Source organism: Capra hircus, chromosome 15 (assembly GCF_001704415.2).
Source record: "Capra hircus breed San Clemente chromosome 15, ASM170441v1, whole genome shotgun sequence".
In the NCBI taxonomy this organism is placed as follows: Eukaryota; Metazoa; Chordata; class Mammalia; order Artiodactyla; family Bovidae; genus Capra; species Capra hircus.
The window spans coordinates 29,075,259-29,147,347 of NC_030822.1; the positions used below are offsets into that span (position 1 = coordinate 29,075,259).

Below are 72,089 nucleotides of genomic sequence, written 5' to 3' on the forward strand. Positions count from 1 at the left end.
CCTGGAGAATCCCATGGACAAGAGGAGCCTGGCAGGCTACAGTCCATAGGGTTGCAAAGAGTCGGACCTGACTGAGTGGCTAAGCAGAGTGCAGCATAATGTAACAGGTGCTATGATCTAGCAGTGAGAAGGGTATACAGAGTCCTCGTCCTCATGAAATTTACCCTGCCTCCTTACCGTATCCACCAAGTCTCGACTTGAGGCCCCTTCTAATCGAGAAGTTTCATGGTGTCCTGTACTTCTCCCTCATAGCCCTTCTCTTAAATATTATAATTATTATACTTCTTACCAACAGTCAACCCTCACTAGATTGTAAACTCTGTGGAGGCATGAACCACGTCATCCTGATCTTTAATATTTCCCCTCCCTAGCACCACATTAAACATTTGTTCAATCAACAGTAAAGTGCTGAAAAGTCAGTTTGGCTCTGAAACATACCCAGAGCATAGTCTGTGCGGGGCCCTGTAGGAGACAAAAGCACAGGCCTCTCCCACCAGCCAAGTGCGGGTAGTGAGCACCAAGATCTCTGACTCTTGGGCCCATAACCCCACTCGGGGAGCTAACAAGCCCATGAAGATACTCTCTCAAGTCTGCTGGCAGTGGTCACTCATGCTGATCTCCCCACAGACTCAGCTTCTACTAGTTTCCTTCCTTCCCAGTACTTTCTTTATGACGGTGCTGGGTCTTCATTGCTGCCTGTGGGCTTTCCCTAGTGGTGCAAGGTCTTTCATTGAAGTGACTTCTCTTGTTGCAGAGCATGGTGTAGGTGTGGAGGCTTCAGAGTTGGACCATGTGGGCTCAGCAGTTGCAACTTGGCTCTAGAATGCGGATTCAGTAGTTACGGAGTACAGGCTTAGTTGCTCCACGGCATATGGGATCTTCCCTGACCAGGGATCAAACTCGTGTGCCCTGCATTGGCAGGAGGATTCTTAACCACAGGACCACCAGGGAAGTCCCTTCTTAGTACTTTTTTTGCCCCCAGTCCACAGGGTTCTATCAGCTTCACAGACCCCCGCTTATATCTCCAGGAACCACACCGCATTCTCAGACGCAGCAGCCACACACCTGAGTACTCCCTGTCAGTGAATGACCCAGACCCCATGTGAGGTACCTTTCAGCTTCCTCCTAGGCCTTGGGGAGTTGCGTGTTTCCTATAGCTGTTCCTGTTTCCTGTCCCTATAGCTATGGAGAGAGGAGTGGACTGAAAGGTCAAAGATGAAGTTCTGCCACTGACATGCCCAGTGGTCTTGGTAAGTCACCTGGCCTCCCTAGGCCTGGTTCCTTATCTGCAAAATGGGGTGCTATCTGCCCACCTATCCTCGGATGTAAGGAAGGGGTACAGATTTCCCTTTTGACTGTACTTGGGCTCTCTCTGTAATGGCAGGTCTTGTCTTCCATGGTTTCCCTTTGCCTTTAGAGTGACACGGGCCTTTCCACAGTCACAGGCTTCTCAACAGTCTTGCTCAGCCTACCTCTCTGGCCTCAGCTTGGGTACAATCTTCCTGTCGATCACTGCACCCCAGCCACATTCCCCCACCAGGGCCTTCACGTGTGACTGAAATCCTTTAGCCGCTTTGCCTGGCCAACTCTTACTTATCTGTAAAGTCTGAGCTTAAATGTCATTCTTGCTGGGACAGCACCCTGGATGATCCCCTACACAGGTAGGCCCGTTATATCTTGTCACAGTGGCTTCTGCAGATCCTTTGCGGGGCTTATCACAGCAGTCCTTAAATACCTGTGCATGCCATAATTTATTTGGTTGCCTCTCCCTTTCAAAACTCTATGAGGACAGGTTCTGTTTCTGACTCATTCATGACTGTATATTTTCAGGGACTGGCAGAGTGCCCATCCCAGACACACAAGGTAACTTCTAAAATATATATATATATTTGGCTGCACCCAGTCTTAGTAGCAGTACATGGGATCTTCTGTCTTCATTGTGGCGTGTTTGGGTTCTTTAGTTACAGCATGTAGGATCTTTAGTTGTAGCATATGCAAACTCTTAGTTTTGGCATGTGGGATCCAGTTCCCTGACCAGGGATGGAACCCAGGCCCCATGCTTTGGGAGTGTGGAGTCTTAGCAACCAGACCACCAGGGAAATGCCAAAGTAACTTTTTTAAATGAATGAACTCTTATCTTAGAGCATCAGGGATAGAGATCTAATGGCTTCATTTTACAGCTGACAGAATGAAGGCCCAAGGAAGATAAAATGATTTTTCCCAGATTGCATGGCCAGTGAGTAGAAGAGGTAGTTTTAAATTCATTCATTCAAGAAATCCTCTCTAAGACCCTACTATGTTCCAGGCACTGTCCTAGGTGCTGGAGATGGAACTATGGCCAAAGTAGGCCCTGACCTCCTAGGACTGACTACACTGTGGTGGAGGAGATAAGCAGAAAAACAAATAGCACTTATCATCATTTCAGGTGTTATATATCTGTGAGGAAAGAGGTGCTCTGAAGACAAAATCCCATAAGCAGCAAGGACTCAAACCCATGTTTTCTGCTTCCAAGTGCAGGCTCTTTCCACTACACCACGCTGCCTGCTCTAAGTAAACAAACAAAACCATAATTTATGAGGCTCCTTCAGCTGCCTGTGTGTGTGCTTGGTGGGGTGAAACCCTCATGTAGTCCATGAAAAAGGGCCAACATCATCAGAAGCAGCAGCTGACTGGCTTGCCTGCTAAAGCAGGTGTCCCGGCATTAGCCAGCCTCGCCTCTCCTGCCTTGAAACTTCACATCTGGCGCCCAAAGAGAGAGGGAGTGTGTTTAAATAAGACAGTTATTGACCAAGTGGATTGAGGAGGTTGGAGTTGGCTCATCTCTGGGAATGATGCAAACCACAAGGGGACAGTACTCAGGAGGCGGACAGAAAAAACAGATGGGCTCAAACTGCAGGCGTGACTATGAGCACCCCAGCCCCCATCACTGGGGGAGGCAGGAGGAGGCCTCTTTGCTGCCGAAGATCTGTTTACTTTTCACTTATAAAAGAGCCCTCTGATGCCTGTTTTTGGAGAAATAGAATGTGTACTCAGACCCCTGGCTTTCCTCTAAACTGTTTCAAGTAGAAGTGTGGTTGAAACAAGAGTTCAGAACATACGCAGAGGACATGTCAGCCCACTGAGAGGGACAGGTGCTGGTGGCTCAAGGATCGGACAGGTGATCAGAATCACAAGGCTGACCACTCAAACACTCCCTCCTCACTTTGGCAGAGCATCAGATGTGATAGGCCAATGTGTTGTCTATAACAAAGGTTAGTTGAAAAAGAAACAAATGAAGGATGACAACTCACTTTACTCACACAGGTAAGATTAAAGTCCAAAGCACTGCTTTGAAAATAATGATAATTATTTACTGGCCAAACGCTATGAACTGGACACTTCCTGGTCTCTCATCCTCATACTAATCTGCTCGTAGATACTGATATTATCTTCATCTTACAGATGAGCAAATCAAGGCTCAGGGAAGTTCAGTGACTTCTGAAAATTCACACTGGTAGTGAATGGGCATTCAGCTCCAGTCTGTCTCAACTCTAAAATCCAAGTACTTTCTATTAATACAAAACCAAGAAGTGACATCCACTTGCTTGAAAGCAAAAAGTGACGCTTTCTAGCTGCTCGGCTGCTTCTAATGTGTCATTGGCTAAGAAATTATGCAACTCAACCTGTGAGTTACACACAATTCTAAGTAAGGGTGGAGGCTTCATGCAAAGGCTTCAGGATAGCTGGTCCCTTATTTTAGGGTAAACCTAGGACTTTGCAGCCAAAACTCCCCACTGCTAGAGTAGAAGCCTATCACTGTCCAGTCCCAAGCGTAATGGCTGTTTAGGGAGCACCTGATGAGAACCCTCATTACAATATGCGAGATGGCTTACTGTGTTCCACGCCACTGGGAAAGAACTCATGTCAGGAGAGGATGGTGATGGGACCCTCAGTCTGCCCCTCAAACCAGCTCTGCCAAGGCTAGTCAGGTAGCCTCTCTTCATTTCTTAATTCACAAAATTGGGCTGATATCTCCACTTCACAAAATTATGAGTAAATGATAAAGTATATGAAAGCACCTGGTGTGTAATTGGTGTACAATAAATACAACTTTGTCATGTTTATTCATTATTCATAGGAGATGAGTTTAGTTGACCAGTCTGGGACTGTGGGTCATTTTGGCCCAGAAAATTCCAGGGAGATACAGTCAGTTCCAGGTCTAAATCAGAGTGTGTGTTCGTGCGTCAGAGAATGGCCTACATGGTTCCTTAGTGGAACCGTGGAACCAATCCCATCTCCATGGTTTAACGAGGACCATGGCTCAGGCAAAAGCCAGAGGATTTCCAAGCATGAGATGACCCAGCAAAAGGCTACCCAGGCCACATTTGAAGTCACCCCAATCCTCTCCTGTCCTGAGTTTCCAAGGGGATCACAGAAATTTGCCTAAAACTGAACTAAATCCAATTTCATATTATGTTCATCTGGTTGTTCTATCTCAAGATACAGGTGCAGTTTGGCTTTGATTTGTGACCTATTTCAGATTGGTGATTCTCTCTTCAGGCTACAAAAGGCGATTTTTTAAAATGTACGAATCTCAGATGTTACAATTTATCAATGGCTTTCTACTGCGTGTAAAGTCTAGACTACTTAGCAAGCCTCTGTGATGTGGCCCCTGCCTACTTGTCTCAAAGCCCCCTATTCCATCCCTCGCTGAACCACGTGTGTCTGTGTTCTCAGCCACATCTGGCCCTTTGCGGCTCCATTAACTCTCTGTGCTCTCTCACGTCTATGCCTCTTATGTAATATGTCCTGTTCCTTTCACCTGCGGTGCCCTTCACTTTCCCAGTTAACAAACTTTTATTCTTAGTTTAAGAACTTCATCCCGTGAACCCTTAATCCCTAAGGCAGTCACAGACAACCCTTCTCTGGGCCCACACCGACCGTGGGCACATCCTTCCTTTACGCAGCGGAGGGAGGACATGACACAATGGAAAGAAAATAGGTTTCAAATCAGAAAGCCTAGAATTTAAACTCCGGCCCTCCTCCGGGCCAGCTGGAGAGATGTAGCCTTCCAGCCTAATGTATGGTCCACTTGTGTGGTTCCCCTGACGTAAAGACAGATGCAGCGACTGTAGCCAAAAGATTTAGTGACCTGAACCACCAGTAAGGTCATCTGTATCTGACAATTCGGAAGTTGTAATTCATTTTACTCCTTTTGTCCCAGCCTCCACATTGGCCCACACATCCATCTGACAGGGTCAGCTTCCTATACAGGTCTGCTAATCGCAGTCACTCAAGCATTCTAGTTCCTCCAATTTGTCTTTATAAATTTATTATTGAAAACAAATGCATCTCACCTCTGCCACTTACTGGCCAAATCATTTAAACTCTGAGCCTCTGTATTATTTGTTGATGAAAAGTGTGGTGAGGATTAAAGAAAATAGATCTAGCACAAATTCTGGCCCACAGTAAGCACTGCTGCTGCTGCTAAGTCGCTTCAGTCGTGTCCGACTCTGTGCGACCCCATAGATGGCAGCCCACTAGGCTCCCCTGTCCCTGGGATTCTCCAGGCAAGAATACTGGAGTGGGTTGCCATTTCCTTCTCCAATGCATGAAAGTGAAAATTGAAAGTGAAGTCACCCAGTCGTGTCCGACTCTTAGCGACCCCATGGACTGCAGCCTACCAGGCTCCTCCATCCATGGGATTTTCCAGTCAAGAGTACTGGAGTGGGGTACCATTGCCATCTCTGACAGCAAGCACTAGTGTTTTATCATTACAGCACATTTTAACTATTTGTCTATGTCTCTCCCTCCACTAATTCCTCAAGGGCAAGAAATTCATCTTTGTATCCCCAGCATCTAGCACATAGTAAACTTTTGACAGAAGTCTGTGAGATGCACAAAACATACTGTTTGGCCTTTACAATGACTTTCAGTTCCAGGAAGCAGAGAACTTGTCATGTGCTTTTGTCTTTCATAGCAGCCACTGTGACTGCTGGGCAAATCGGTAAGCATTCATTCAAGGCACATTCATGAGAAGACCAACACATTCTTCTTAGCAGTTGCTCTACAGTGGAAAAGTTACATGATGTGAAGTATGAAGACCTTGGTTCTAGCCTTAGTCCACCCCCTTACTGGGAGGGGGTTAAGCATACTTGATAAATGACCTGGGCTTGTTTTCTACAAAACAGGGGAGAGAAAAATCTTGAGGTTTATCACAAGGGTTGAAATAAGGTCAAGTGAAGCAACACGAAAAGGTGGAATATAACTAACAGGGAGATGGGAAACTCTCCTATCAGGCTTCATGGTTTCAGGAAAATGGTTCTGCTTCTTGTACCTCCTATACCAGGAGAGGCTAAAAAAAGAAGGGAAAAAAAAACCCCCCACAATACCAGATTATGCTGTTTATGTAATCATCACATATCTTTTAGGAAAACCTGGTTTGGGGAAGACTCCCTTGGTCTAATCCAGAGCCATCAGAGGCTAACAAGTGTCCTGAAGCCACTTTACTATCTGTGAACTCAATATGGCTTCAATAGAGCAAAAAATTGCCAAATTTCTTGATTTTCTTACAGAGGTTAAGTTAAAGGCAAGGCCAAGAATTGGACAATCTTTTCCAAGGAAAAACAGTGTTCTTGATTTAGACTAAAAGCAACTAAATGGATTACTTAGCAAACTATGCTCTATTTAGAAGAATTTCCTGATGATCTAAAAATTAATCATAAAATTTTATTCTAGCTTCTCTTTAAATTCTTCCCAACATTTATTAGTTTACTTATCTAACTATGTAATTAAGTAAGTATGGTATACTGAACATAATTGAATCTTTGTTTATAGATTCAAGACCACTTGGCAGGAATGCTGTAGAGAGGACTCAGGCAGAAGATGGGTGGTTGAGTTGGATAAACAGTAAGATCGCCTTCAAATCTGACAGCCTGGGATCTGAACAACCTAGCTGTATTTTCACTTGTAAAAATGCACATGACTCTTAATCAGGCAGTATGGAAGTGTGAGCTAATATAGAGCCAACAGTGGTATAGCATAGGGTTAAGGCTGCAGGCATTGAAGCCAGATTGCCACGACTGATAGCCTGCCTGTCACTTGCTGACTCTGTGATCTCGAACAAGTTGTGTTATTTCTGTTTCAGTTTCTCATGTGTAAAATGGGAATAAAAGAAAGAAAAAAAAAAGTACTTGTCTCTTAGGGTTGCTGTAAGGATTAAGAATTAATATATCTGGGAGGAAGAGGCAAGATAGGAATAGGGGATTAAGAGGTACAGACTACTAATATAAAATAAATATGCCGAAAGGATTTACAACACAAGGAATATAGCAAATATTTTATAATAACTATAATTTTTTAAATTGTGAATTACTATATTGTATACTTAATATTATATATCAACTATACCTCAATTTAAAAAAAATCTAATACATTCAACATTCTTGGAACAGTACCTGCCACACAGTAGGTGTCCTGTTCTGTGTTAGCTAAAGTGGAAGTCAAAGTTGCTCAGTCGTGTCCGACTCTTTGCGACCCCATGGATTATACAGTCCATGGAATTCTCCAGAATACTGGAGTGGGAGCCATTCCCTTCTCCAGGGGATCTTCCCAACCCGGGGATCAAACCCAGGTTTTCATTGCAGTCAGACTCTTTACCAGCTGAGCCACTAGGGAAGCCCTTGTGTTAGCTAAATATATGTCAAAACGGGGCTTCCCAGGTGGTGCCAGTGGTAAAGAACCTGCCTGCCAATGCAGGAGACCTAAGAGACGCTGGTTTGATTCCTGGGTCAGGAAGGTCCCCTAGAGAAGGAAATGGCAACCCAATCCAGTATTCTTGCCTGGAGAATCCCATGGACAGAGGAGCCTGGCGGGCTACACTCCGTAGCGTTGGAAAGAATCTGACACAACTGAAGCGACTTAGCACAGCATGCATATCAAAATACTAGGGACTAACTGCCCATGCATCATTTCATTAGAGCCTGAAAACAGCCCTTTAGGGTAGATGGTATAGCTCATTCTAAAGATGAAGAAACAAGTTCTTGGAAGATGAGTACCTCACTTGATGTCAGCGCCTGGCACAGGGTTTGAATCCAGAGCCCACTGCCTCCCAACTTGTGTTTCTTCCATCACAGCTGCTTCCCCAGTATGTCAAAATTGTTGTGTGTATGCAACACTGAGTTGAATTTACACTGATCCAATATATGTAGATCCTGCCTTTTGGAATAACCTTGGGCACATGCTTGCTATCTTGTCAATATTCTCATTTTTAAGGTAGGGCAGAAATAACCCCAGTAAGGATTCACTTTATCATGGTTTACTTACACCGTGATTATGTAAATAGTCATGTTCAAATAGCTAGATAAAAATCCACTAAAATGGTGAACCTCCCTTAGCCTGTTTCTTGTCTTAAATCCTTTGTTATTCTTTACACGGGACTATAAATTTTGCCCATTATGATTATCCCGGTTCTCTTCTGAATTAAGCCCCTCTTGCCCCTCACCTAAGCACCATCTCAGCTGCTATACAATGCTATTTAGTGTGCGTGTGCTCCACTCCAAAATGCTAACCTCTGAGCTCTTGCAATCCCTCAAGTACCTTATCTAGGACTAGATATAACTAGTATTCAACAACTCCTTGACCCTTTGGATTTGAATGACCCAAGGTAGATGCTGAACAATGTGATTTTTTCCCATTCTTCAAGAGCAGTTCAGCAGAAGACAAGAACCTTGAGAAAGCAAGCCTAAAGGACTGAAAAAAAGACTAGCTGTGAAGAACTTTTAGTGTTAAAAAAAAGGCGGGGGGAGCCAAAGTGAAGCCTCAAAAAACAAGAAGTCTGGCAAAAAGCAAATGAGAAAAAAGAAGGGCAGAGGTGGTGGAGGAGCCAGACGATAGTTAGGGGTTGAAATGAAGGGGAATTCTAGAGTTAAGGTGGGTTTGGATCAGAAGCCTTCCCAAGTTTCTCAGGCTCAAGAGCCTGGGTGGCAATCTGTGGGTGGCCCACACTTAAGAACACACGAAAAAAAACTGGACACAGATACAAGTGGTGAGAAGTGTCAAGCAGCAGGGAGTGGCAAGAGTCAATCCTAAATGCAGTCATTTGGGTACAATGTGCCCTTCAGAGAGGGCATGGTGACAACATGGGCTGATTTACAGAGCCGCCAGGGTAATAATTCAGAAAGCAATACTGCCTTTTCCCAACAAAACGAGGCAGCCCCAGAATGTTTCATGGTGGTAAAAAGCTGCATGACAGCATACTGAGGTCCCAGAACCAATGAAAGGAGACAAGTTTACCAAAACGAGTCTTGACACAGAGTACGTTTCTGGCAAATATGTTATTATGCACTCACTCTACTCAGGTCCTGGAGCAACTATTTCATTTCCTTATATGGCCCTTCTCTTCAGCTCTCTCCTGTATAATAACTAATGTCTTCTTAGAGAAACAAAGAAAAGGAATAGAACTGTTCCACTCGTCCTCTGTTTTTTTCAGGGAAATGAGCAGAGGCACATATCACTGAGACGTCAGAGGAGAACTACCAGTTTTTTAAAATCACTTTTTGAAAACTTGAAATCACTTCTGCTAGAGAAAGCTGTGTTGATGCAGGAAGACAAGGGAAAATACTGCAACTGCCTATCCTGACTGCCAGAATTAAGCAGTCTTACTTTAACCAGGACATTTTTAATTCCATTAGAACTTTAAATACCACTACAACTAAGATACAATGTGTGAGCACGGGCAGAAACACTCCCTATATGGCACACAAAATCAAAGAAAATGCCAGCTGTCATGCTTAAATAAAAATCAACTTCTAATGTTACTCTTCTTCTTGAAATTCTTCAGGTGGCCCCCACAGTTTTCAAATAAAATCCAAATTCCTTAGCAAGACCCCGACTTCACTTCTCGGTGTATTTTCCTCCCTATTCCAAGTTCTAACAGTTCCTTTCCCCCTAAAAGTCATGTTCCTCTGCCTGGAAAAATCCTTTCATCTTTGCTCGGTAGAATCCTACTCATCCTTCAGAAAAACTGCTTAGTTTTCTCTCTTTTGGGAAGACTTCCCCAACACCCACCCTCCCATGGGCTCTCAGAAGACCCTGTGCTCATTTACGATTGCACACACCATGTGATGCTCCAATTTCATTTTGCTTCCTCATTTCTTCTACTAGTTCCTGAGGACAACTAGTAGAAGAAACTAGGATTTCTATAGAATTTCTAGGATTCTGTATTCTAGTGGTCATGACAGACGCCTGACACGATGCACAATGTTTTCATGAATAGTAAAGATAGTCATTTGTGAATCTTACTTTCTCTCAGTAGGAAAATACACGCTTCTAAAACCTTGCATAAAACACTATAACAATCTTCCTTCCCTCTTTGACTACATCTACAGCCGGAATGATGATTTTGAAAGAGTGTAACATCTGGGTCATATCCTCGATAACACTTCAGGAAGCTGGTGGCTAATTGCATCATTTATGACATCAGGAAGGAAGCCATCGTTTGCAAAGCACCTACGTGTTCTGAATTTATTCTGTGTATAAATTACTTCACTCTTGACAATCCATGGTAACTTGTCTGAGCTCTAGTTTGATAAAGAACCTGAGGTTTAGAAATCTGCCCATGGTCATACAGCCAGCAAGTGGTGAAGCCAGACTACAATGTGCAGGATCAGGACAAGATTTCCTTCTGAAGGAACTAAAAAATGAAGTTGGCTGAAACTAAGATTTCCCACAGGGCTGAAACGTGATGAAGACAGCAAATAACTTGTCCATCTCAGACTATGGGTATGCTATTTTAACAATATAAACTGAAAACCAGCCTTCTTCCTGTTCAGAGTTTGAATAATTGCATACACTCTGCTGTCCTGTCAAATAACAGACTCATCAGACATTCAGTTTGAAGCACTGTTTTAAAACAACTTCTCAAATTTATTTAATTCATGTGAATAACATGGTAGGTTTTTTTTTTACAAAAAGAAAAAAACAGCCAGTACTTACTACTTACCAAGCCTTACAGACGGCTCAGAGTGTAGGCAGTGTACTGGGCACAGTGATCACAGGATTTGCATTATCCTTGCAAAGACAGAACTCTACCAGCACCAGAGTTTTCCAATTCGAAATGTGATTTTATTAGAGATCCCAATGTAATTTTTTAAAAAACGATTAGATTGTTGCTTTTTTAATTTTCCATTTCTAGTTAGAAAAATGACTAGAGGCAATGACAAAAATAACCATTTAAAAGGGATTTCTCTCCAGATATTTTTTTGTAAAGGTTTAAGTTCAGCCTTTCCAGCCTTCTCTCTGTCCTTTTACGTTTTAAAAAGAAAGGGGTTTGGAATACATCAACCTTTACTCAGCTTGCTCACAAAGCCTCTGTCTTCTCAAGTTGTAGACATATCGCCAGGACTCATCTCCCAAACCTCTGGTTTTAATCAAGTCCATGGGGTGCCTGGCTGGAGGGGCCTGGGTGACAGTTGCTTAAAGAAGCTCCTATTAATTCAAGGTCAGCCACAAACCTAACCTTAAACGGTAGATGGCTGACTGCATCACTTTCGACATACACCAGGCGAAGGTGGATGGAGCAAGAGGCAAGTCAGACATCCCTCCTCTGTTAGTCATGAGTCAGGCCAGCAGCTGAGCCTGTGTTCCTTTCCTCTCCTCGGAGCTCACTGTGCAAGGTCAACCACACCACCTCATCCCCCAAGCTCACTGTCCAGCCATACAGGAAGGTGCTTCCAAGTTTTCACTAGAATAAATTATTTTCCACGAATAAAAAATGAAAATGTTTAGAGGTAGCAATGACTTGGCTCTCTCCAGCTCTCCTTGGGGAAGCTCTACTTTTAAGCACGTGGGGAGTTAACATCACAGAGGAGCGACACTGACAGCTACGGTGCTTTGCTTCTTCCTTATTACCTTTCTGGAAAGCTGCTGTTTCTAACATTCAGGTTGCCTGAAAAGGAGAAATTGTACTTACTGTTGTACACTGCGTGTAAGAAGGGACTTCTTTTTAGCCTTCATTTCACTGTGTGGGCTTCCCTCTCTAGGTCTTGAGAGTGGGAAAGGGAGAGTGGAGAGGAGACAGAAATCACAAAGAGCAATAAACAGCACACCCTAAGCCAGCAACAGGACAAGTCCTCTAATATCATCAGTGCTGACTCTACGTAAGTCCTGGTGGGGTTGAATACATCATTACTTTCCATTTGTGCTCTGCCTCAGCCTTTTCCCTGACCACTAATTGCGAGTAAAGGTCTAGAGAGTAAGAGCTTTTGTGAAAGGGCTACAACACAAGTAACATGCAGGTCTGCGGCCAGGTGTGGCAGTGTGCTTTATAATGGAGGAAAAGAGGAGTACAGGCAGATTTTTGTTTCAGCCTTAGTCCAAGATTTAAAAGACTTACAGAAAATACTTCACACAGAAGGGTGGTAGTGGGGAAGGGAGGGTGGGGGAATGACAGACACACCCAGTAAAATTCAGGGATAAAAGAATACCTGCACAAGTCCGCGGAATACAAAAGAACAAGGAGGATCACTTCCTGAGCCATACATGGATGGGTAAGGGCGAAGGATGGGTAGGCCACAGTGGATTAGCCACTAGTGGCTTCAGTGATAATTCAGAAACCTGTTCCAATATATTTCTGGAGTGAAATCTTCTCCTGGACAGGTCAAAATTGTGCTTAAAAAAATGTCATTAGAAGGTAACAGCTTTTCAAATATTCTTTTGCCTCTTGCGTCCAGGTGATTTCTTTTTTGTTGAAAACCAGAAGCCATATAAACCTTACAGGGTGGAAGAACAGTCTTTTGACACAGGCGAGGCGAGGCGCTGGATGAACTTACACAGTAAGTGAGAGTCTGTGCGTCCTGGGCTTGTCCCTTGACCATACCACATCTCTGACCTAACAGAGATGGCAGTTCACTTTCTCTGGAAGAAGCCAGTAATGGCCGCTTGTCTGTTGGCTTTGCCCATAGCAGCAGTTCCCTTCTTTGGGACCTTTCGTTCCTCTTTGGGTTCCTTTTTCACAGCCATGGCAGGAGGCCTATGGACAGAGGAAGTCTTCATCTTAAGCTCTTCTTCACTATCTGTGCAGGATTCACTCTCGTAGACTTTCTCAGTCACTGGTAGAACGAGGGGAAAAACAGGATATGCGTGGGTTAGGTCATTTAGAACACTGCTCTTGTGAGAGACTTAAGCTGTCTGGTTCACCCTGATCCCCTCAGCCCCACTGACCGAGGGAGGCAGTATCTTGAGCTCACAGCCTCGAGCTGTGGCTCAAAATCAACATTACCCCTATTCTGTTACTGCTGTGTCCCATGACTTTGAGTGGGCCCATATCATTTGACTGCCCAAATCCTGCATTTGGGCCTTGGTCTGTGCCAGCTAACTGGCTGAACTCTGCATCAGAACCGTCTGCTTCCGGTCTCAAACACTTGCTTCTACCTCCATGCTCTCACTGACTTCTTAGTCTCACCTCCTGACCAACAGTGCTGCCATCGCCACCTCTGGTTTTCCTGCTCTTAATCTCGTTCCACCCGCTAGTCCCCGTCCTGCCTAGCTAGGCTCACTGCCATGGTACCTCCTGGCTAGCCCTGCCCTGGTGTCACCGAGGGTCCGCATGTCCTAAGTACAGAGAACTCGAGATTAGTTAGTCCCTCCCTTGTTCAGTTCTTGGTTCTCAGTGACCCAAGAGTTAGCAGTGGCCTGCATCGTGAAGATACTATCTCAGGCAAACTCAGTCAGATGGCAAACCTGATAGTTTTAAGGAAAGACGATGATAAAATGAGAAAGTTAACAGTGCTTTTACTCCTCATAGGCCAAGGGCATAGTTCGCCTTTTCTCCTACCAAAATATTCACTGAATTCTTCCCACAGGAAACTTGAAAAAAATTTACATGAGTGAGGCGTCACTATAAGGAAGCCCCACAGGGCACAGGCACAGACAATGGCTTCCAACAGTGATGTTCTGGAACCGACGAGGTTCTTCAGTGCTACTGCAGCATACACGGCTACCACAAGGAACAGCACAATGCCACCCTCCTGTGACTTCAGAGAGATCAGCAGCTCCACAACCAACATCATCTAAGCCCTTTCTCAGCAAATGACGAGAAACGGAGAACACCTTTTCTTAGCGGAAGAGAGTAACCTAATATGCATAATAAATATTCAAATGAGCAAACTGAAAGGTATTTTTTTCCCATTAAGGAACAGTGATAGTTTCAAGTTCTCAATTATTGATCATTTCTTTCAAATAAAATATGTCAGTCAAACTGTTCTAGAGGGATAGGCTTTGGAATCAAATACACCTGTGTTCTAATACCTAGTCTGTCACTTACCTAGCCTCAAATTTTAATGTGTATCAGAATCACTTGAATTTTTGTTTAAGCATGGATGGCTGGGCTTTATTTCCAGAGTTTTTAGATTCAGTAGGTCTGGGGCAGACCTGAGAATTTGCTTTCTAACATTTTCCCAGGTGATGCTGATATGCTGCTGGTCTGGGGACCACACCTTGAGAATCACTGTTCGTTGCTTCCCTATGAAAGGTCATCTGCTGCCTCAGAGAAAGTACAAATACATCCAGTAATCTCTGGCAAGCTCTCTTTAATGCTATATTTTCCCCTCACAATTGGCCATGCTGGAGATCAACTGGCTCAAGGTTGGAGTATTCCTTCACCTTATCCATCTATTCTTATTAAGGCTGCATAATTAATGGTTGTCCTCCCACCCCCACCCCGCAAGAGTTCCTAGGATTTATCATTACTTTCAAGAGCCTAGAATTCACTTTGGCTGACTCCTGCCAACTTGGAGGCTAAATAAACACTAAAAAGTTTAAAATATATACTGAGCATTCTTGGAGGCCTTAAGGCTTCCCAGACCAGAGGCATTAGCATCTCCCATGAGCTTATCAGAAATACAGAATCTCAAGTCCTACCCCCAGGGCCTACTGAATCAGAATTTGAAATGTGGCAAGATCTTCAAGTAATGTATATACTCAGCAAAATGTAAGAAATGTTGCTCTCAGATTATTTAGAAAACGTCCATGGTAGACCTATAGTGCAACAATTATGACTGCAGAACATCATCCCCATTCTGATGCCAAAGTACTACATAACTGGATTTTGGAACAAAATTATGAGCTGTTATTTACTCAATATCTCAAATCAGGCAAGTCTGAAGAGCCATACAGAAAAGACAAGAATTACTACAAAACTTGCTCCTTCATAAGCTATATTCTGTATTAAACTGGTGGCATGTCTATAATATTAAACTTCAGCATCAATTAGCTCATTATTTCATGACTAACCACTGGCTGTCTCATTGCCAATTCTGTGCAATCCATTGCTTAAAGGAGTTAAAAATCAGTCAGGGCAGCATCAACAGAATTTCTTAAGCAGAACAGTTGGTATAGCCCTTAAGAGCTAAAAGGAGCATTTCTATATTCAAAGCTGTAGCTACTTCAAACTACAGAACAAAGGAGATTTCAGCTTAAAAATACAGGACCTTTATTTTAGCTGAACAACATGCCACTTTTCTGGGCTGCCATAAAAAAAAAAAAAAGGCCCAGTTTGTGGGGGTAACAGAATTCTTTTCCACTCAACTGTTTTGCTCTTATAAATCTACCCTGTCCAGAAGTCTACCCCACACATATCTCAGGGGCCCAACTCCCCAGTCCCTGCAGTGAACTTACAGAAAGGGAAAGATCAGCTTTTTAAATCTACAGAATAACTGCTATCCAGCACAGGACAGGACAAGCCCCCTGAGTTGGTATGTTTGGAACAGTCTGAGCACAGAGAGGAAAGCAGAACTCTTTTGTTGGTTACAGGAGCCAAGATTCATTAAGCTGAGCTTGGAATAAAAACTTTTCAAAAAAAAATGTGCTATGTGAGCACAGTTTTCATTGTTGCATCCAAGGCTCTTAATAGTCCTGTCTGGAGACAGGAGTACAAAAAAGTTCACATCCCATACCTGGCCAAAACTTGAGAACTGGGTTTTGAACAAAGCAATATGTATTTAGCCACAAATTCCCAATGAACTCTCATAAAGGTATTTTTGATGCTTTTCTTTTGGGGTAACAGGAGGAGAAAACTAGCACTGATGCTTCTGTCCTCAAATTTAAAATGAAAATGAATTTAAAAATTCAATAGTAAATACATAAATTACCACTAACAGTCAAACCAAGAGACCTGAAATTCACGACTGGAAGACTGAAAGCAAAAACAAATAAAACAAGACTGAAGTCCAGAATTCACAGGCTCATGAGAAAGTTGGCACTGCAAAGACAAAAATCTCCTGTGTAAGGAATTTTACTCCCCAAGCATATGCACAGTGAAAATGGCAGAGGCCTTTCCAGGTGAGTGAGGTAGGGAACAGGAGAGGCTCAAGATCGATGAGATGTCTTCACTAGTTTTAACAACCACACTGTTTGGAAAAGTTGATTCTTCATAGTCAATTAAACCTTTTTAAGACAAAAATGTGAACCAGAAAAGGAAAATCAAGAAACGGAAAAAATACTTCTCTACAAGAGCTGAGGTGTGGCAGGTGCCACAGGAAAAAAGAAATGACACTTAAGGGCCATCTCACTAATAGGTTGAAAAGCCTAAACCCACAACTCTTCACAAACACAAAAGGTAAGTACCAGGATTTGAACATTTCATTGGGACTCAAGTGATGACTCAAAGCCAGAACACTATTTTCCCTCTAGATCTCTGTAAAAGGTACATGCTTTTATCTAACATGACTTACAAAACAGGAAACACACAGGAAGTGATATGGAAGTCATATCCCTCTAAAGAACAAATGGGACAAGATACGAAGAGGACTCCTGACACTCTCTTCAGGGTGTCATCTGCAGGAGCCTCTTTTCCACAGTTCAAATGTATAAAATAAACGTTCAAAACAACCCCACTTGTTTCTCAGTGTCTTTGATAATACTTTTATCCGAGATCTCGAGTGTACCAACCAAACAGGAAGCAGGTACTCTGTAGTTGCAGCGTTTCCCGTACTCAGCCACTCAGTGTGGGCCACAGCCAAGCAGCCAGCATCACATGGGCATGAGGCGCCCTGCTCTGTGAGGGATTAAGGTGCTCTCTACGGTCATAACTCTATCCCTGGAGCCAAAATTTTTTCTTACCCATGCAGCCCTCCTCATCTGTAAAGGTTTTAGATTTCAGCACACGTTTTCGTTTTCTTTTGTTTTCTCCATCGGAGCCCTAAAAGGTCACAGGAAGATCAGAGGATACAACGTTAAACTAACCAATCAAGCTGTAGAGAAGAATAACAAAAACTTTTTTATCTTTTAACAATCACCCTCCAATATTTTATGAGGATAAAAAGTTACACAAGGCATCTACAAATTTCCCTTTAGGGGACCAGCCCAACCACAGACAAGTTATGCTTATTGATACCTCATTGTGAGAAGAGAAGCAGCATGTTGAGCAAAGAATTGTGTTCATTCAGTCAACAAACTTTTGTTGGAGAGAGTAGGCACCATGGTTAAAAAGACCAATAGGACAATGGCCTTAGTTGGAGGAGAGAGACAAGGAAAACAGACCACTGTGATAAGGGCTTTAATGGAAGGCCACAGCAGATACTAGAAGCGCCCAGAGAAGCCCCCTAGACTGCAGGTCTCCAAGGCATCCACCCTTGCTGTGGATACCTGCTAGTTCAGCCTTGACACTGCAGCATTACAACTGTCTAACTTAGTATCAAAAAGGTTTTACTTATACCAACTTCTTTTTCTCTCCACTGGTCTTTCACTCCATTTTCTTTTAAGCTAATGAGGAATTTAGTGCAAAATTTAAATGACAGTCGATGAATTAAGGAAAACTAATAACCACCCTTGTGGCAGAAAGTGAAGAGGAACTCAAAAGCCTCTTGATGAAAGTGAAAGTGGAGAGTGAAAAAGACGGCCTAAAGCTCAACATTCAGAAAACTAAGATCATGGCATCCGGTCCCATCACTTCATGGGAAATAGATGGGGAAACAGTGTCAGGCTTTATTTTTTTGGGTTCCAAAATCACTGCAGATGGTGACTGCAGCCATGAAATTAAAAGACATTTATGCTTGGAAGGAAAGTTATGACCAACCTAGATAGCATATTCAAAAGCAGAGACATTACTTTGCTGACAAAGGTCCATCTAGTCAAGACTATGGTTTTTCCTGTGGTCATGTATGGATGTGAGAGTTGGACTGTGAAGAAAGCTGAGCACCAAAGAATTGATGCTTTTGAACTGCGGTGTTGAAGAAGACTCTTGAGAGTCCCTTGGACTGCAAGGAGATCCAACCAGTCCATTCTGAAGGAGATCAACCCTGGGATTTCTTTGGAAGGACTGATGCTGAAGCTGAAACTCCAGTACTTTGGCCACCTCATGCGAAGAGTTGACTCATTGGAAAAGACTCTGATGCTGGGAGGGATTGGGGGCAGGAGGAAAAGGGGACGACAGAGGATGAGATGGCTGGATGGCATCACCCACTCGATGGATGTGAGTTTGAGTGAACTCTGGGAGTTGGTGATGGACAGGGAGGCCTGGCGTGCTGCAATTCATGGGGTCGCAATGAGTCGGACATGACTGAGTTACTGAACTGAACTGAAAAATCATAAATATTATTTACACTCAAAGATGCAGACAAGACCCAGCTGAAGATTACTGAAAACTGTATTCCCCCATTTGCAGCCCTTTTCTAGAAAAGCAACAAACACACATCAAGTTGTTCTACTCTTTCACAAACTCTGCTACACTTAACTGTGCACAACGCCAACAGAAGTTGGATAGCACAGCTGCTCTGAAACTGGAAGTCATGAAACACTAAAGAGCCCCCAGGACTGACCTCGGCTACATTCCTGAGATGATGCCTTATGCTGAACTTGCCCCACCTGTGAGAAGAGAGGGAATGCCCATCCTGTACCACCTACAGGAGAGCAGGATGAGACAGGAGCCAGCTACTGCCACGTGTGAAGCGCAGAGGAGAGAACTAATGCAGCAGAGTGGCTTCATCTTTGGGCGATAAAGGACACATCCCAGCAAAGTTTTACCTTGACAGGAGGCGGCTCCGGCTCAGTCTTCAGCACTGGTTCAGGAGAAGGAGAAGGAGGAGGTGGGGATGGTGACTCAGCTTCATAAGCTCCAGGAGAGTCTGGTATGACTGAAATAAGGGAACAAGCTTAGATGAGAGAACTACGGCGGCGTCTGGTACAATGCCCTCTCCACTGGCTCTCTACACTTCCATGTCCAGCAAAGGGTATTTTGCAAGCAGTAATTCATGACAATGAAGGATTCTACAGTTATATATCTATTTATTAATATATAGATAACTAGACAGATATCTTTAAAATACACATTTTATCAATTTTCATACAAAGAGAATCAAAGAATCAAAAATTTTTACAGCTGACATTGTAAAGCAATTATAATCCAATTAAAAAAATTATTAGAGCTGGAATATACCTTAGAGATCATCTTAGCTAGCTTCTAACTTTATAGATAAGTCAGGGTATGCAGTTGTTTTAAAAATCTCCACTGGTTATCTACCATGTGTCATCTATTTCACTGACATTACTTCACTTTCTCCTCACAACAAAACTAAGAGACAAATACTATCATTCATACATTAGAGTTGGGTAAACAGAGGTTGTGAGAGGTTGATTAGCTTGCCAGGAGCACAGAGCTTGCAACTGAGGCAGGAGGTTTTAAACCCCCCAGTCAGTCTGATTCCACAGCCTGACTATTTCAACTATCCCAGGCTGCCTACCACTCAGGGACAGACATTTTCTTAAGATGAAGTGGAGAGAGTCCTCAGATTATACCAAGTGTGAGCACCTTTCAACTGAAGAGCTACAACTCCATTACAGCTACATTTGAAACACACCAAAGCATTCAGCATTCCTTACGCTTACGTCACTAAAAGCACACCGAAGGAGAACACCTGGGTTAATAATAAAGATTAAGGCAGACCAATACGGATCCTAGCATATGAATGTGGGGAAGTTTTTTAAAAATCTCTTTGAATTTCTGTTGTATGCAATAAATAATAGTAACAATGATTTTGTGACTGTGATTTAAGGATTATTTGCAATCACCTGAAATGTCTGTAAGACTTAAATTTTCCAGCTGACATTGAACAGCATAAACCATGGGGTTGTGGAATTATCTTTGAAACAATGATCACAATTACAGCTTTAACAACGAAGACTCACTCATTAATATGATCAGCAGGAAAAGAATATTTTAAGGAGAGAAATATCACTATGGAAGTGGTACCACCTGAAAGAGAGCACCACCAGAGGGATCCCATCAGTTTTGAACAGTTCCAGAAACTGTAGTCTTAGTTTAAGGCCCATGAGAAGGGAAGTGAAAATCCTCAGCTGACCCATTGCTTAATCACCGCAAAGAAATTGCTGGTCAAGAGACTGGGGAGCTGCTTAGCCTCACCTGCTCCCTGAATCTCCTGGCTGTATTCAAATTCTTAGCACAAGTCTTGGATCTGAAATTCTCCCAACTCATTAGGTCAGTGTTAAAAATTATGACAGTGGAGAGTTCAAGGCCAAATGACCTAAAGAGGTGAAGCAGAACAACAGCCAGAAAGAAACAATAAATTACACACTTCAAGTATGAAATGGGCCCCCAAACTTTATAAACTCTAGGAAACAGAAACATAAAAGCAAAGTGGTCCAGCTACTAACCAGCACTGGGAGGCTAGAACATGACAGGAGCCTGAGAAAGAAAAAGTCCAGTCAAACCACCAGAACCAAGCACCCATCTTCCTGAAGGTATAGCTATTAAGAAAGCTGTGAAGCAATGAGTTACAGTGGTAGGAGAGAAGTTTATGCAGTGAGGACGCCAAAGAAAAGGAATTTTGAGTACTCAGTCATAAATTTATGAGTTCTTATTCTGTTTCCAGTTCTGCAACCACTTGACTTAACCAAGGAAAACACATAATCCCAGTGGCACCCTCTAAGACCCCTCTCACTGCACGTATGGAGCTGTTTAGAGTCCCCCTTCAGACTCTAGGCTCCATACAGGCAGAGGCACCACCATTTCCCTAGCGCTGAATATACAGTAACATTTTTAATAAAAGAATCATTTTCTGAACTATAATTGGGATGAGGAGCTTCTAAGTCAAGGAAGATTCAGCATATGCTTCCCTCTCCCTTCCACACAACCTCACTGAGAAACCTAACAATAATAAAGGAAAGAAATGTAACCCCCTCATAATAGGGAAGAGAACATCACAGGAGCCAAGAACTCTTAAGGAATAAGAAATTTCAACAAACCCTTGGAAGATGGAAGGCGGATGGGAAAAAGTTGACAAGAGAAGCATCAGTCAATTAGGTGAGTCTGATAGTAGAGGTTATTAATATATAACACTTGTACTTTATCTGATTTTTGAAATTGTATATATGTATTACTTAGTTTAAATTTTTTTTTTAATTTATAATATTTTAAGAAAGGATAGGGAAAACAACTAGAATTTTCTGGGCTTACAAATATTAATCATTCATTTTTATAATAACCCCACAAAAATCACCATTACTATTTGTTTATACAACCAAGGTTCAAAGAGGTTAAAAAAAAAAACAAACTTGCCCACTTTCATATGTTAGAATCCATGTCAGTCTGCCTTAGTCTTTATTACCAAGATGACCATACTCCTTCAACATATTTTTAGTGACATAAGCTATGGAATGATGGATGCATTGGTGTGTTTTAAATATATTTGTAACTGATTTTGCAGCTCTTCAGATGAAAGGTACTTAAGTAGTGAAATATCACTTATCCCAGGAAAGCACCCTTCACTGGGGCAGAATAAGAACTGTGGTAAAGATAATTGCAGGGATCTAGCAATATAACCACTGTTTACCAGTTTTCTGGAAGAGATGGGTAATTAGAATTCCTGGAAACCATTCATAGCTTCCTAGGAAATTTTTTAAACTACTTATCTTAACCTTCAAAAAAGGGCTGGGGGTGGGTCATTTGCTTACCATTCTCTATAAACAATTTGCAAGGACTGAAAACGGTAGCAAAGACTGAAACATACCAGTTAAAACGACTTTTTCCTAGCAATACAGATATTACTCTTCATGTTATTTCTTTCTGGGTCTGGCCTTTCTTTACTTTAGAAACAGAGTATACAGAACTGCTAACGGTGCTTATGATTCTGCCAGGGAGAAAGAGAAAGAATACTTTCTTGGGTATATAGTTAAGAATATGAAGTTGGAGGGAGTTTTCTGAGACAAGGTACTTTCAAGTATATTATTACCATTAAATGCTTACTGAATTTCAACAGGAAAAGTGCGGTGAATATTAAGAAAACTGATTATATGTTAAGCATTGCCCTGGCACTTTTGAAACAGCATTTTGTTTGATGTTCATAAAAGGCCTATCTTATGTGATAACATCCTATCTTAGAGAAGAGAAAACAAGGAACTGAAGAAGTAACCTGCCTAAAGTCAGTCACTAGTGGAGGTAAGATTTTAAACCCAGGTCTGTCTGACTCCAAAGTCTCTGCCATTTGCTCCACTTCTGTCGCTAACTTCTAGCTGAAGATAGCCCACTGAAATGACAGCACATATTCAGCATAGCAGGAATAAAGCAATAGTAGGTTAGAGACTGTATGAAGGTTTAAAGTAAAATCCCATTGGCTCTGAGACAAAGAAGAAATTTAGGAATAAAATGGCAATAGTTTATAAATTTAGTCAGATGCCAAAAATTATCTTTCCCAGATAAAAAAATCTGAGAGCCTCTGCTCTATATCATGTTATTATAGGCTGTCCACCTCTTTCACATTTCTTCTCCCTTCCAGACTAAATAACCCTACTCTTATTTCTAGTCACTTAAGAGTATCATTTTTGTGAGCTAAGGATCAGAACTACAGAGAGTATTTCAGAAGTATGTAAAGAGTGTTCAATCAATCACAGTATTACGGCTGACTTCTTCACTAATACTAGTTTATTTTTAAACTAGTATTAGTATTTATTTTTAAACTAGTATTAGTTTTAAATAAACTAGTATCTAGTTTATTTTTTAATGTATATTAAGGCTAATGATTTCAAAGACTTATCCAGAATCTTCCTCAAGTTCTTTTCCTGGTTGGAATTAGGGATGACTGTTCCAGTTAGCACACCTTCCTAAGTTACCTCCTAAGTTATTTTCCTGTGTGTCTGCAGAGTTGCCTCTATTTCTTCAACTCAACCAATCCAAATGTTCCTTGATAGCTGTTTCACCTACACACTTCTAAGTCTTCCTTCTGTGGTCTTGGTTAAAGCATTTTGATAAATGGCATGGAATGAGGACTCAGCATCCCACTGGGATGCTTACAATACCATATTCCTATCTGTTTCACAGTCAACAAAAACCCTGAGTCCAGGGAGGAGTCAAAGGTGCAGCTCTGCCATAGACACAGTCAACCTGCTTGTACAGCTTCTTAGGTCTGTTCATTTCCTTTGTGTGACTGTCATCTATAATTTGTTTTTCAACTCCCTCGAGTTAATACCCCCTCAGTTTGGGTTGCCTCTGTTACCACTTTTAGTGCTTCTTACAGTAGTTTCTGGTGAGACTGGAGTCTAACAAGTTTAGCTTTGCCCTTCAACAGCATAGCAGGTTTCTTTTTTTGCATTCATTTCTCTTCAATCTCTTAAAGAATCTCTCAGTTTGCTTGCTTTCGTCTACCTTTGTATGATGCTGAATCCCTTTGGATGAGAGCTCTGGCCATTTCCTAAAATGCTTTATATGCCATGAATTCATGGAGAATCAATCATAGCAGCTCAAGCTTTTCACCACCAGTTCTCAGAGCAGGCTTTTCAGAGTTGAAGTCATATGGCATATCAGTCCAACCCAGGAATCTTTCTCTTTGGGCTTTTTAAAAAAAAAATTGACTTGGCTGTTCTGGGTCTTAGTTGCAGCACTAAGGGATCTTCATTGCCACGTGCATGAAGAATCTTAGTTGCATGTAGGATCTAGTTCCCTGACCAGGGATTGAACCTGGGCCCCATGCACTGGGAATGCAGTCTTAACCACTAGACCATCAGATAAGTCCCTCCTTTTTCTATGTATTTTCATTTACACAATTTGGGATGAATACTTGAATTGGCTCTTAGACTACTTGATATTCTCTTAAAAGGCACAATAATTTTCCAGGTGAGATTCTTGCCCTTACTCTATTCACTTATTTTACAACAGTGTCTACAACTTAAAACTAGGAGGGTCCACAGGGTCATTCCTTTTCAACAACAACAATGTAGATTCATCTTGGTGTGGTTTTACTTATGTGGTACAAAACAGTACCATTACCCCTGATGCCTACAATCTCACTTTTTATAAGACACACATGAAGGTACCCAAAGGAAGAGCTCCATTTTATTTTTTTAAAAAGAAAATATCCTTGATAATAAATATAATAATAATCCTTATTCTCCTCCTCTTTGTGTTTGCTACTTTCACAAATTACCAGAAGATTATGGTTCTTGTTAAAAGGTTAAAAGTTGGTTTTGAACAGAAATAGGTACACTGTGTCTCTCAGTGCTAGGATTACTATTGTCACTGCAACCCATAATAAGCAACTTTTTAGCTTCTTGAACTAAAGTCATCACAAGAAGAACTGACCCTTCTGTGGACCGAATATTTGTGTTCCCTCAAAATTTATATGTTGAAGCCCAAATCCTCAATAGTAGCAGGAAGGGGACCTTTGGGAGATAAAACGAGGACAGGATCATAATGAATGAGATTAGAGACACAAAGAAGATGATTTCTTGCTCTACTATGAAGAACACAGCAAGGAGGTACTCTTCTACAAATGAGGAAGAGAGCCTCTCCCAGGAACTGAATCAGCTTGTACTTTGATTTTGAACTTCTCAGCCTTCAGAACTGTAAGGAATAAAGTCCTGTGGTTTATGCCTCCCAGTCTATGGTATTCTTATAATAGCAGCCCAATTTGACTGAGACAATCCCACTAGCCAAAAATTAAATTTTTAAATTAAACTTTAAAATAAAAAAATTAGCAACGCCCACCTTCATCTTCACTGCTATCAGACTCAGGAAGTTTGATTCTCCTCCTCTTTTTCTTCACGTTTTCAGGTTCTTTCGTCTCATCATCAGATAACTCCGCTTGCTTCCTCCTGTGGCCATTCAGGAATAATTTAAGCATGTTACACAAAATAAAAATATAAGTATTCATATGCTACTCACGGCCTTGCTTCATAATTCATGAACTTAATTCCAGAGGGTAGAAAATAAAAGTCATAAAAGACCCAAAGGATACTCCGCTCACTGACCACATACAACTAAGTCACTTCAGAATAAAAACTTCCTCTAGCTCTCTAAAGACCACTGTAAGCTACTTACCAGATTATTGAAAATTTCTCTAAATTCCTTACTTCCCCTACTTTTGATTCAGTTATTCAACAAACATTATGAATGCATTCATAATTCATTAATTCAACAAGCATTATGAATGCAACAGTTGAATGACTGTTGATTCAGTCATTCAACAAGCATTAAATAGGTAGCTACTACTTACATAAAGACTTTTTGTTAAACACCAGATGCAAAGATCAAAAAAGTACCATTGCTCTCAAGAAGCTCTGGCAGGAAAAACAGATACAAATACCACTGACTATAAAATACAATATGATAAATTTTTCTGAACGAATAAATGTTAAGTGACATAAGTCTTATTTTAAACCTTCAAAATCTAAACAGTTTATCAGATAGAAAAGGGAGACATAATTTTAAAAAGAAAGAACAATATGAACAAAGGCACAGGTAGAAAACACTAAGGTGATTCTAACTCTAAAATCACTGTGGATAGTGACTACAGCCATGAAATTAAAAGATGCTTTGGGGAGGGAGGTGGGAGGGGGGTTCATGTTTGGGAACACATGTAAGAATTAAAGATGTTAAAATTTAAAAAATAAAAAACTAAAAAAAATAAAAAATGAAAAAAAAAAAAAAAAAAAGACGCTTGCTCCTTGGAAGAAAAGCTATGACAAACCTACACAGCGTATTAAAAAGCAGAGACATCACTTTGCTGATAAAGGTCCATATAAAAAGCTATGGTTTTTTCCAGTAGTCACATACGGATGTGAGAGTTGGACCATAAAGAAGGCTGAGTGCCAAAGAATTGATGCTTTTGAACTGTGGTGCTGAAGGACTCTTGAGAGTCTCTTGGACTGCAAAGAGATCCAACCAGTCCATCCTAAAGGAAATCAACCCTGAATATTCACTGGAAGGACTGATGCTGAAGCTGAAGCTCCAATACTTTGGCCACCTGATGCAAAGAGCCAACTCACTGGAAAAGACTGATACTGGGAAAGACTGAGGGCAGGAGGAGAAGGGGACGACAGAGAATGAGATGGTTGGATGGCATCACCGACTCAATGGACATGAGTCTGAGCAAACTCCAGGGGACAGTGAAGGACAGGGAAGCCTGGTGTGCTGCAGTCCATGAGGTTGCAGAGCCAGACACCACTTAGCAACTGAACAGCAACAATGACCTAATAAAAAACCTAAATCCATCTTGACATTATTTAGCTCTTCTATCTGGATACTCCACCACACTATTCATTCAATCAACAATAATTTATCAAGGGCCTACTGTGTGTTACAGATACAAATAAGGATAAGACATAGTTTTTACCTTCAATCATATTTCTTATATAACAAATATCAACACATTTTCTTTTTACCTTTAGCTAGAAAAAGAATAAACACAAAGTAGAAGGAAATAATAAAGAGCAGAAATCAATGAAACAGAAAATTTTAAACGGTATAAGTTATTTTTCAAGAAAACTTATAAAATCAGTAAGACTTTTATCAGATTGATAAAAAGTATATATTACCAGTACTAGGAATGAAAGAAATCTGTAGCAATACCTACAGATTCTATAGATATTCAAAGAATAAGGTTATATATATTAAGAACAATTTTAACTTAGGTGAAATAAATTCTTTTAAAAACACATTCAAAACTGACCACAAAAGAATAAAGATATACTTGAAAGTTCTATTTAAAGAAATCAAATTCATAATAAAAATTTTCCCACAAAGAAAACTCCAAGCCTAGATCCACTGGTGAATTTTATCAAATTTTTAAGAAAAAAACAATACATATCTTACATAAACTCTTTTGGAAAACAGAGGAAGAAGAAACTTCTTTTAACTAACCACATGAAATGAGCATTAACTGTGATCCTGAAATCTGGTAAAGACATTACCAGCAAAGATAATATAACTGATTATACCCCCATAAACGTAGATGCAAAAAAAAATTCTTAACATTAACAAATCAAATCTAGCAATATATAAAAAGGATAATACATCATGACCAAGTGGGGTTTACCTCAAGAATGCAAGGTTGGTTTAAAATTCGAGAACCAGTTGGTGTAATTCACCACATTAATAGAAACACCATACATTACCTCAATAAATGTAGGAAAAGTATCTGTCAAAATTCAACACTCATTTTATAAAACATCAAACTAGGAACAGAAAAGAGCTTCCTGAATCTGGTAAAGTTCATGTATTAAAATGCCAACTCTGCGACCCCATGGATTGTATAGTCCATGAAATTCTCCAGGCCAGAATACTGGAGTGGGTAGCCTTTCCCTTCTCCAAGGGATCTTCCCAACCCAGGGATCGAACCCAGGTCTCCCGCAGATTCAACTGCCAGGAGGATTCTTTACCAGCTGAACCACAAGGGAAGACCATGTGTTAAAAACATATAGTTAACATCCCACTTGGTGGTGAAATACTGAATGTGATCCTGGCAATAACCATCAGTGAGTGTTGTACTCATGGTAGGAGACATTTTAATCCATCCCTATCACACGTTCTGAGGAGGTGAGGCCCACTGGACAGAGCTCTGACCCTCTGCAACTTCAGCATTTTGTTTATGTTTTCTAATAGAGTGGCCGCAACCTTGCCACAAAAGTTAAGTATTTCCGGGCCTATCAGTGCTGACAGTGTCCTTTAGAATTTCTTTCAACACACCAGTTCCTACCAACTATGAGGTAGTGTCTCAAATTCCTGGATTCATTTTTAACAGCTTGTGTGCTTTTTATTTTCTTTTCTAATTACATTTTACCACTTGAAAAATAAACTCATTGATACAAAAAGAAAACAAAGAACTTTTTCTCTTAAATTTCACTTAAACCCTCATCTGGCACTCTAAGGTGAAAAGCAGACACAGAGACATATGCTCAGGCACACTTAGGCCATGTCCACAAATATAAACTGAAGTAAAGGAGAGAGGACCATCAATTTAGATCAATGGGGCCCAAAAACACTGGCTTTGGGCTCTACGTTATCCAAACTGGTTGATTCAAGTTCTGCTTCACTAGATAAGCTATGGAGCGTCTCTCTTTATTTTGGTTATACAGCTGTATCCCTAAGGCATTAAGTAGGATTTAGTACTCAACTGAAAACTGCCTGCCTGTCAATAAGCCCAAACAGACCTTTTCACCCCCAGCAGAGACACTTTTCCCTCACAAGCAACAAAATTTTCCTACCTTTTTTTTTCTTTCTGTTGCATCTTAACAGGCTCTGCTTTTTTGCTAGATTTCTTCAGGCCCACAGGGGCTGCCAGCTTTGGTTCAGTGACAGACAGTGGAGGTTGCTCCACTTTTTTTTCTTCTTTCACTTCTTGTTCTGAATCCAAATTGACTTTAAGTTTATCTATAAATAAAGTATAGCAGATGATATATAACCCCATCGTGCAATATTAATTTATCATTCCTTTGACAGTTTACTAAGTGCCAGGTAATATATTAGGAACATGGGCTAAAGGGATGAAAAACAGTCCCCGTCCTAACAGAGCTCATGGTCTAGTCAAGAGAACATTTCTCCTTTCCAACTACCACTCTAGTTGAAACTGTTTTCATTTCTGCCTCCTGCTAATCCCTCATTATATCATAGCCCCCAGGCCAAATGATAGTAAAAGTAGGACTTAGAAAAAGATGAATACAAATTTATGAAGTATCAACATTCTCATTTGTTAGACGAGGAAATTAAGAGTCAGAGGGATTAAAGATGTTTCCCAAGAGTATGCAGCTTATGAATTATGACAGCAGAAAAGCATCTCCTTTTTATACTCAAAAAAATATGAAACACCTTTTTAAGCAAAGAAAGATAACAGATGACGACTTTCTAATTTGTCACCAATGCTGCAATTTTTAAAAATATATAAAACATTAAGGTGTTTGTTACTAAGACAGAATTCATATATCATAAAATTTACCCTCATAAACTGTACAATTCAGTGCTTCTTAATTCCAACACCACTATCCAATTTTAGAACATTTCATCACCTCTAAAAGAAATCCTGTACTCCACACACCATCCCTTAACAACCACTAATAGACTTTCTGTCTCTATAGGTTTGCCTATTCTGAACCTTTTGTATAAACAGAATCATGTAACATGTGGCCTTTTGTGTTCAGCTTCTTCTATTTTGCCATTTTCAAGGTTCATCTATTTTGCAGCATGTATCAATACTTCATTGCTTTTTATAGCTGAAAAAATTCCATCTGTCACATACTGTTATCCATTCACAAGATGACAGACCTTAGCATGATGTTTTCATAGAAGGAGGAAGCCCTCCTTATGCACTGTGTGTGTACATGTGCTCAGTCATGTCCAACTCTGTGCAACCCCATGGACTGCAGCCCACCATGCTCCTCTGTCCATGGGATTTTCCAGGCAACAATAATGGAATGGGTTTCCATTTCCTCCTCAAAGGGATCAAACCCGCATCTCTTGTATCTCCTGCACTGGTCTTATGCATTGGGCCTGAAATAATACAATCATGCTTTTCCAGTAACCTGAAAGTAGCAAATTTTCATTATTTTTTTTAGAATATAAAAATGTTTTCTGATAGCTTTTATAGAAAATAAAATAACTATCACCCCAATCTATCCCCTAACTACCATTTTGACCATCACAGAAAAGCAGATTTCTGACTAATTTTGCTTGCATAGGCATGTAACAAAAATGCTTCCCACAGAATCTTTGTAAAGCATTATGCTCCAAGAAGTGTGCCATAATTACCCTTCAACTCCTGCATTCTTCCTGGTATTCTGGCCACATACCCTCAGGGAATGTGTATTTGATATGAGAAGTACCGAAATATGTGATTATTGGTTCTTTTTATTTGAAAGAATTCTCACCCAAATATATATTTTTAAATAAAGGAGATTTGCTTTCTCAAAATGTAAATATTTATAAATGGCCGTTACTACCTGGGCCCTCCTAATTCAAACTGAAGTCTAGTTCATTACTGTAAGTAATCTGCAAAAATAAGAAAGGCAAAAAATTTGTTTTTGTAGCCCCTTAGGAAACAGAATGATCATACCAGGCAAACTGACAAAGCATCCAAGATATTAACACTACACTGTTTAACCAAGCAACTTCCCTTTTACTTTAATCACTCATTTTCAAGAACCCTATGAAACAAATATTTAACTCTCTTTCCAAGGCAGGAAGTAAAATCAGAAATAAGTAAACTATCCTTCAGATTTCAACCAAACCCAGCTCACCCGTAAAACCCACTGTTTCAGTTGGTTATGTTCATCAATACACAGGTTTGTAGACTGCAAATTTATGTCAGGATGTAGGAAAACCACATAGTAGTGTGTTAGGTGGGTAAAAACTGTACAAGGTGGCCTTCACCTCAGATAAAAGGTTATTATATTAACATTCACATATTAGTCAAAGGAACCTAAGAACATGCTTACTCATAGCAGCTTTTCCAAAAAAATTGCTTATGACATTCCCCTTCCCTGGTGCCTTGGGGCCTACTGAAGATGCCTGAAAGCAAAGCAAAAGAAAACACACATGATTTTTTTTCTGTGTTTAGGCTGCTCTTCAAGAAACAGTCAAAAATGTCAATAGTGGAAGACACTGTCATGATCATAGAGCCTCTATATTATCATGCCAAAATGAGTACAGATACTAGGTATAAGAACAAAGCCAGACCACATAGTGTTTGGTATTCATTTCCAAAGCTTAGTTTCTCATAGTTTTTATAAAATTATTATCCATGAATGTGCCTAAACATTTTTTTATGGTATTTAAAAAAACTACTTACTTTGACAGAATTAAAACAGATCAGAGGCAGTATGGTACAAAATGGGGAAAAACCTCCATAACACTACATTTGTAATCATCATAAATGGAACTGAATTCTGGTTCTACCACTTAACAGCAATATGACATCCAAATTACTTAACAAGATGATCTCTCCCTCACAGAACAGAAAATGAGGATTTAAACAAAGATTAAACTATCGGCCCAAGAATTAAACAATTTACACCAAAGTAGAAAAAACTAGAACTAAATATCAGAACCTTATATAATTAAACTACAACCACCGGAATTATTAAATGCTTCTCTAGTTACCCATTCTGAGCTGTAAAAGCATTTTTATAGAAGGCTTACATTCGTTACTTCTTTAGCCTCTGTTTTGGCTTCCTTACTGGCATCTTGGGCTTTAGAAGCAGCTTTAGAAGCAAACATGCCCATGATCCCTCTGGGCTGCTGGGGACTCTGTCTGGGGACAGGTGGGCCATGACCATTGGTGGTCAACTCGTTCCCGGCTTGCGTCTCAGGTGACACCGGAGGATCTGACTGCTCAAACTTTTCAGAAGATGAGGGTTCAGCAGGAGCTCTAGGGACCGCAGCTGCACACTGGATGGCACTAAACCTGAGGACAGAAATGTTACATTAAATTAACTGTCAATATCAAACCTTATTTTCAAACTCTTGCCTCTTCTACACAATACTTTCTAACCCTAATACTATAAAATTAGGAAACTGTAAAACTAAAATGGATTTTAGAAATAAGTTTGTGCAACAAGTATTTGCACACTTGAGAAAGGTGAGTGAAGTCCTAGATTATACATCTTGTTGGTAATAAAACTAAGACTGAAAACAGGTGTCTTCTACCAAATTGTACAGGTATTTTTGCTTTTATGAAAAAGCATCCTAATTTAAAATAGTAAGAATATACCAAACAATAAGAAAATATTAGTAATTTCACCAACTTTGGTAAACCAAATGGTTTATTTTTCAAGACCCTCCACCTTATAGGGCTAGATATACCATAAATATTGACTGACTCAAAATTAAAGCTTTAAATATTAACAAATTTCCTGGCAACTCCCCTGACCAGAATAGATCATGGTTTAGAACATGGAATAAGCTGGGAACAGAGCCACTAGCTCCTGTAACCTGTGGTCCTTTATAGTCATTTGTTAATAATTTATAATAATCTCAACTAATAGCACCAGAGAAGTATGCCCATAGCCAAGTGAAAACTTTGGCACAATTTGCATGCCATATTAAAGGGAACATTCATCTCCTCCTCTGTCATCGTTGTAGATTTGCCTGTTTCACAAAAGTCCATAATATAGTGTTCTATGTTGTGAATGGGTAACTGATCCATCCTTCTCAAATGGTTGTACTTAAAGCAAAGTTTTCCAACATTTCCTGACAAAGAACAACATTTTATTTCCCTCAGTCTTTTGCTTACTGAGGATAGGTGAGAGCTCCTTGAGGGTGACTGTATTATTCATCTTTTGTATTTCAGGTACCTAGTACAAGACCTGGCACATACAAACACAGATTCAAAGACAGATTATTTAAGACACTGAAAGTGAGTCTTCTGGCTTCTCTCCCTTCTTTAGTGTATCATCTCAACTCGGGATGAGAGAAGATGCAGGTTGAGAAACTACGTGATGATAGCAATTACCTTAGAGATCAACCAGGCACAACTTTGAGATTAACTGGCCAAAGGGAAAAAACCTGGATAAAATCATTTAATTTTTGAAGTAACTTTAAGGCTCAACAGCCCCCAAGCTAGAGTTCACAGCTCCAGAACCCTTCCACTGATTTATTACAGTCTACACAGAAAAACCTCGCATTAACACAAATATTCAGTGCATCAGAGTTAAGAACAGACGGAAGTCATTTCCTTCCAACCACCATTCTTCCTCTCTGGCCCTGCAACGCTGCCATGCACAGGAAAGAGCAATGTTTTAGTTTACTGTCAGCATCTAAAGTTGGCCCCAAGACTACTCTTTCTCCATTTGGTCTACATTTCCACACCTTAGGGTCAGGACCAGGAAGTGGCCATGAGGAAGAGACCAAGCTAGACTGGGACCATGTCTGAAGAGAGAAGAATCTGGTCAATCTAAAATTTCAGCTTTCTTCCTGTCATAGCACTTCTTAAAACACATGAAACAATGAGTCAGATCTCAGTTGACCCATAATTCTCAGGACCAAACACAAACTTCTTTATTGGAAATAAGTTCCTCACATTTCTTTTTTATTTTTTCTTCACATTTCTACTGAGGATATTTTAAGTATTTAAGTAAAGTTTCATTAAAGTGCCTCCTACTATCACATTTCTACTTGCCATGTTTATTTTAGTGGTCTCTATGCAAATTTAATTTTGGACTTTTGTGTCACTTTTATTCTAGTTTCCTTACTTGCTAGATACAATAGAATTGATTTTTACAGCTTGACATGCCAAAACTAGATTTTAATGCAGATTATTTTTGAAATCTAATAAATTACATAAACATATCAGGGTGTTTATGTTTTCTTATAATCCTTCTCTAAAAGACACCAGACATAAATTACTCTTTAGCAGTATAATTATATTTATCTAATAAATATTTGTATGCCCATTAAGCAGAAGAAAAAAAAAAGAGTCAATGTCTACCATTAATTCACTCAACAATTATTTATTTAATAGTTACCAGGCACTGTTTTAGGGATACAGTGGTTAACTAAATAAACGATCCCTATTCTCATGGAACTTACAGAAATTATTTTTGGCAATTCTATATCCACCTGGATATAGACCCAACTGTATCAGTTAATCCACCTCTTCCAGCATCGTCAACCATTTCTTCTTTTTATGGCTCTTTACTAATAATACAAGTTCAAGGCATTCTCAACTTTAAAAATGGATACATTTCCCCCACCCCCAAGTCTCAATTCCTCTGTAGCAGGTTATCTCTTTTTCCTCTGTTTTACCATCAAATTTCCTAGAAAGTTGTCCCTATTTGCTATCTCACTTCCCTATATCCCCATCTACCCGGGTGACCAGAATCTGGCTGCTCCACTGAAACTGCTCTTACTAAGGCCATCACTTTTCAGTTCCTATTACATTCCACTTCTCAACAAGGTTTGATAATGTCAACTATTCTCTCCTCCTTGAAATTCTCTTCTTAAGTTTTTAGAACTCCATACACTCGTGATTTTCCTCTTATCTCTGGCTGCTTCCGCTTAGGTCCCTCTTTTTCTGCCCACCCCTTAAAAAATAGCTATTACTTAAATAGTGCTTACTGTGTGCTAAGAACTGTTCTAAGTGCTTTACATGTACGTATTCACTTAATCCTCTACAACCCTGTTAGTCACTCAGTCGTGTCCAACTCTTTGTGACCCCAGGACTGTAGCCCACCAAGCTCCTCTGTCCATGAATTTCCCAGGCAAGAATACTGAAGAGGATTGCTATTTCTTTCTCCAGGGGATGTTCCCAACCCGGGGATCAAACCCAGGTCTCCTGCATTGCAGGTAGGTTATTTCCTGTCTGCGCCACCAGGAAAGCCCCTACAACCCTGAGGATGATACTATTATTAGTTTCATTTCAGGAAAATGAAGTAGAAAGGTTAAATAATTTGCCCAAGGTTACACAGATAGTAACTGTGGCTACAGTTTAAATTTCTGCTCTTCTTTCATCCTATACATTCTCTCTGCATGACTGTATCTACTGCTGTAGCCCAACTAATTACCTATTTTCTCTGATTCCAAAATGTCTATCTTTACCTCCTATTTCTCTCCTTAGCTCTAGACCCCCGTATCTATTGCACTGGGCATCTCCACTTGGACTCCCCATCCGGTGCTCAAACTCAACATATCCAAACCCAATTCATCATTTTTCCCTTCTCCAAAAGCTTGCTCCTCCTCATATATTCCCATTCTTAGTGAGAGTATCATCACCCATCCAGCAATTCAAACCAGAAACATGGCCATCATCCTTAATGTCATGAAGCAGCCCCCATCTCCACGATAACACACTCTCTTGGTCCCTTAACACTACCAAACCATCCAGGTTTTGATGGTATGATTCTTTAACCTAGGTACTTCTCCACTCCCAATACCAACTCTATACTTCACAGACTATCATCTCTACCCTGAATCACTGCAACATTTCTCCTTCATACTGGCCCGTGTACAGATTATTTCCTTCAGATCCACTTTCACCATCACAGCCAGAGTGATCCTTCTGTAATACAATTCTGATCACTTCAATCATCTGCTTCAAAATCTTCAGTGGCTCCCCTGTGCAATAAAGCCTAAACTTATCCTAGTAGTCAAAGCATAGTGTCTGACTCCTTGCATCATTATTTCCTGCCTCTCACTCTAGTTTTCAGGTATAGAAAACTACTGGGGTTCTGCATAAGCATCGTGTTTCCTCTCAGTCCTGTCCTTCCTCTCCCACTTCCCTCTGATTGGCTACTTCTACTAGGCCTTTAAGCCTCAACTTAGATGCCATGCTCTTCTACAAGCCATCTCTGTCTTCAGTCTTCACTCCACCCCAACAAAAAAGGCGGGGATGAGTGGCCCCTCAACATCCTCCTACACACTTATCCCTATTGTAGCACTATCACACTATACCATAACTGCCTCCCACAAGACCATCAGTTCCCCAAGCAGGCATCAGGCTACAGTCACTCTACAGTATGTGGCATGTCACACGTACTCATCAGATCTTTGCTGAATTAATTCAAATTATCTTGCTTAGTGCATGTCAAAGCAGTAGGTGTTCAATATATGTCTGAGAATCTGCTCTGAACCCTCCATACCACCTCACAAAGTAGGCATTATTATATCCAACTTAAAAATGATGAAACGAAAGCCCAAAAGAGTTTAAGTAACTTGTCCAAAGCCACTGGGCCATTAGCAATGAAGTAAAAACTCCAGCCCATGACCATTAATTTCCAAAACCACGTACATTATAGTCTACCTCCTCCCCATGCTGTGAAGGATACAAAAGATGAATAAGATCTGATACTGGCTGTGGAAGATCAACTGCTTTTGGATGGGAGGTAGAGGGATGTCAAATTAGGAATAGTTTTTTGAAGGACAACATGTCAACTGGTTCTTGAAGGGTGGACAGGAATTAGACAAGCAGAGACTGGGGTAAAGGAGTAATGAGGGGGCACAACAAACAACATTTCTGGTGGCAGTGACAGGATAAATACATGAGAAGTAGATTTATGGGGAGTCTACTGGGGTTTGCAATATGGGTTGTGGCTATTTTTCACCTTATGATGTACTAATAAAACCAGGCATGTGTCTTACTGCAAGATAAATGAGGTTTTACTAGACTTGGCATTCACTCTTAAGAGGCAGCCACTGTGTAAACATCTTACAAAATCAATTCGTAAAGAAGCCCACAAGGAACATTAAGGAGCTCACTTGCTGCAGTTCTGCAAGTTGCTTTTAAGGATGTCATAGTCGGTATTGAACAGAGGCCCACTGTCCTTCAGCATGGCTTTCTGGATGCTGTACACATGTACGCTGGCAGTCACCGCTAGCTTGGACTTCACTGCTACAAGTCAACAGGAAAAGCAGTCTGTTAATACACAAACTTCATAGCATGTGGGGACTTTAACAAGAAACCCTTCTGCATTAACACCATTTGTAATCGGTGGTGGTCCAAAAAAGCTCTAAAAGGCCAAACAGTCATATATACAGTATAGTATCAACTCTTCTGTCTGTGACAAGGACATTATGATAGGTAGGTGATGATGAGTCAGTTCTAAGTACAGTACTGTGAGGGTATCACTCATCCAGGGGATACTCAGTAAATATTAATGAATAACTGATGATACTATGATGTTGTTTTTTTATCCAGTCAGGGTAGAATCTTATACTCTAGCATATATACATAGCAACTGAGGAATAAGTAATTTCTACCTGAGAAGTCTTCGATTTTAGTTTATAAAAAGAAACTCTAAAACAATACTACTACTAATCAGATAAGTCTTCAGAGGAAAATGACAAGAAAAAATTTTAGGCTCCATGACGGAAGGGACCATGCCTCACTTGTTCCAAGTCCCTAGTGCCTAGCATAGAGCTTGACATAGAGTAGATACTTACTATGTATCTATTGAATGAATAAATCTACCACTGTGGGAATTCAGAAAGAAAATATTGGACATTTTCACTATATTGAATAATTCAGTTAATTTATAAGAAAACACTCCAGTGGTAAGCATCTTTATATACAAAGTATGACAGTGGGTTTTGTCTTGAGACATCCAAGATCACATGGCTGTTACAAAATTCCTTTGACTTGGGTATTAAAAAAATAGAACAGTAGCATTAACAGTCTTGAAGCGGGTAGGCAAATTTAACTTAGAAGTCATACTATGCCTTTCTGACTTTATAAAATCATTCTTTAATTTTCTTCCTAAAAAATTGCTATGGAATACAACACAGTATTTAGAGATCATTGTCTTTTTATAGTTAATGAGGTGTTCCATATGGTATTCATAAGTGTTTTACATGTCTATCATGAGTTTTGAAATTCTGTGATAAAAGTGCTTTATAAATGTTGGCAGCTACTGGCCTTAAAAATGGTAAGTTAGTGGAGTATCATATTTTAACATGTTTCAGAAACTACTAATAAAAGAATATATGGCTCTCCAGTAAAACAGCTAAATATATACGCAATGTTAATGACACTGATGCCCTAAGAGGAAAAACTTGCTAAATCGCTAAAATACTTACCTTCCAATTTATCTTCTCTCACTACTGCAACCTTGTGGCACTGTAAGGAAACAACACTTCATTAGTATTTAAAGTATTAATAGTGCAACTTGCAGTTTTAAAGTTTCCTTACCAATAATTCAATTGCATTGGGATGTAAAATTAGAAACATTAGGTTCTTCTGAAAACGTATGTTCCAGACTCATTTTTAACTTGCTTTCTTTAAAACTTCTCAATCAGGTTAAGGAAAGTGAGAGAGTATATGTAAATCAATAACAAAAACAAAAAAACCCCAATTAAAAAAAAACAGCATCTCTAACTTGCACTTTGCCTACTGCAAGGAAAAGAGGAATTTTCAGTAAGTAACATAACGAGAATTACTGTATAATCATATGGAACCAGTTAAAAATTGGATCTGTCTCATACCATACAAAAAAAAAATTCTAAATGGATTAGAGATTTAAAAGTAAAGAATTAAACCATATATGCACAAGAAGAAAATATGGGTGAATTCTTCTACAAACTAATATAACCTGAGAATAAAGAAAAGTTTCTTGACTGCAATTCAAAACCCAGAAGTAACTGAAATTATCCATAAAAACTTACAAATCATTTTTGGATAACAAAAAAACAATTTTAAGTAAAAAGACAAATGGTCAAGTGGGAAAAATATCTACAACTTACATCACAAAGGGCTAACACATAGCTTCTAAAACAGAGAAAATAATCAGATTGTAAATAACTCAAATAACTATCAATAAGGGACTGCTGAATAAACTAAGGTATATCCATCAATGTAGGATCATGTGGCTATAACGAATAACGAGAAATATTTCTGGGGTCGGCCCATTTAAAAAAAAAAAAGAAATATTTCTATAACTGCCAGAGTAATGCTCGGGATCACTTACAAACCTTAAACTGCCTTTAGTCATCATATTGTCAGTAAAATTATTGGTTTTGCTTTTCTAAATCTTATGTATCTAGCTAAAGCAAATACATGTTCATTTTAATGTTAGGACAACCAAAGTTTACAACATAAGAAAAAAAGAGTAATATAAAATTAAGTTTTTAAAAAATGTAACTGTAAATTTGAACTGAGAATATTGGTATGTCTTCATAATGCATTTTCTTTAAAAAAAAAAAGCATTCTTAAAAATGTCATGTTCTGCAAAATTGTACAATAAAAATTACAGAGCTTATAAGAAAAAGAGCATTAGGAGCTAATCACTCAAACTCAAAAGGAGCCCTAAAAACAATAATTGGTACCCTCAGGAGAAAACATGGCAGTATCTCTAAACGCTGCCTTAGGGGATATTCAGTTCAGTTCAGTTCAGTCACTCAGTCATGTTCAACTCTTTGCGACCCCATGAATTGCAGCACGCCAGGCCTCCCTGTCCATCACCAACTCCCGGAGCCTACTCAAACTCTTGTCCATTGAGTCGGTGATGCCATCTAACCATCTCATCCTCCGTTGTTCCCTTTCCCTCCTGCCTTCAATTTTTCCCAACATCAGGGTCTTTTCAAATGAGTCAGCTCTTTGTATCAGGTGGCCAAAGTATTAGAGTTTCAGCTTCAACATCATTCCTTCCAAAGAACACCTAGGACTGATCTCCTTTAGAATGGACTGCTTGGATCTCCTTGCAGTCCATGGAACTCTCAAGAGTCTTCTCCAACACCACAGTTCAAAAGCATCAATTCAATTCTTTGGCGCTCAGCCTTCTTTATAGTCCAACTCTCACATCCATACATGACTACTGGAAAAACCATAGCTTTGACTAGATGGACCTTTGTTGGCAAAGTAATGTCTCTGCTTTTGAATATACTGTCTAGGTTGGTCATAACTTTCCTTCCAAGGAGTAAGCATCTAATTTCATGGCTGCAATCACCATCTGCAGTGATTGTGGAGCCCTCCAAAATAAAGTCTCTCACTGTTTCCACTATTTCCCCATCTATTTGCCATGAAGTGATGGGACCAGATGCTATGATCTTAGTTTTCTGAATGTTGAGCTTGAAGCCAACTTTTTCACTCTCCTCGGTAAAGCATCTGCCTGCAGTGCAGGAGACCTGGGTTCGATCCCTGGGTTGGGAAGATCCCCTGGAGAAGGAAATGGCAACCCACTCCAGTACTCTTGCCTGGAAAATTCCATGGACTGAGGAGCCTGGTAGGGGTCCATGGGGTCGCAAAGAGTCGGACACAACTGAGCGACTTCACATTCTTTCTTTCGCTTGCATCAAGAGGCTCTTTAGTTCTTCTTCACTTTCTGCCATAAGGGTGGTATCATCTGCATATCTGAGGTTATGGATATTTCTCCCGGCAATCTTGATTCCAGATTGTGCTTCATCCACCCCAGCGTTTCTCATGATGTACTCTGCATAGAAGTTAAATAAGCAGGGTGACAATATACAGCCTTGATGCACTCCTTTTCCTATTTGGAACCAGTCTGTTGTTCCATGCCCAGTTCTAACTGTTGCTTCCTGACCTGCATACAGGTTTCTCAAGAGGCAGGTCAGGTGGTCTGGTACTCCTATCTCTTTCAGAATTTTCCACAGTTTACTGTGATCCACATAGTCATAGGCTTTGGCATAGTCAATAAAGCAGAAATAGATGTTTTCCTGGAACTCTCTTGCTTTTTTGATGATCCAGCGGATGTTGGCAATTTGATCTCTGGTTCCTCTGCCTTTTCTAAAACAAGCTTGAACATATGGAAGTTCATGGTTCATTCACGTATTGCTGAAGCCTGGCTTGGAGAATTTTGAGCATTACTTTACTAGCATGTGAGTTGAGTACAATTGTGCGGTAGTCTGAGCATTCTTTGGCATTGCCTTTCTTTGGGATTGGAATGAAAACTGACCTTTTCCAGTCCTGTGGCCACTGCTGAGTTTTCCAAATTTGCTGACATATTGAGTGCAGCACTTTCACAGCATCATCTTTTAGGATTTGAAATAGCTCAACTGGGATTCCATCACCTCTACTTGCTTTGTTTGTAGTGATGCTTCCTAAGGCCCACTTGACTTCACATTCCAGGATGTCTGGCTCTAGGTGAGTGATCACACCATCGTGATTAACTTGGGCGTGAAGATCTTTTGTGTACAGTTCTTCTGTGTATTCTTGCCACCTCTTCTTAATATCTTCTGCTTCTGTCAGGTCTGTAACATTTCTGTCCGTTATTGAGCCCAACTTTGCATGAGATTTCCCTTGGTATCTCTAATTATCTTGAAGAGATCTCTAGTCTTTCCCATTCTGTTGTTTTCCTCTATTTCTTTGCATTGATCATAGTTCTGTTTCTCCTTGTAAATCACTAAATTGCCATTCCAGTCTGGAATCTCACATTCTTAAGACTCTATTGATACAAGACAAATCCAGTAAGTATTTTGATAAATATGGCTTCTGAACTTACGAGTCACAGGGAAAGTCAAAAGAGAAGAGGAAAACATGCATCCGTGATTCTCTGAGGATCTTGATCCTTGGGCTAAATTCTCTAGGGCTAGTGGTATGGGAGCAAAAGAACCTTCAGGTGAGGTTTAGGAAGTGAGAACCGAAGAGGTGTTCCTCAGTTTGGGGAGGAAGCAAGAAAGAAGGAATTAAGTTCCCAAGAATCAGTCCAGTACAGGAGAAGGAATGGAGTTATTTCAGCAGAGCTTCTGGGGTGAAAGCTCAAATTAAAATCAAGTTCATTTGAAAAATAATTATACTTGCTGAACACCTGTGTGGCTTGACATCTGAACAGGCTGGAAATTAACCACCACTGTCCCCAGTATAGCTTCAAAAGGAAGAAAGAGGAACAGAAACAGTCTGGAATGTCTTGTTGCCTAAGGAAATTGTACAATGATGATAATAGTCTCTGTTTTGATATTACCCAAACTTCTTGGGAGTTTTAGGTTTAGTCTAAAAATTCAAAATAACCACTGTCTTCAAGTAGCTTTTTAAAATTTCCATAATACTGGATCTTGCTGTTTTTGCCCTGTGTTATGTTACATAACACTATTAATAGCTCAAACACATTTAAACTCACTATAAGATTCTGAGAACTTACAGAATGGCCATTGTGAATGAGACTGCCAGACACTAAATAGGTGACATGCAGTTGGGCTCCTGAATTTTCCTTTCGCTTCCTTTCAACGTAATCATAAAGCATCCTGTTACAAACAAAATACACAAGTAAATCATTAGTAAAAGTTTATCTCACCCACTCTTAATTCATGACTTAAAAGTCAGGTACAGTAAATCTGACAGTCCATCAAACATTATACAGAATATTTTTGCTCTGTTCATGGACAAAGAATTAAAAAAAGATGAATGGAACATAGAGGGTGGGGTCGACTTGTACACAGCCAGCACAGTGACCAAACAACTGAAATAAAAGAAATCTAATAATCGGTCAAGTGAGACTGAGCCTGCATTAAAAGAAGTAAAGACATAAAATGGCTAGAATAATCAATCAAGAATAAGTTCAGTCACTATCTAGCCATGTGACCCTAGACAAAATAGTTTTTCTAGGCCTGTTTTTATCTTGAGGTATAATTACAGAGGGCTGTATGAGATTGGCAATTCTTTTACCGTGGGATCCATAATCCTTCACCCCTCAATATTTTAAGCAAAATGTGTGTTTTGCAAGGGGAAGGAGGCGGGGAGAGGGTGGAGATAGTTCAAGGTTTTCAACAGATTTGCAGGATTAATGCCAAAACATTAAGAACCATCTTGTAGATGATCACAAGGGTCCTGCTCTGAAATTCCAATTTTAGGATCATTCAGAATCAATGTTTCAAAACCACAAAGTAATAGTTTACTCACACTGCCCAGTAATCATTAACCTAAGACTGCCAAACATTCACTATAGAAATAATGTTGCTTTTAGTAACATTCCCTAAATTTGTTTTTATCCTTGCGATCTGATTAGCATCAGAAGTTGACTCCCCTCAATAACTTACAGTTTAACATCAAGGAAAGAGACATCATTTGTGTTGTTTATTTCAAGAAACATTTACCAAACCTCTATAATATGTCATACTTCTGCCAAGGATGGCGAGAAACCAAAGTTCCAAGAGAAACTCAACCTACACTGTGGACTACTCTCTTAGCTTCCTTGATCCAATGCCTCAGTCACCTCCTGCCACTCTTGAATTGGCTCTGCTCTACTTCCTGCACAGACTTGACCTCCTCCTCCTCCTCTGTACTGCTGGGGTTGTCTTCAGCTACCTTTTCACTCTCTATTAGAGTGGCCAATCATCTTGGTTTGCCTGGATCTGAGGTCTTTCCTAACATGGACTTTTAGTGCTAAAACCAACAGGGCACACCAAGGACGACTGGTCACCTTATGACATACTCTCCTTGACCCATTTCATTCATCTCCCTGGCTTCATTTATTCCCAACAACAACATCATCTGCTCAAACCATCCAAGCCAGAAATCTGGGAGTCATTATCCCTCACTTCTCCCAGTATGGTGAGGTGCCAAATCTTGTCAGTTTTACCTCCCAAGTAATCCTTGACTCCCTGCCCTCCAAATCTCTTGACTGGACTATTTCAATTCCAAGTGTCAATGCCTTCCTCACACCCCCTTCCCCTTCACTATCCACAAAGTGGCCAAGGTGAAGTTTCAGAAATGCAAATCAAGTCACCTGTCAGCAAAACTTAACTGGATGACTACTTCATGCTCTTTGCCTTGGGGACAGAATAGTGAACAAAGCAGTCAAAGTTCTTACCCATTTAGAGTTTGTACTGCAGAAAAGAGAGACAAATAATAAGCAAACAAGATGTTAGATGGTAGTAAATCTACAGGGAGAAAAAAAGACTAGAAGAATAGAGTGTCTAAGACGTTTTGCTATTTATATAAGATTAGGGAAGGCCTCGTGAACAGAGCCCTGTGGGAAGTTACAGAGCCACCAATGTGGATATCTCGGGGAAGAATGTTCTAGGCAGAAAAAGCAACAAATTCAAAGGTTCTGAGGCAAGAATGTAAGCAAGGTGCAAGGAATAGAAAAGGTGAGTGTGCTGAATAAGGAAGAAGGAAAGAAGAGAGCCAAGCGCAAGACATGTAGGGCTTTGTGGCCCATTAGGAAGGAAGTCATTACAAGGTTTAGAGCACAAATAACATGATCTCACTTTTTAGGATTTCTGACTGCTGTGTGGAGAATATACTATTTAGGAGCAAGGAAGGGAAGCAGGAAGACCAGTTACAAAGCTACTGCAGTAATTCAGGCTAGAGATGACAGTGGCTCAGACTAGGGTGGTAGTAATTAGTGGATGAATTCTGGGTACATCTTAAAGGAAGAAACAACAGGATTTGCAGATGGACTGATTGTGAGGTATGAGAGAAACAGAAATCAAGGATGACTGGACTAAGCAACTCAAAGAATGAAGTTGTCATTCACTGAGATGGAGAAAAGCAGAAGGAGGTGATAGTAGGGGTGGGTGGAAAATAATTAGAAATTAAGTTTTCAGTCCAGTTCAGTTCAGTTCAGTCGTGTTCGACTCTTTGTGACTTCATGAATTGCAGCACGTCAGGCCTCCCTGTCTATCACCAACTCCCAGAATCCACCCAAACCCACGTCCATCGAGTCGGTGATGCCATACAACCATCTCATCCTCTGTCGTCCCCTTCTCCCCCTGCCCTCAATCTTTCCCAGCATCAGGGTCTTTTCAAATGAGTCAGCTCTTCGCATCAGGTGGCCAAAGTATTGGAGTTTCAGCTTCAACATCAGTCCTTCCAATGTTTTGGGGCATGTTAAATCTGAGATGCCCATTAGCCATTAAGTGCTGTTGAAAAGGTAGCTGGTTATTCTTATCTGAAGTATTACTCTTTGTCCAAAAGTTTTCAAAAGCGCCCTATCCCCTAAGGAGCCACAGGTCCATCAGTGACGTGTATGACTTTTCTTCTTCTGGCCCCTGTATTTCTCCCCATTCTCCCATATTCACACTATTTTCAGTCTTATGAAACATTCTGAAGTTCTCCTAGCTCTTCTGTATGCCCTGCGTTCTGCCTTCTGCTCAGACCTCATCTACCTAATTCTTCAAGATAGCAGCTCAGGTATTATCTCCTACGTGAAGCCTTCCCTAACACTGCTAAGCGAGCAGGGCAGCCTTGCCTTCTAGGTTCTAACAGGAACTGTCCCACATCTGTTATTATAGCACTTACCACACTGTATTCTAATTGTTTATACATCTGCCATCCCCATTAGACTATAAACACCCTGAGGGGGGAAAAAAAATCAGCATTTTTGTTGATTTCTTTCTCCTGTTCTCTTTAGTATTTCCTTCCACGCAGCAATTATGTTAAAAAAGATGAGGAACACAGAGTCATGAACATTTTGGTTTATTTATGCTAATTAGGACCATACTAGCAGAAGAAACAGTAGGCAGGGACTATACCAAGATACTCTCAGCTTGCTGGCGAAGTGCATTGTCTTTTATCAACAACTCATAGTCTTGCCTGCATCAATACAGTCATTGTCCTCTGTGCACCCGTCTCACCAGATCAACCAGTTCTGTTTTACATTAACAAGATGGTCAACACTGCACAAACTCTTTAAAATTTTCTGCATGTCTTTTGAATCTTTAAAACATTTCATCTAATTTGATTATGTCAAACATCTCAGCAACAAAACATGCAAAATATTCTTAAATATGAATGACAAATATGACTTTCTACAAGATACACTTCCTACCCACATGATTAACTATACACCTTCTCACCTCTTCTGATCAGTTCCATACATAATTTTCCCTAAGATATATAAGGAGTATAGTCTATATTATCTTCCCTAATCTAATTCTTTCACAGCATTTTTAGAGCCTGAAATTATCTTAAATCAATGATGGGAAAGACCTTGTCTGTTAAGTTTGCTGTTTTATAACAGAGCCTAGAATAACACTAAAAATACAGTAAAACCTGAAAAAATATTTCTTTACTGAATCCAGGAAAACAGTAACAACCATGCCCAGTCACTGCCCTCAGTGCCAAAAGTGATAATTTAAATGCTCTCACTATAGATAAGAGAAAAAAGGATGCCAGGACATGCTAAGTCTCTGTTTTCTCACGTGTTAAACGAGATTGATAACACCCATTATATTGGATTGTTATAAAGATTACATGAAATAAACATTTGTGGAAATATCTACCATAGTGCCCAGAACTCACTCAACAAATATTCACTGGCACCTATTATGAGCTGGGAAAGATGGAAGGCAAAAGGAAAAGGGTGTGGCAGATGATGAGATGGTTACATAGCATCACTGACCCAATGGACCTGACCTGAGCAAATTCCGGGAGATGGTAGAGGACAGAGGAGCCTGGTGTGCTGCAGTCCATGGTGATGCAAAGAGTCAGACATGACTTAGTGACTGAACAACAATATTATGAGCCAGGTGTGAAGATACAATGATTGTGGCAGATGTATTTTCCAAAGACGGCTGCCACAACATCTCCCATTCTGCATGCTCTTCTTCATCCTCCCAAAGACAGGTGGAGTCATCCTCTCCCCTTGAATCTGGGAAGGCTAGAGATTCATTGTAACCAAAAGAATGAAGCAGACACAACACTGCTTGACTTCTGAGGCCAGTAAGAAAAGGCAATCAGCTTCTGCCTTGCACTGGAACGTGGGTTTTTACAGCCATGAATTGCTGGGTAAGAAGCCTCACTACCTGAAAATATGCTCTTAAGAAGCCCAGGCCATATAAACAGGTCATACACAATGACTGGTCAATAGCTCCTGCTGAAGTCCCAGCTGACAGCCAGCAACAACTGCCAGACATGAGAATAAAGATGCCTACACATGATCAGGCTTCAGTCACTGACACCTCTCAGCTGAGGCACCAGACACTATGGAACAGAGACAACCATTCTCATTGCACCTTGCCCAAGTTCCAAATCAGAAGAATCTATGAACATAATAAAACGGTTGTTCCAAGTTGCTAAATCTGGGGGCAATTTGTTACAAAGCAACAGTAACTGGAACAGTGATGACCCTGATAAACATGTTCCCTGCCTTCATGGAGTCTATATTCTAGTGGGAGGAGGGCATACAATAAGTAAGAAAATGTCAGCTGGAAATAAGAATTATGAAATACTGGAATACTATATATCCACATGCAAAAGAATGAAGTTGGGCCCTTTTCTTATGCCATATGCAAAATGATGCCTGAAAAAATAGTTATAATTTATAGGCATACCCCAGAGATATTGTAGGTTCACTTCCAGACCACTGCAATACACTGAATATCAAAATAAAGCAAAGCAAATAAATTTTTGGTTTCCCAGTGAATATAATAGCTATGTTTACATTATACTGTAGTCTATTAAGGGTGTAACACCATTATATCTACAAAACAATGTATACACCTTAATTAAAAAATAATTTATTGTGGACTTCCCTGGTGGTCCAGTGGTTAAGAATCTGCCTTGCAATGCAACAGACACATGCTCAATCCCTTGTAAGGTAAGTAAGATTCCACATGCTACAGGGTAACTAAGCCTGCGCATCACAACTGGAGAGTCCAAGCGCCACAATGAAAGAGCCCATATGCCACAGGTTAAGACCCAATGAGGCCAAGTAACTAATTTTCTTTTTAATTTGTTGCTAAAAATGCTAGCCATCCTCTGAGCCTTTAGCAAGTCATAATCTTCTCACTGATGGAGGGTTTGAAACATGATGAGAATTACCAAAATGTGACACAGAGACAAGAAATAGGCTAACGCTACTGGAAAAATGGCACTCATAGACTTGCTCAACTCAGGGTTACCACAAACCTTCAATGTGTAAAAAAAAGAAAGAAAGAAAAAAATGTAGTATCTGCAAAATGCAATAAAGAGGAGTACAATAATATAAGGTATGCCTATACACATTTTAGGGCTTCATTTATAAGTTACCTTGACCCAACATCTAATTTGAAAACTACAGTGTACTCTTACTGTGAGGAAGTATAATAAGAACAAAATATGTACAAATGTTAAAGTGATAATTACTGATTTAAGAGCTAAGACTACAGAACTCTCACAAGAAAACACAAAATTAAATCTTCATGATTTACTTGGGTTAGACTATGCCTTAGATACAATATAAAAAGCACAAGCAAGAGAAGAAAAAAAATTAGACACTATCAATAATAAGAACTTCTGTGCTTCACAGGACACCATCAACAAAGTGCAAAGACAACCCACAGAATGGGTGAAATCATTATCTGATGAGGACAGTGTTTCTAGAATATGTAGAGGGATGTCCCTGGTAGTCCAGTGCCTAAGACTCAGCACTGCCAATGCAGGAGGCCACAGTTCAATCTCATACGCAGCAACTAAGAGTTTGCATACCACAACTAGGAGATCACATGCTGCAACTAAAAACATTCCACATGACACAACCAAAAAGGATCCCTCACGCTACAACTAAGACTCAGCACAGTCAAATAAATAAACAAATCCAGACTTGACTACATAAAGAACTCTCACAATTCCATAATAGTAAAGACAAAAGAAAAACCCATGGAAAAAAATGGGCAAAGGATCTGAACATGTATTTCTCCAAAGACACGTATGGTCAATGAGCACAGGAAAACATGTGCCATTAGCTAAAACATTAGCCATAACAGAAGTGCAAATCAAAAACATAATGATAAAACTTCATACTCACTAGGATGGCTAAAATTAAAAGACAGATGGTAGAAAGAGTTGATAAGAATGTTGAGAAAGTAGAACCTCATACCTTGTTGGTGGGACTGTAAAACAGTGTAGTCACTCTGAAAAACAGTTAATCACCTTAGCTCCTCAAAATGTTACATATGACCCAGAAATTCCAATCTTAGGTGTATACTAAGAGAACTGAAAACATATGTCTACACAAACACTTGTACACAAATGTTCACGGTAGCATTATTCATTAAAGCCCCAAATGTGGAAACAACCCAAATGTCCATCTGTTGATTAACAGACAAATAAAATGTTGTATATCCATATGTTATGGGTTGATTTGTGTCCCCCAAAAGAGATATATTGACGTCCTAACCACCAGTACCTCAGCATATGACCCGATTTGGAAACAGGGCCTTTGCAGATGTAATTAGTTAAGACAGATCATACTGGAGTAGGGTGGGCTCCTCATCTACAACTGTATCCTTATAAGATGGCTATGTGAAGAGACAGACACACAGGAAGAATGCCAAGTGACTATGAAGGCAGACAGTAGGGTTACACAGCTACAAAGCAAGGAATGCAAACCACCAGAAGCTAGGAAGAAGCAAGGAAGGATTTTTCCGTACAAGTTTCAGAAGGAGCATGGCCTAGCCAACATCTTAATTTTGGACTTTAAGCCTCCAGAACTGAGACAATAAATTTCTGTAGTTTCAAGCCGTCCATTTGTAGTATTCTGTTATGGCAGCCCTAGAGGACTTACTCCATATAGTGGGATATTATTCAACCACAAAAAGGAATGAAGTACTGACACATGCTTTAACATAGACAAACCTTGGAGATATGCTAAGTGGAGGGAATCAGACGCACAAGATTGATTATTATATGATCCCATTTATAAGAAATGTCCAGGATAGGCAAATCTATAGAGAGAAAGTGTGTTAGTGGCTGCCTGATGCTGGGGGACTGGGGGGCAGGAATGATGAAGGACTGCTAATGGCTACAGCATTTCTTTTCTGGGGTGATGAAAACCTTCTCAAATTAACTATAGTGCTGACTGCACAACTCTGTAAATACCTTAAAAACCAGTGAGTTGTACAGTCTAAATAGGTGAACCATCCGATATATGAAATATATCTAAAGAAAGCTTTTCAAAAATAATTATGAAAAAAAAAATTAACAGAGAGAGAGAGGAACAGAGGATTAGGAAAGAGCTCTTACATGAAGTAATATGTGAAATTTGAGCTGAACTGTGTACCGTGAGGACAGCTGTGAGAAGAACATTCCAGGCAGAGAGAATGGCACAAATTTCCTTGGGTGAGAACAGGCTTGGCATATCTAAGGAACAGAATGGTAAATATGGCTAGAATATAAGTGAGGTAGAAAGTGTTATGGGATAAAGTTGGTAGACAGGCAAGGGCTAGAACGTGTGTATTAATTCCATAAAAATTATAGGAAATAAGGGTAGCTACAGTAAAATTCCACCTCCTGAGAAGAGTTGACTCACTGGAAAAGACCCTGATGCTGGGCAGGAGTGGGGGCAGAAGGAGAAGGGGATGACAGAGGATGAGATGGCTGGATGGCATCACGGACTCGATGCACATCAGTCTGGGTGAACTCCAAGAGTTGGTGATGGACAGGGAGGCCTGGCGTGCTGCGGTTCATGGGGTCGCAAAGAGTCGGACACAACTGAGCAACTGAACTGAACTGACAGTAAAATTCCAGGCAACTTTATATCATCTCCAGTCCTCAATATGCACCTTTAATCTCAATAGGCTTATATATTAGTAGTAATAGTTACCTCATTTCATATTTAAACATTCATAACTGTAACAATTATTCTCATGGGTATCCAGTCCTAAAGTTACCTGAACCTGCTAGGTTTGGGCCTGGACTAGTCTTAGCAAGAGCAATCTCAAACAGTCAAAATCAGTATAAACCTAGCCCTGAGCCAAGAGTTTTAAGTCTTGAAGGCATAAACATCTCAGTCAAAACTACGGGACTTCCTTGGTGGTCTAGCGATTAAGAATCCATCTGCCAATGCAGGGGGCACAGGTTTGATCTCTGGTTTGGGAAGACCCCACATGCTATGGAGCAATTTAGCCTGTATGTCACAGCTACTGAAGCCCTCATGCTCTAGAGCCCTGGCTCCACAACAAGAGAAGCCACAGCGGTGAGAAGCCTGTGCACTGCAACCGGAGAGTAGCTCCCACCTGAGAAAGCCCACGCGCCAGCAATGAGGACCCAACGCAGCCAAAAATAAATAAAACTCCTAGAAGCTCTGTAAACACTTAACTGTTGTGTTGAGGAGCTGAGGAGGGACGTGAACCTCAAATACCTGCTGGGACTGGAGTCGGGGAGTAGGGCATGGGTCTAGAAATCAAGTTTCTACCTATACCTTATGTAAAGTGGACCCTCCTCTCAGCTTCAAACCCTCAGCTAGTTTACCTCAGTTTCCTGGGCAGGAGAGCTGGCCCAGGAGCCCCCTGAAGTGGGTGTTCCGGTGTGGCCTAAGTGCAAGCACCTGAGAGCGGGTGGACACGTGTATGTACACCAGACAGGGACACGAGGCTGGGGCTTTCAATTACAAATAAAGACTGAATTCCTAGTTGTAATTTTTACTATGAATGTGAGATTTTTCTCCTTGCTTCTGTCATTAAGAATAAAAAAAACCTGTGATCTACCATAAACTCCTAAATCTGTCAAACAAGCAAGCCAAATCAACCCATTCTAGAGATCAAGGATTTTTCTAAGACTCACAGAATGTTCCTATGATTCAAGGAATAGGGAAAAATAAGACCACCATCGGGAATAAAGAAAATGAAATAAGTATTTAACTCAGTATATGTGCTCTCAGTCTATTCACCAATTCCTACCCACTGGACATTTGCAGGTGAAGAAATTTTGAAGTTAATCCAAAAGCCTGCCTTTTCCATTTTGGTTCCAAGCTGGACTACCAGTTTCAGCAAGGAAGGTGATAGGGCAAAATTCAAGAAGGGTGATAATCTGTGTCATCCTAAACTCTCCCTTTTTAGTTTCTCTTAAGTGTTCTCCCCTGTCTTATACTGTTATATAGCCTGCGTCAAACACCTGTTGACCTCATTATGGAAGTAGTTCAATAACACCCAGAGACGGGCCTAAGAAGCACATGTGAAAGTGCAAAGAAGATGTTTGAGATAACAGACATAGAAATATGAGATGTAAACAGAACTGGCTAGCCCATTTAATAAGTTCTTTGAAATAACAAAGTGATTAACCAGAAGGCAAGGCTACAAATAAATCCAATAAACATATCACCACACATTTGTATACAAGTCCACTCATCTCTTAACTAACAGACAAAAGCAGTAAAAGGCAATAGAAACACTATGCGTTCCCATTTCCCTGGGTAGGGGAAGAGGGGGTGGGGAGCGGAGTTCTAATCAAGAGACTCTCTGTAAAGCTAACAACAAAGTAAAAGAAAACAAACAAACAAAACAAAAAGTTCCAATCTGATTAAAGTTAGTGATAAATTGTACTTACTGTTTGGCCTGATTAACATGAACCCCTAGTGTATAGCTCAGCCATTTGTATGTTACCTGCAAGAAGGAGTTTTAAAAAAAAATTTTATTAGATGACTGCAGAGTGTAGGTCAGCCCAAAGGGCTCCTAAAGATTCTGAGGAGATTACACCTTATAAATTACATTAAATGCCACCCCAGTTTTGCCAAGAACCATCCATCTGGGAAGGTGGGACTCAGACATTTATTTTAGAAAGAAGTCTGCATCACAGATTAATACAAGAATCTAAAAAGGTTGAATATACAAAGAAAAATCTCTCAATTTCCTTACACTCCCTGTTTCACCCTGGTCCTTCTTTTCACATTTCTGTCCTTTTATGGGGCCACCACCAAAAACTATTCTCAAACTCACTCAGAAACTTAAGTTACTTTGGAGTGTACAACTCAGAAACTTCTGAAGAAAGTTGCAGCCACATAAATATTAAAGGGCACAGGTGGTGCAGGGGTCAGGGAATGAGTGAAGTGGATGAATATTCTATCAGAGGTTAGATTGGGAATTACTGGCCTCAAGCTTTGCTCTTCCTTCCATTCTTCCTTGAACTGTCATTTGCCACTTCCTTGTAACCTGTCACCCTCCCCTCAAAGCCTTCCGATTTGAAATGCTGAGTTTCCAGTAATTAGAAGACTTAGCACAGGTTGGGCAAAGACAGTGTGATGTAGAGGAAAGCAACAGCAGAACAGACATAGACTGGAAAATTGATTATCCCGTGTGTGTGTGTGTTAGTCTCCCAGTCGTGTCCTTCTCTTTGTGACTCTCATGGACTATAGCCCAGTAGGCTCCTCTGTCCATGGAATTCTCCAGGCAAAAATACTGGAGTGGTTGCCATTCCCTTCTCCCAGGAGATCTTCCCAACCCAAGGATCAAACCTACATCTCCTGCGTGGATTATCCCTTACTAACCACAAGTTAATCTTCCCTGGTGGCGCAGAGGTTAAAGTGTCTGCCTCCAATGCGGGAGACCCAGGTTCGATCCCTGGGTCCGGAAGATCCCCTGGAGAAGGAAATGGTAACCCACTCCAGTATTCTTGCCTGGAGAATCCCATGGACGGAGAAGCCTGGTAGGCTACAGTCCACGGGGTCGCAGAGTCGGACACGACTGAGCGACTTCACCTTCCTTCAATCACAAGTTATTTGGCCTCTCTGCTTCAACTACCTTTTCTAAGGCTACTCCCACCGACCTCTATGGGTCACTGTAGAAAAGTAAACGCAATAATGTATATCCAAAGCTCACAGTAGGCACTCAATCATCACGATTTGAGAAACCCTCTCACATCCATCGTCTCACTTGATCTTTACTTCAACCCTGTAAGGCAGGTCAAGCCTGAATCAATAACAAACTTCGAGGAAAACGAAACCAACTGACGGTCAAATTAAACAACCTGTTACTTAACCCGGTCAAAACACAATTTCCTCAACTGTAAACCTGAGACTTCAAACGCCAACCACCTTGCCAGAAACGTGTAGAGACACCTTAGAAACAACATCAACTAAGGCTCCTCCCTCCCCGCCCGACCTCCGTGGCCCTCGGTCTCCGCAGAGCCCAGCACGCCCACCCGAGGAACCTGGATCTGCCGGCGGGGCAGAAGTCCTCCCCGGCGAGTCCCCGCCCTGCCTGGGGCACCAGGAGTGGGGACCGTCTCCACTGGACCAGCCCCATGCGGGAACACGCAGAGGGATCAAGGCCCCTGCCGCCCTCGCTGGGCCCGAACTCCCAGTCGCACGCCCGCATTCCCCAGTCCTAGCTCCTCACGATCTTGTTCTGGTCCGTGACGAACTCGTCTATATTTTCCAGATAAAACTGGTCCGCCATGGTGCCGCGGCGTTCTGCTCCGCTGCAGCTGAGCTCCCCTAGCCGCCACAACCGCAGCTCCCGCCGGCGGGAAACGTCTTTTCTCCCTCCCAGGTCCCGGGTCGTTTCCCACGGCAACGAAGGCGACGCGCTACGGCGGCCGCTCGAGGGTCAAACTAGTCTCGGAGGCGGCGCAGGCTGAAGTAGGTGGAGCTAACAGGAGCTGACGGACGGGAGGAAAGAGGAGCTCAGGCGTGGTCTGGAACGGCTGACTGTAGAACCTTAGTGTCAATTCAGGCTCTGCCAGTTCGTGGCTGACACACTGCAAGACACCTCACCTCTCTAGGAGTCGCGGTCTTTCCACCCGTCAACTGATGAAATAATCTTGCCCTGTCATACACTGAGTCAATGAATATTAATTAGGTACCTAGCCTGTTTCCAGCCACTTCCTAGGCACTAGGACACAGCAGTGAACAATAAAGACAGAAATAAATATTAAAAGTCCTGCCAGCTGGGATAAAGTACTGCCTGTTACAATCTCTCAGAATTGAGAGATTAGGGAAAGTTTTCCAGAGAGAGGGGGTGTTTGCTGGGAAGAGAATAATTTTCATTATAGTTGAAATGTCGGGAGAAAAGGACACGAGGAGAGATGAGACGAAGGAAGAAGCCAAACTATGCTGTGCCTACAAGGTTTGCGTTAAAGGGCACGTGAACTCTATTCTCAAGAATTGGGGAATTTCAAATAAAATTTCTCCTAACATCAGCTAAAAAAAAAATCCTTCCGTATAAGCTGTGTATTTTAGAACGGCAGCACAGTGAATAATGGAGCTGGCACTGAGTCAGACCCTGGATTTGAATCCTGGTTTTGATATTTGTTGTGTGAACTTAGGTAAATTGCTTAACCACTGCAAGCTTGTTTCCCCATCTGTAAGATGGATATAGTAATAGCCAGAGAAGGCGATGGCACCCCACTCCAGTACTCTTGCCTGGAAAATCCCATGGGCGGCAGAGCCTGGTAGGCTGCAGTCCATGGGGTCGCTAAGAGTCGGACACGACTGAGCGACTTCACTTTCACTTTCACTTTCATGCATTGGAGAAGGAAATGGCAACCCACTCCAGTGTTCTTGCCTGAAGAATCCCAGGGACCGGGGAGCCTGGTTGGCTTCCATCTATGGGATCGCACAGAGTCGGACATGACTGAAACGACTTTGCAGCAGTAGCAGCAGTAATAGCACCCACTTCAAATGTTTGTTGCAACATGCATTCATTCAGGATATAGTTAGCAAAAGCCTAGTAGGGGCCTGGCATTGTTCTGCAGATACAGCTGTGATCAATAACATAGGGAGCCTGTCCAAATGTAGCTTACATTTTCTTGGAGATTTTTGAGTGAGGGATCATAGCAGCTTAAAAATTAATTTCTAGTGTACTAGAAATTGAGAACCCAGTAAACTTGGTTTCCTTTTGAGTCAGGAAAACCCACTAATGAATTAGATGAGTGGAGAATGAGAAAGATGGTAATAAAAATTGCCTAGACTTGGAACCTAAATCTATATGTTAATAGTGATATATTTGACTGTGAGATATGAAGACTGAGAGAAGGTGCAAATGAGAAAATTAAAGAATTTTATTCGGCCAAAATATAAACCAGATAATATATACATAACCCTTGTGCCATGCCTGCACACGATGAAATCAACAGTTAGTATCTGTACTTGGGATTGGTGGGCTTCCCTGGTGGCTCAGATGGTAAAGAATCCACCTTCAATGTGGGAGACCTGGGTCAGGAAGATCCCCTGGAGAATGGAATTGGCTACCCACTATAGTATTCTTGCCTGGAGAATTCCGTGGTCAGAAGAGCCTGTTGGGCAGTCCATGGGGTCACAAAGAGTCAGACACAACTGAGCAACTAACACACACACTTAGACTGGTGACACTGGCTTTGCTGGTGGCTCAGATGGTAAAGAATCTGCCTGCAGTGAGAGAGGCCCAGGTTCAATCCCTGTGTCAGGAAGATCCCCTGGAGAAGGAAATGGCAACTCACTCCAGTATTCTTATCTGGGAAATCCCATGGACAGAGGAGCCTGGAAGGCTACAGTCATGGGGTCGCAAAGAATTGGACACAACTGAGCGACTAACACACTCCCTGGTGACATTGAGCAGAGGAGTGAAAGAGGCACAAGCGCCAGCTTTCAGTGATTCAAGAAGTGAGGAAGAATGAGAAAAACAACTGAAGATAGAGCGTAGAGACAACTCTGGCTAATTAACTCCGTGAAACAGAGAGGAGAGTGGGGTGAGGATCATGACTTTCACAAGTCTGCCGGAGCAACAGGGGTGGGAGGTGGTGGTGGGTGTTTGTCTGGGAAGGAAGTATGATAGGCCTTCTGGAGTCTTTTCTATGTAGAAGATCCTCATGCAGGCTTGCCTCAGAAACTGCAGGCCTGAATCTGCAGGAGGAGAGCTTGTGACACACACTCAATTCCCATTGAATGGAAATTTTTCCAAAGGCCTTTTTCCCCCTGGATTCCCAGCAGCCAGCATGGCCATTGCTGGCAGAGCATAGGCCCTTAACAAATATTTGTTGACTGATAACTAAATGGCAGAATGAGTAGATGGATGGATGAATGGAATTGAATTAAACATTGTTCTGCTCTATAATCCCTTTTGTTGATTTTCAGAACATTGTTTGTGGAAGGTTTTGTCTTTCCTTTCCATCCACCTCTGAAATGGTTACATAGTCTGTTATCAGCGGGAGCATTATTGGTAAATTAACTGGGGAGATTCAGCTGCCTTCAAAGTCCCAGTGATCAGAAAGAGGGGACAAGGGGTGACATTTGTGGACAAAAGTCAGGACCAAGCCCAGATCCTAAACAGGCTTGAGACTTGCAAAGAACACTGCTGCTGGAGACTCCAAAGGGAGGCGCCATGCATTCCTACATGTACAATCTTTATAGACAGGATTTTATCTAGTAAACACTCCTTATACTTTGAGTTGACTAATTTGAAGCATCTTCAGTTCAGTTCAGTTCAGTTCAGTCACTCAGTCGTGTCCGACTCTGCAACCCCACGAATCACAGCACGCCAGGCCTCACTGTCTATCACCAACCCCCGGGTTCACTCAAACTCACATCCATTGAGTCGGTGATGTCATCCAGCCATCTCATCCTCTGTCATCCCCTTCTCCTCCTGCCCCCAATCCCTCCCAGCATCAGAGTCTTTTCCAATGAGTCAACTCTTTGCATGAGGTGGCCAAAGTACTGGAGTTTCAGCTTTAGCATCATTCCTTCCAAAGAAATCCCAGGGTCGATCTCCTTCAGAATGGACTGGTTGGATCTCCTTGCAGTCCAAGGGACTCTCAAGAGTCTTCTCCAACACCACAGTTCAAAAGCATCCATTCTTCGGTGCTCAGCCTTCTTCACAGTCCAACTCTCACATCCATACATGACCACAGGAAAAACCATAGCCTTAACTAGACGGACCTTAGTTGGCAAAGTAATGTCTCTGCTTTTGAATATACTATCTAGGTTGGTCATAACTTTTCTCTAAGGATTAAGTGTCTTTTAATTTCATGGCTGCAGTCACCACCTGCAGTGATTCTGGAGCCCAAAAAAATAAAGTCTGACACCGTTTCTACTGTTTCCCCATCTATTTCCCATGAAGTGATGGGACCAGATGCCATGGTCTTCATTTTCTGAATGTTGAGCTTTAAGCCAACTTTTTCACTCTCCTCTTTCACTTTCATCAAGAGGCTTTTTAGTTCCTCTTCACTTTCTGCCATAAGGGTGGTGTCATCTGCGTATCTGAAGTTATTGATATTTCTCCCAGCAATCTTGATTCCAACTTGTGTTTCTTCCAGTCCAGCGTTTCTCATGATGTACTCTGCATAGAAGTGAAATAAGCAGGGTGACAATATACAGCCTTGACGTACTCCTTTTCCTATTTGGAACCAGTCTGTTGTTCCATGTCCAGTTCTAACTGTTGCTTCCTGACCTGCATACAGATTTCTCAAGAGGCAGGTTAGGTGGTCTGGTATTCCCATCTCTTTCAGAATTTTCCACAGTTTCTTGTGATCCACACAGTCAAAGGCTTTGGCATAGTCAATAAAGCAGAAACAGATGTTTTTCTGGAACTCTCTTGCTTTTTTCATGATCCAGCAGATGTTGGCAATTTAATCTCTGGTTCCTCTCCGTTTTCTAAAACCATACATGACTACTGGAAAAACCATAGCCTTGACTAGATGGACCTTTGTTGGCAAAGTAATGTCTCTGCTTTTGAATATGCTATCTAGGTTGGTCATAACTTTTCTTCCAAGGAGTAAGCGTCTTTTAATTTCATGGCTGCAATCACCATCTGCAGTGATTTTGGAGCCCCCCCAAAATAAAGTCTGACACTGTTTCTGCTGTTTCCCCATCTATTTGCCATGAAGTGATGGGACCAGATGCCATGATCTTCGTTTTCTGAATGTTGAGCTTTAAGCCAAATTTTTCACTCTCCACTTTCACTTTCATCAAGAGCCTTTTTAGTTCCTCTTCACTTTCTGCCATAAGGATGGTGTCTTCTGCCTATCTGAGGTTATTGATATTTCTCCTGGCAATCTTGATTCCAGCTTGTGCTTCTTCCAGCCCGGCGTTTCTCATGGTGTACTCTACCTTTCAGTATTTTTTCCAAGACTCCATAGAGTAAGAGACAAAATCAGATGGTAGACTCTCCCCAAACTGACTCTCCTCATCTCCCTGTTCCCTATCCCATGAGGAAATGCCTCCATCCTTCTGATCTCCCTGGACCTGCCCTATTTCAGACCTTCCTTATCATCAGTCTTCTGTTTTTGTTTTTCATCGTATAAAGGAAATGCATGCTCATCCACATCTTCTCTAGCCTGATCTCTGTTTCAATCTTCCCCCAACCCCAATCTGGGTCCCTCTTTAACACCAGTTTCAGGATGACATTTCTAAAACACAGAACTGATGATGTTGTTCCCGGCTTAAAAAACCACAATCCAATTTTAGAACACTTCCATTGCCCCCCAGAAGTGCTCTTGTGCCCTCATTCCCTGCTTACACAAACAGTCCCTATTCTCACCCCCAATATCAGGCAACAAAGGGTCTGCTTTCTATCTCTATAATTTTTTCTCTTCTAGAAGTTTCATATAAATGGAACCATAAATATGTAGTTTTATGGGTAGGGTTTCTATTATGGACTGAGGTGTGTCCCCCCATAAATTCATATGTTAAAGTCCTAGCCTTCAGTAGCTCACATTATAACTGGCAACAGGGTCTTTAAAGAGATGATTAAGTTAAAATGAGGTCATTAGGGTGGGTCCTAATCCCTGGTGTCCATATTAGAAGAGGAACCTAAGACAGGCAATCCACTGCACACAGAAGACCATGTGAAGACCCAAGAAGAAGATGACCATCTATAAGCCAAGAAGAGAGCCCTCAGAGGTCAACCCTGATGACATCACGATCTTGGACTTCTAGCCTCCAGAACTGTGAACAAATAAATTTCTATTTTTTAACCCTCCCAGCCTGGTACTTTTTATGGCAGCCCTAGCAAACTAATATAGCTTCTTTCATGTAGCACAATGTGTCTGAGCTTCTTTTAAAATAGTGTAAATATTAGTAGTTCTTTACTTTTTGTGCTCGGTAGTATCCAGTGGATATACCATATTTTGTTTATGTATTCACCAGTTGATGGACATTTGAATTACTTCCAGTTGTGGTGCTAAAACTCCTGCTAAAAAATTTGCATACAGGTCTTCACATGAACATATGTTTTCATTTCTCTTGGGTAGATCCAAGAACTTTCAAGATCAAGTTTAAGTTTATTACTTCTTCAACCTCACCTCTCATCCTTCATTGCTTCTTACCTTTACTTCAGCACCATAGATTACTCATAAGTCCTTGCATATACTATTCTATTTCTCACCTGTAAGTCTTTACATCCATGATACCCTCTCTGGGCTTTTGTTTCCTCATGGTAAAATGGAGATAATATTCAGACATATTGAGTTTGAGATACTAGTGGAATAAAATCTAATTAACAGTACCTCTCTTGCCTGGAAACTCCCATGGACGGAGGAGCCTGGTAGCCTACGGTCCATGGGGTCGCTAAGAGTCGGACACGACTGAGCGACTTCACTTTCACTTTTCACTTTCATGCACTGGAGAAGGAAATGGCAACCCACTCCAGCGTTCTTGCCTGGAGAATCCCAGGAACAGGGGAGCCTGGTGGGCTGCCGTCTGTGGGGTCTCACAGAGTCGGACACGACTGAAGTGACTTAGCAGCTCATCTAGACAGTGCTTTACACAAGTTTTCAAAGCTTATTTACATCCTTTATCTCCTTTGATCAACTTTCTCCAATAGTCACAAATTATAGGTTAGCAGCTATGACTGTGAAAGATAGTGAAAGTCGCTCAACTGTGTCCAACTCTGCGACCCCATGGACTATACAGTCCATGGAATTCTCCAGGCCAGAGTACTGGAGTGGGTAGCCTTTCCCTTCTCCAGGAGATCTTCCCAACCCAGGGATCAAACCCAGGTCTCCCTCATTGCAGGCAGATTCTTTACCAGCTGAGCCACAAGGGAAGCCCAAGAATACTGGAATGGGTAGCCTATCCCTTCTCCAGCGGATCTTCCTGACCCAGGAATCAAACTGGGGTCTCCTGCATTGCAGGCGGATTCTTTACCAACTAAGCTGTCAGCAGACTGTAAAAAGGGCCAGAAATTACTCCCTTCCCCCTACCTATACCTTTCGAAAGCATCCTCCCACCCTGACTCTGGTTTGCTTTTGTGATTCACTTTGACTAGAAACATGCTTGAGTATAGGGGTTTCCCTTCTCTTATTTCATGAGGAGACCAGAGATCACCATGTGGATGAGCCTAGGTTAGGCTGCTAGAGGACAAGAGGCCACGCTGGAGGAGAATGAAGGTACCCCATATATGTGAGTGAGGCGACTACCCAATTTGCCAGTGGACTATAGATCCAAGGAGGAGCCTAGCATAGATCCGTTGAGCTAACCAACACCAAGTGACCTACAGCATCTGAGCTAAATAAAGTGATCATAGATTTAAGACACGATGTTTCAGGTTGAGTCATTTTACATCAATGCTAACTGATACAGATATTCAGTACAATAAAGCTTTGAAGCTAAGCAGTCTGGGTTTGAATTCTAGCTCTGCCATCTACTAGCAGCGTGGCCATGGGCAAGCTACTCCATCTTTCCAAGCTTCAGTGTCCTCATCTGAATAAAGAGGGTAATGGTAGTGCCCATCCCCTGAGGTTGCAAAGATTCAATAAGATGATAGATGTCAGGCATTCCCTCATGTGCTGCTGGGCTCAGCATAACTCCCTAAGAGGGACCTATTGTTCAGATGAGTAACTAAAGATTAGAAAACGAAACTCCCAGATGTTTAGTGACTTTCTCCAAGATCACACAGCCAGAAAATGACTGAACCTGGGGCTGACATTAGGACTTCGAGACCTCCCCCAAGTCCAGGATTCATGATAGATAGTGGAGGAGATTGACTGGTGGTTGGGAGGATCATTCATTGTTCCCCTGATGACAGATTTCATACTGGTCTCAGTGTGAAAGCCAAAATAGACCAAAGTTAATGAATGACCAAACTGAAGTTTCATGAAGATTAGTTTGGTAACACAAAGTACAAATCACTGGCAGGCATTGATGGTCCCATGTCTTCATTCTCTGAACTCCATGTCTATCCAGGTCTGGTTTTTGTTGGCACTGTTTCTCAAATCCACTCTTTTCTTTCCATTTTCTTACCTTAACCTGTGCCCCTTTCTGAAGCTTAACTTCCTATGGTGTGGCCTGTTCCAGTCCTTTCTCTTCTGCCTGAAACTTCTACACTTTGGACTCTGTACTAGTACGTCACTGATGCTCACCACAGGACAGATTCTGCATGTGGGTTTTACCCAGCAGCTGGCTAGATGTCTTCCAGATAAGAAATGAAAGACCTCAAGACATCTCATTCAGAAAACCAAGGGCCTACAAGGATCCGACGAGTTCTGCAGGCAGTATCCAAAGCCTGACCAAGACTGGCAGGTACGTACCGTCACTGAGCAGCAGATGGCAGTGTCAGCACTTCCTTTGTCATCTCCCAGCAGGAGCCGCTGGTGCTCCTTTTCACAGGAAAAATAAGAAGGAAGATAGGACCTTAACAATCAATCAGAAAACACTGTAGTCAAACTTTAACTGATTTAGTTGCCTGAATTGAAAGAAAAAGGGATTTCATATAAAAATAGTGTTTCAGGCTTTATTTATTAACTCAAACATCCAGCTGCCATCTTTTGCCCAGCCTGTGCTCTCCTGTTCAGTTCAGTCTAGTCGCTCGGTCTTGTCCGACTCTTTGTGACTCCATGGACTGCAGCACGCCAGGCTTCCCTGTGCATCATCAACTCCTGAAGCCTGCTCAAACTCATGTCCATCGAGTTGGTGATAATATCCAACCATCTCATCCTCTGTCATCCCCTTCCCTCCTGCCTTTTAGCTTTCCTAGCATCAGGGTCTTTTCCAGTGAGTCAGTTCTTCACATCAGGTGGTCAAAGTATTGGAGCTTCAGTCTTTCCAATGAATATTCAGGACTCATTTCCTTTAAGAGTGACTGGTTTGATCTTCTTGCAGTCCAAGGGACTCTCGAGTCTTCTCCAACACCACAGTTGAAAAGCATCAATTCTTTGGTTCTCAGCTTTCTTTATGGTCCAACTCTCACATCCATACATGACTACTGGAAAAACCATGGCTTTGACTAGATGGACCTTTGTTGTCAAAGTAATGTCTCTGCTTTTTAATATGCTACCTAGGTTGGTTAGAGCTTTTCTTCCAAGGAGCAAAGTGGCTTTTAATTTCATGGCTGCAATCACCATCTGCAGTGATTTTGGAGCCCAAGAAAATAAAGCCTGTCACTGTTTCCATTGTTTCCCCATCTATTTTCCATGAAGTGATGGGACTGGATGCCATGATCTTCGTTTTTTGAATGTTGAGTTTTATGCCAGCTTTTGCTCTCTCCTCTTTCACTTTCATCAAGAGGTTTTTAAGTTCCTTTTCTCTTTCTGCCATAAGGGTGGTGTCATCTGCATATCTGAGGTTATTGATATTTCTCGTAACATTGTATAGGAGGCAGTGATCAAGACCATCCCTAAGAAAAAGAAACACAAAAAGGCAAAATGGTTGTCTGAGGAGGCCTTACAAATAGCTGAGAAAAGAAGAGAAGTGAAAGACAAAGGAGAAAAAGAAAGATATACCCATCTGAATGCAGAGTTCCAAAGAATAGCAAGGAGAGATACGAAAGCCTTCCTCAGTGATGAATGCAAAGAAATAGAGGAAAACAATAGAATGGGAAAGACTAAAGTTTTCTTCAAGAAAATCAGAGATACCAAGGGGATATTTCATGCAAGTTCAGTTCAGTCGCTCAGTCCTGTCCAACTATTTGCGACCCCATGAACAACAGCACGCCAGGCCTACCTGTCCATCACCAACTCCCAGAGTCCACCCAAATCCATGTCCATTGAGTTGGTGATGCTATCCGACCATCTCATCCCCTGTCGTCCCCTTCTCTTCCTACCCTCAATCTTTCCCAGCATCAGGGTCTTTTCAAATGAGTCAGCTCTTCACATCAGGTGGCCAAAGTACTGGAGTTTCAGCTTCAAAATCAGTCCTTTCAATGAATATTCAAGACTGATTTCCTTTAGGATGGACTGGTTGGATCTCCTTGCAGGCCAAGGGACTCTCAAGAGTCTTCTCCAACACCACACTTCAAAAGCATCAATTCTTCGCCTTCTTTACAGTCCAACTCTCACATCCATACGTGACTACTAGAAAAACCATAGCAAAGACGGGCACAATAAAGAACAGAAACAGTATGGACCTAACAGAAGCAGAAGGTATTAAGAAGAGGTGGCAAGAATACACAGAAGAACTATACAAAAAAGGTCTTCATGACCCAGATAATCATGATGGTGTGATCTCTCACCTAGAGCAAGACATCCTGCAATGTGAAGTCAAGTGGGCCTTAAGAAGCATCACTATGAACAAAGCTGGTGAAGGCAATGGAATTCCAGTTGAGCTATTTTAAATCCTAAAAGATGATGTTGTGAAAGTGCTGCACTCAATATGCCAGCAAATTTGGAAAACTCAGCAGTGGCCACAGGACTGGAAAAGGTCAGTTTTCATTCCAATCCCAAAGAAAGGCAATGCCAAAGAATGTTCAAACTACTGCACAATTGCACTCATTTCATATGCTAGCAAAGTAATGCTCAAAGTTCTCCAAGGGAGGCTTCAATAGTACGTGAACCAGGAATTTCCGGATGTTCAAGCTGGTTTTAGAAAAGGCAGAGGAAACAGAGATCAAATTGCCAACATCTGTTGGATCATAGAAAAAGCAAATGTCTATAGCAGCATTATTCATAATGGCAAAAATATGGAAAAGACCTTTAAAAAAAACAGAAATCAACAGACTAAACTTGAAGATCTAATTGGCTTTATTCGATTGCTCTGCCAATGCAGGAGACATAAGAGAGAGGGGTTTGATACCTCAATTGAGAAGATCCCCTGGAGGAGGGCATGGCAACCCACTTCAATATTCTTGCCTGGAGAATCCAATGGACAGAGAAGCCTGGTGAGCCACAATTCATGGGGTCAGAGTCAGACACAACTGAGCGATTGAGCATGCATGCAGTGATTCATGAATCCAGCAGCAAATAGCGTATTTACTAGATAGGATGTACTCAAAGGAGTTGTACAAAACGGAAGGTCTTTTTAGGTAGAAAAATAACAACAACAACAAAAAAGAGACAGGACAAGGAAGTTATTTGCAAAAGAAAAGAAAGAGTTGTTTCAGGCTAGGTCACCTTCCCTAGGTGAGCAGCACAGGGGGAGTCTTATCACACTTATTACCTCACTAGTGTTGACGGGAAATTCCAGACTGACAGGTTTACAGTTCCACTCCTGGGAGTGGCTGAAACTGCATTCAGGTTAGGTATTAACACTTGGTGAGGTTTAGCAGAAGTGACTCCATTTTGGGCTTATTTATTTTTAACAGACCCAAATGTCCATTAACAAATAAATGGATAACAAAAGCGGGTATGCAATGGAATCATATTCAGCTGTAAAATGGAATGAAGTACTGGTACATGCTGCAGCACAGATGAACCTTGAAAACATTGTGCTAAATGAAGTAAGCCAGTTACAGATGACCACATACCATATGATTTGTATGAAAGCCCAGAGTAGGGAAATCTGAAGACAGAAAGTTGATTAGGGATTGCTGTGCCCTGGGAAGGAACAAGGGAAAGGGGAATGATAGTTAAAGAGTATAGAGTTTTTCTTTTAGAGAAGATAGAAATATTCTAAAGTTGACTGTGACAATGATTGCACTTACCTATGCATATACTAAGTCTTCCCACTTGGCTCAGTGGTAAAGAATCCGCCTGCAGTGCAGGAGTTGCAGGAGACAATGCTGGATCCCTGGGTCAGGAAGGTCCCCTGGAAAAGGGAATGGCAGTCCACCCCAGTATTCTTGCCTGGAAAATTCCATGGACAGAGGAGCCTGGTGGCTACAGTCCCTGTGGTCACAAAGAGTCTGACGCAACTAAAGTGACCAAGCACGCACACATGCATATACTAACATGTGAACTGTATAATGTAAATGAGTGAATTGGAAAAGACTCTGATGCTGGCAAAGATTGAAAGCAGAAGAAGCGGAGGGCAACAGAGGATGAAACTGCTGGCTGGCATCACCGGTGCAATGGACATGAACATGGGCAAACTCCGGGAGATGATGAGGGGCAGGGAGGTCTGGCGTGCTGTAGTCCATGGGGTGGTGAAGAGTCAGATACAACTGGGCAATTGAACAACAACAACAACAAAGCTGTTAAAACACTGGCAGAAACAAAGGGAGCCAAGGAAGGTACAGCCTCAGCCCAGATCATGCTACAGATGCAATTCAATAAGAACACCTCTGCCACCCTTACCCTTGCTCTGAATATTGGACCCAGAGGCCACTATCGACTGTTGATCTTGCTGCCCCCAAACCTAGATGTAACAACTACTGCCCCACCACTACCAAAATGAATTCTCCATTGTCCCTGGTTACTTGGAATAAAAATGTCTTATTCTAAGTTCTGGGAGAATGTACCTGATTGATTGAGTCTGAATCATATGTGCATACATACTCTAGCTGTAACAAGGGACTGGGAAAGCAAATATCTGGCCTTCATCACTTCTGTAAAGAAGATAAGGTCTGCCCCATCCAAGATTCATATGGTAGACAATTCTCCAAACACAAGAAAGGGGTTTCAATGTTGGGCAAATGAGCAAACCAACCAAACAACAAACAAAAACGAACATCCTGGCCTCTGTACATATGTATGCTTGCTAAGTCTCTTAAGTTGTGTCAGACTCTTTGTGACCCTATGAACCGTAGCCCTCCAGGTACCTCTGTCCATGGGATTCTCCAGGTAAGAATATTGGAGTGGGTTGCCATGCCCTTCTCCAGGGGATCTTCCCAACCCAGGGGTCAAACCTGTGTCTCTTTCATCTCCTGCATCGGCAAGTGGGTTCTTTGCTACTGATGCCACCTGGGAGATAGATGTGAAAGTGAAAGTCACTCAGTCGTGTCCAACTCTTTGTGACCCCATGGACTATGCAGACCATGGAATTCTCCAGGCCAGAATACTGGAGTGGGTAACTGTTCCCTTGAAGCCACCCCAGTTAAAATGCAAATATTCCAAGGGACTTCCCTGGCAGTTCAGCAGCTGAGAGTCCTTGCTTCCACTGCAGGGCACTTGGGTTCAATCCTTGGCAGGGAAACTAAGATTCCACATGCTGCAGGGCGCAGCCAAATAAACAATTCTAATACTCCAGAATGCTCATTCAGTCGTGTGTGCCTGCAATCACTGTGAGAATTTATTAAGAACCTAAAAACTCTTTGTTAGCTCCATGCTAAGCCTCATGGAATCAGAAACAAATAAAACACTGACCTGGACCTCAAGGTGATCACTGTGAGCAGGAGGAAAAGATGGAGTGTTATGGGTCACAGGCTAAAAGTAAAGGAGTGAAAGAGGGGCCCACAGGAGTGACTGGTCAGCTCTCCTTGGGGAGAAGGTTAGAGAGCCTTCACAGAGATGACCTCGAGGAAAATCTTAAGAGGTGGGTTGATGCCTTGCTAGGTGGAAGGGAGGATATAGGGGCCTTGTGCACCTAAGCACAGGGGGGAACCAGGAACAACGCTGGGCTGGAAGTGTGGGGTGACTCAGGGCACAGCAAGAGCAAGTGGAGAAATCACTGGGACCAGATCAGACCAAACAGTTTGGTATTCCCTCCTTTCAACAGAGAGCTGCTGAAGGGTATTTTGTTTTCAAAACTTTGCTCTGATGCTGTGCAGAAGGTGAACGGGAGGAGAGAATGGGCAAAGAGGTCAGATGCCACTGCCATGATCTCAACGTTAGATGGCAGAAGATGATCTAGCCCAGGGTGGTAGCAGTGCCCATGAGAGGGACAGAAATGGGTGTGAGATATGTGTCAGTCACGCAGTTGTGTCTGACTCTTTGTGACCCCATGGACTGTAGCCTTCCAGGTTCCATTCTGTCCATGGGATTCTCCAGGCAAGAGTACAGGAGTGGGTAGCCATTCCCTTCTCCAGGGGATCTTTCCAACCCAGGGATAGAACACAGGTCTCCTACATTGCAGGGAGATTCTTTACCATCTGAGCCACCAGAGAAGCCTTAGATATGAGATAATGGGTAAGGAAAAATTTAGTTTACCTTATCTTTGCAGAACTGCCTAAGGGGGGACTTCCCTAGTGGTCCAGAAGCTAAGACTCTGTGCTCCCAATGCAGGGGGCCTGAGTGGTCAGAGAACTAGATCCCACTTGCCAAAACTAAAAGATCCTGAGTGCTGTGCTGAGTCTCAGTCTCAAAAGAAAAATGAGCTGTTTAATAGAGAGAAGGACCCTGATGACCTTCAGGATAAACCCTTGCACCCATGTGTCCCATCTACACACTCACTCACTCACTCCTCCCTAACACTTTTTGAATCAGAGCTGGAGATACAAAAATGATTTGCAATTTAGAGGAACCCTATCTGGAGAGGAGACAGGAATCGAAACAGACAGTTGTGAAGAGTGGGATGGTTGCTAGGAAACTGCTGGGTGGAAGATGCTATGAGAGCATTGTGACTGGGGATTTCAAGGAAGACTTTATAAAGAAGAGTTGAGATCTCTTTTAAAAGATCAGGAGGAGTTGGCCAAAAAGAAAATGCTGGGAAGGAGGCAATGGAGGCAGAGAGAAGAGCTTGTTTTGCAGCCATGAAAAGGTGTCTTGCAGTCCTCCAACTAGGGGAGTGTAATAGACCAAAGGCAGATGGTACCCAGATGGTACTGTTTAGAGTCCAGCATCCAGGTCTGCGCTGAGACTAGCACAGACTCCCATGAGTTGTTCTCAGTGGAGGACAGGGCACAGCAGGGAGACTAAGGCAGGTATATTCTTAAGAAGCAAGGGATTCCTCTGACTTCTGACAGCCATCTTTGGCTTCAGGATAACACAAGCTTTCTTAGACCAAATGGCCATCTAGGACACTTGAGGGTTCACCCAACCCTCATCTCACTTCTGCTTACACAGGGTCAAACTTGAACGGAGGATTCATGATTCAGCCATACTCTCCTTTCCCATTTTTGTAAAATCTTGTAGGCTTAGTGCTTGCTTGGCTTTGCTTCTTGGAGAACCCAGATTAACACATTTGTGTAAAAGTATACATTCTTGAAGGACTTTGGACTTCACTCTGGACTAATTCACAAGACTAGGGACACTTTTAGTAAAGTATAATGAGACAAAATCTGAAGCTTGGAGATGTATGGCCTAGGGATGCAGAGAGAATGGAGAAGGTATGAAAGAGCAAACAGTTGTACAGTTGACCTTTGAACAATGCAAGAGTTAGGGGTGCCAACTCTGCACAGTCAGAAATCCAAGTATAACTTTATGGTTGACCCTCCATATTCATAATTCCTTCTTATCCACAGTTCCTTTCCATCCAGTTTCACATCCACAGATTCAACCAAACGCAGATGGTGCTGTACCTGTAGTATTTACTATTGAAAAACATCTGTGTATAATTGGGCACACGAAGTTCAAACCTATGTCAACTATGAGGACCTTTTCATGTTTGGAGAGTTTCTTATCTTATGACACAGACAGAACTGGCTTCTTAACTCACTTTCCCAGCATTCCCTACAACTAACACACGGCACATGACGAATATCCTACCAATTAGATATATCTGCCTTAGGCTTTGAATTGGAAGCTAGTGCGGTAAAGAAGCAGGAGTGTGCAGAATCAGTGTTAGCCATGGCTGGCAGCATGGCAGAGAGGCAGAGTCCAGGATCTTGGATTGGTCATCTTGATGGTACTTGAGCGGTCCCAGTCCTCAGGGCAGGGACTGCCAATGTGTTCACTGGACCACTTCTATATGATAAATTTGGGAGTTGATCCTGGGAGAAAGTTCCAAACCTGGTTCTTCACCTTTCATAACAAAAGTGTGTTGTTCAGCCACTCAGGCATGTCTGACTCTTTGCAACCCCATGGACTGCAGTATGTCAGGCGTCCCTGTCCTTCACTATCTCCTGGAGTCTGCTCAAACTCATGTCGTTTGAGTTGGTAATGCCATCTAACCATTTCATCCTCTGTCGCCTCCTTCACTTCCTGCCCTCAATCTTTCCCATCATCAGGGTCTTTTCCAATGAGTCAGCTCTTTGCATCAGGTGGCCAAAGTATTGGAGCTTCAGCTTCAGCATCAGTCAGTCCTTCCAATGAATATTCATGATTGATTTCCTTTAGGATTGACTGGTTTGATCTCCTTAAGGGACTCTCAAGAGTTTTCTCCAACACCACAATACAAAAACATCAATTATTTGGCACTCAGCCTTCTCTATTGTCCAGCTCTTATATCTGTACATGACTGCAGGAAAAACCATAGCTTTGACTATATGGACCTTTGTCAGCAAAGTGATGTCTCTGTTTTTTAATATGCTGTGTAGGTTAGTCATAAATTTTCTTCCAAGGAGCAAACAGCTTTTAATTTCATGGCTACAGTCACCATGTGCAGTGATTTTGGAGTCCAAGAAGATAAAATCTAGAAGTTTCCATTTTTTTCCCATGAAGTAATTTTTCCCAACTATTAGCCATGAAGTGACAGGAATGGATGCCATGAGCTTTGTTTTTTGAATGTTGAATTTTAAGCCAGTTTTTTCGCTTTCCTTTTTCACCTTCATCAAGAGGCTCTTTAGTTCCTCTTCACTTTCTGCCATAAGGATGGTGTCATCTGCATATCTGAGGTTATTGATATTTCTCCCAGCCATCTTGTCTCCAGCTTGTGCTTTATCCAGCCTGGCATTTCACATGATGTACTCTGCATAGAAGTTAAATAAACAGGGTGACAATATACAGCCTTGATGTACTCCTTTCCCAATTTTGGACCAGCCTATTGTTTCATGTCTGGTTCTAACTGTTGCTTCTTGACCGACATACGAAAATCTATGGCCTTAAACAGTGGAAATCTACCCCTCATGGTTCTGAAAGTTGAAAAGTCTAAAATCAGGTTGCCAGCTGATTCAGTTCCTGGTGAGAGTCCTCTTTCTGGTTTGCAGAGTGTCACCTTCTTGAGGAATCCTCACATGGCAGACAGACAGAGAGAGAAAGAGTTCTGGTCTTTCCTGATAGGGGCACCAACCCTTTATAATGGCCTCTACCTGATGCGCTCATCTAAACTCAATTACTTCATAAAGTCCCCCCTCCAAATAATATCACTACTGGGATTAGGATTTCAACATATGAATGGCAGGGGTAGGGGGACAATCAGTCTACAGCAACCTATTCACTGAGTGACCCTGAACAAGTCACTGATCTTTCTGAGCTCCAGCTATCTTATCTGTAAAATGGGAATATTGAGTTTTACCTCCTTCATTGTTGTTATTATCTGGTCCCTCAATCATGTCTGACTCTTTGCAACCCCATGGACTGTAGCCCACCAGGCTCCTCTGTCCATGGGATTATCCTGGCAGGAATACTAGAGTGGGTTGCCACTTCCTCCTCCAGAGGATCTTCCTAATCCAGGGATCAAACCCACATCTCTTGCATCTCCTGCATTGCAGGTGGATTCTTTACCACTAAGCCCCTTGCAAAGCCCCCTTACCACCTTCATGGGACTACTATGAAGATTAAATGAAATAATAGGTACAAAAATACATTGTAAACAAAAAGGTGAGCTCTACAGATGTTTGTAATTTAACAGGACCAAGCACACAGTGTGTTAGACAGAGGTGCTTTTTAAATGTTTCAAGTAAGAAGAAAGGATAATAATTGTTTTTAGAGCAATTACTGTGTGTCAGCCACCATAATAAATGCTTTATTAAAATTTTCTTTCTGATAGCCTAAGGTGATCAACTTCCCAGTTTGCCTGGGACTCCCCTGAAACTCATATATCCTGGGAATCCCCTGAGATCTGAACATAGGTTTGAGTATCATTTCCATTTTGTTGATAAGAAAAATAAGACTTAGCAGATTATGCAACATGCCCAGAATCACATTTAATAAGTGACAGAGTCAAAATGTGAACCCATGGAACTTTCCTGGTGGTCCAGTGGTTAAGAATCTGAGCTTCCAATGCAAGGGGTCACAAATTCAATCTCAGTTCAATCTTAGTTCAGTCTCAGCACTAAGATCCCACATACTGAGGGGCACTGTCAAAAAGTAAGAAAAAAAGGAAAGAAAGTAAAGAAAGAAAGAAATTGTAATCAGAGCTATCAAAGAGGAAAAATGAAAAGAGAAGTCTTTAGAATGAAAGATAGAGGGTATCAAAACATGCTGTCTTAACCACAGGACTCTAGTCCAGTTTGGTCTCAGTGGCTGGTGCTGGGAAACTGTTTAGAGAAGGTCATAAGCTGGGCCCAGCCCCAGGTCATCTGCTCCTCCAGGGCAGTTCCTGGCAGATCACAGTACTTTGTTTTTTAACTTCTTAGAAAGTATCTTGTCGTATAGGGTAATTAAACCCTCATGCTTCATCCTGTTTATATTTTGCGTTTGTCTTTTGTTTTACTTATGAATGAAAGAGCTAGTCAACTTTCCTAATCCAAACTGCTTATCCTCTTAAAGCAGGTGTTTTGGGTCTTACTATAAATATGTATAGGCTTCCCAAGTGGCTCAATGGTAAACAATCTGCTTGCCAATACAGGAGACACAGGAGATACATATTTGAGCCCCAGGGTGGGAAGGTCCTCTGGAGGAGGGCATGGCAACTCACTCCAGCATTCTTGCCTGAAAAATTCCATGGACAGAGGAGCCTGGCAAGCTACAGTTCATGGAGTCACAAAGAGTCAGACA

At 41.5% G+C, this 72,089-nt stretch overlaps 1 protein-coding gene across 1 annotated transcript; it reads right to left on the minus strand.

Moving 5' to 3' along the window:
* POLD3 (DNA polymerase delta 3, accessory subunit) lies at positions 10,873–53,863 on the minus strand. Its single transcript, XM_005689973.2, has 12 exons — positions 53,669–53,863; positions 51,882–51,937; positions 41,776–41,878; positions 37,763–37,802; positions 36,446–36,578; positions 31,394–31,658; positions 30,691–30,763; positions 28,468–28,633; positions 24,971–25,077; positions 19,000–19,109; positions 17,098–17,176; positions 10,873–13,088 (listed from the first exon to the last, which is right to left on the minus strand). Exons 1-12 carry the CDS (start codon positions 53,726–53,728, stop codon positions 12,886–12,888), a joined length of 1,395 nt encoding a protein of 464 aa, XP_005690030.2. The 5' UTR covers positions 53,729–53,863; the 3' UTR covers positions 10,873–12,885.

Bases quoted from the DNA above. Each gene is read 5' to 3' on its own strand.
- POLD3 (XM_005689973.2), bottom strand. From the start codon at position 53,728: ATGGCGGACCAGTTTTATCTGGAAAATATAGACGAGTTCGTCACGGAC. The intron at 19,110-24,970 runs GTGGGCGTTGCT...CCCTTATTTCAG, and splicing joins TGATAGCAGTGAAGATGAAG to TCATACCAGACTCTCCTGGA. The intron at 17,177-18,999 runs GTAAAACTTTGC...GTGACCTTTTAG, and splicing joins CGGAGCCGCCTCCTGTCAAG to GGCTCCGATGGAGAAAACAA.